Source organism: Capsicum annuum, chromosome 12 (assembly GCF_002878395.1).
Source record: "Capsicum annuum cultivar UCD-10X-F1 chromosome 12, UCD10Xv1.1, whole genome shotgun sequence".
Classification (NCBI taxonomy): Eukaryota; Viridiplantae; Streptophyta; class Magnoliopsida; order Solanales; family Solanaceae; genus Capsicum; species Capsicum annuum.
In genome coordinates this window covers 83,417,536-83,489,624 of record NC_061122.1, presented here as the reverse complement: position 1 = coordinate 83,489,624, position 72,089 = coordinate 83,417,536, and the positions used below count along the sequence as shown (strand labels likewise).

The window sequence follows — 72,089 nt, the reverse complement described above, 5'->3', positions numbered from 1 at the left end:
CCTACGTTATAAGATTAGAAAGTCCTTTGAGATCTCCAACCATTTACTTTCTTTGAAGTGGTGAGTGAAAATAGGGGCAAGCCTATGGTATGACACTTGTTGCGTAGAGATTTCTTTTATGAAGAAGATAGTTATAGCACTTAAATTTCCTTATTATGTATTTGGTAGCTTGGTGTATAGAAACTTTTTTCTTGTGAAGATTGGCATATGAAACAAGTTGAGGTGGGTGATTTTGCCACCTTTCGAATAAAGAGACAAATGGATATAACTTAATTATGGTCAAAAGGGAGACATTTCTAGAGTATTAGTTTTTATTGCTTGGATGCTCTTTAAATTTTTATGTACCCTTGAATGTTGTATTTTATAATGAGGGGTGTAGTGGAAATTAGCTTAGCCTATGTGCAATGAGCTACTTGTGGTAGTAACTAAAGTTGGAGTCATTGGGATCTTTAAGGCATAAAGTTTGGGCATAGATAATTATTGTCTTATAGTAAGAGATAACGTTGCTTGAGGACAAGCAAAAGCTTTAAGTTGGGGGTATTGATGAGTGGTAATTTTACCACTCATTCGAACTCAATATTTGTGTACATTAGCTTATTTTGAATGAATAAACGAGACCTATTTGTGAGTAAAAGCACTAATATCCACTCTTTGTAGGCATAGAGTTGAAAATATAGAAAGATGTGGATTGGAGCTTAAAATGGTCAAAAGGGGGGAAGAAAGTGTATCTGAAGACTTAGAACATGAGCTAGCGTCAGTTACCACGATCATGGTCTGGCGATCGTGATCGTGGCATTCAAGAAGAAGTCAATCAACCACAGTCATGAAAGATAACCACGATCCCATAGATGCGGTCGTGGCCATACCCTCGCGATCGCGGCTTAGTGGAAGAAAGTAGCCCAAGGGCAAAACTAAAAATACACATGGTTGATCCCAATTTTGACAAAAATAATCAAACCCTAGCATCATGGATAATATTCCATCTTCTCCAATTTTAGGTTTACCTCTTGAGTTCACAGCCTCCATACTTGGAGAAGAAAATATTGTATAAATTTTGGGTGAAGAAAACATTGGAGACTTTCTAAGTGGAAGATTAGGTCAGTTCCATTGTTGATTTGTGGGAGTGCCAAGTTTGAAGTAACATTCACTTAATCTTCAACAAGTTATTTCAATGGAGATTTTGGGTATATCTATGCTTATTTATCTTATATATAGCTAGATCTCCCTTTTGGGGTTATATGTGAATAGGGTTTAATAAAGTCCCTACGTGTTGAATTGAATAGATGTTAATGCATGGAAAAAGGGTTAGAGTCCCAATGCCGACTAGTAATGGTCACACGACTTGTGGTTAGAGTTCACTTGCTTAATAATATAGCTTGTGGTTAGAGTCCACTCGTCTTATAAAATAACTTGTAGTTTGTGTCCAGTTACTTAATGAGACGGGTAGAGGTTAGAGTCTTCTTATTTAATATAACTTGATCATTTTGGATCGATAATTTTGCCGGTTATGTATGAAACAGATGGCTTTGGTGAAGGTTCTAAGAAGGAACCAAAAGTTCGAGGAAGCTACTTGGGAGACGGAAGAGTACATGAAGTCCAAGTATCCGCATTTATTTTTCATTCTTAAAACTCGTGCTTGAGGTATGTGCTAATTTTCTTATCTTTGTTGTATGTCTTTGTTTTCTTACTTGGTTAGAGGTGAGTTTGATGTGTGATAATGTGTTAACTTGTAATTGTGTTTACCTTACCCGTCATTCAAGAACGAATGATCCAAGTGGGGTAGAATTGAAACACCTTGGCTTTGAACCCTTAGAGAATTTCCTAAGTTTGAGATTCTGGGTAGGGCACGATTTGAGAATACTTCTCGTCTGCTAGGGTACGGTCTAGTACCCACCCTCTCTATGATGATCAATTTAGGTTGATAACATTCTGTTCAAGGTGTGGTTTGGCCTTTCCCTAGTCGTATGTTAGGGTACTAGTCGTAAGTTGGCAAGTATCGTATGATATCTTGAGCTTGACCTAGTGCATTCTTCCTAGGGTATGAGTTGTAGGGTACTTTTCTTACCTTAGGGTACGAATTGGCCTTGTATGGTCGTATGTTGATCAGTGCGAGTAAGGGTACCACTAGTACCCTAGGGTAAGATTTAGGGGAGGCTATTCGTACCCTCCTAGGAGCTTTTAAACTGAGGATATTTTAGACATTTTCCACCCCCAAACCCTTATGACCCACGAATTATACATTGTTTGGCCATTCATTCTTCACTTGGACAAGATCAAAACATTCTAAAATCCTCTCAAAACTTCTTCAACAAGATTGGAGGCTAGGGTTTCAAAAGGTATTCATCTAGAGGAAAAAGAGGTCAAGTTTTTTTCGTGAATCGTCTTATGTAAGGCATGTGACTCTCCCCTCATTGTTATTTCTCAAATATCATCTGTTTTAGACATTAATTTTGATTTTTGAAACAAATGATGAGGGTTTTGATGCATAGTGATGAGTATTACGTACTCTTGTTCAAACTTGTGCTTATACATATTTTTGGTGATGGTTTGCACATGTGGGTGCTTGCTGATTGTGGTTTAACATTTGGGTCATGATTAACCCAAATCTTGATGGTTTTTACTTGGATTTTGGTCATGATAAATGTATTCCCTCAAGTTGTTTGTGAAAATATCTAAGAGAAATAACTAGTTGCATGTTAATAGTGTTTGGAACTAAGGAAATGGCTTAATGAGTAAGCATAATTGGTAATGACTTTGTAAAGGACTTGTTGGCGATGTAATGATTTAATTGGTAAGCTTGGTGGTTTGGTTGGTTAAAAGAGGTTTGAGTCCCTAAACATGAAATTGAATTGTGTTTTGAACTAAAGCTTGGAATAAGAATACTACTGAAGAATGAATGGTTTTGTATGGGTTTTGATGACAACAAATTGACTTGAATGGTGATTTGAATTGAGGCATTATCCTATTAAAGTGATTGAATTATAAATGGTTTCATAAAGACCTTGTGGTCATGTATGGTGTTGAATTATGATTTTAGTGACTTAAATTGGCTAAATGGGTTAGAGTCCATACGTGTTAAATTGAATGGATGTTAATGCATAGTCAAAGGGTTAGAGTCCCAATGTCGACTAGTAATGGTCACGACTTATGGTTAGAGTCCACTTGCTTAATAAGACGGCTTGTGGTTAGAGTCCACTTACCCTATAAAATGACTTGTGGTTAGAGTCCACTTGCTTAATGAGACTAGTAGAGGTTAGAGTCCTCTTGCTTAATACAACCTGGAAGTTCAATCCGTCTAAACTATAAAGGTGGAAGGTTACAGTCCTCCACTCCATGTCTCATGATCGAGTGTTTTGAAATGCATGCTAAGCTTTGTTTCCTTTTCAACACTTTATATATCTATACATGTATATACATATATATGCCTATGTATATAAATGAGGTTGCTTATGACGGATTGACTTGGTTCTAAATAATGACGTTATTTTATCCTTACTCTTGAGTTACATGCTAGCCTTCCAACCGCTAGATGTGATACCTCGTACTTTTCCTAGCTCTGTTTAGCTCCTAGTGTGTCAAGGGTTAACCTTAAAATAAATAACTCTTGATACGTATGGAATTTTCCAACTATAAACCCACCAAATTGTATATAATTGAATTATCTTTCTTATGATACCAATTTCGCTTAAATTCGATACTCGGTTGAGAAGTTATGTCGATTTTAGTGAAAAATAGTAGAGCACTGCAATAGCACCGTATCGTGGTGAGGTGTAGAATCGCAATTGTCTAATTTACAGTAAGGCACCATGATTATCCTACATCATAGTGAAGCCCAAATTTCACTTCATCCCATTTTAGTAGCTCACCGTGATTTGTCGGTATCGCGTATGAAATCTCAATGGGACAGATACTGCATCATGGTGGAGTGCAAAATGGCACTCATCCTTTTCCAGTGACTCAATGCGACTACGCCACGTCGTGCCAGAGGCCAAAATGGCACTCGTCCTTTTCCAGTGATGCAACGCGATTACGCCGCGTCGCTTCAGATCCCAAAATGACAATTGTCCCTTTTCCAGTAAGTCACTGCGATGGCGCCGCATCGCGGTGGGATGAAAAATCGAGATTTCCAACTTCGAATTAATTTTTCAAAAGGGCAATAAGCCTCTAAATTATGAATAACAAGGAATCAAGCCTATTCTAAGCATTATACGCTCACTTTTCACAAAATTTCTCTCCAAGAAATCCAAGTTCCAAGTTTCAATCCTCGAGAACTCCAAATTTCACCATTTTTTTCCAAGATATCCCAAAATTCAAGATTCCCAATTTAAGAACTTCAAGAATCAACCTTCAAGAGCACAAATAGGAACTCAAAGTTCAAGCTTCTTCAATTATTCATCAATTAAGGTATGTGGGATTTTCAACAAGGATAATTCTTTCATCCTTGTGTCCAAAAGTAGTTTTTGAAGTTAATTTCACATGAATTTACATGAGTTTCAAATTAGGGTTTAAACCCAAATATTATTATTTGAAGATTATGATCCTACAAGTGATTTAGATGTTGAATTGCATGTCTACTTGCATATTTTTATGCGTGTGATATTATTTTCCAGCTTTAGAATTGAATTATCAATATTTTTATTATCAAGCAAGAACTTTATGATGATTTGACATGAATTTGATGTATGGGTTATTAAGCCCTAGTTGAACATTGATATTTCAAGAATGACAATGCTTTAAGCATCCTATGATTAGTTATTTTTTGATTTTTATAAAGATTTGATCTTTTGATTCTCAGTTAAGATATGAATCTACTTTACAGTTTTATAACAGTTTACAGAAAACAGATTAGCTTTACTTATAGATTGAAATAGATAGAGACATAATATGTTTTCATTATAAACCCTTATGCTGGTTTTAAAAGCGGATTTCCAACAGAATGAGCATACAGATTAAGGGGAGTAGTATTGAGCACCAAGTTGGGTATGTTCTCATACCCCAGAACTATGAGCCAACGTAGGTTCAAATTATCATATTATTCCTATTTCTATATGGATGAGAGATACAGATGTGATCACTTAGATTAGGTTATACTCCTTGGCAAGAGTATGATACCTCTCCCCAACATGAGATTTTCCTATAAGGGAACTAGACGTTGGATACTATGATAGCTCACATAGTGTATGTCGGTTAGAAGAACCTCCCTATAGAAAAGAATAATAGAACAGCTTTTAGAAACTAAGTGTAAAGGCTCACAGCTTTATTCAGATATTGCTTTATATAAGACATTAGCTATAAAATTTCAGCTTTCAGTTTACAAATATAAAAGTGAGTCCTTTCTACACTTAGACACTATAATTTCAAGATAGAGTACAAGTACAACTTTTAGAACTAAGTGTTATGACTCACTAGACTTATACAACATGTTTTATTACTTATGATTATGATTCTAAGTTTTCAGTTATTCAACCAATTGTGAGTCATCTATACTTAGCATGCATTCTTTTTTGAAAAATTTACACTAATATTGAGATATTATTTTACTTATACATTCACCCACATATACTCAGTACAATCCAAAAGCACTGATCTATATATACGTCTATGTGCTACATTGTCTCATAATGTAGGTTCAGGTGCTCAGTTTCAGTAGCGTGAGTGATTTTGAGCATCTCCATCTACATTCCGATAGTTGGTAAGTCCTCATAGTTCAGGAAACCAGTTATTTAGTTCTTCAACTTATAAAAGTAGTTGATTTAATTTTTTTTAGACAGTTCGAGTCAGCTGGGGGTTTGTCCTAGTGGCTCTCTAGTTATTAGTAGTAGAGGCTTGTCAGACTGCTATCTATGATTCATATTTCCAGTATTGATTGTCTAGACTTCTAAGTCAAGTATTTTCAGATATTATGCTCAGATAATTTCAGCTTAGCTCAGACAAAATTCCGCATTTAAACTTTGATTTTATATCTATATTTCATCTATTATGAGCTTTAGATTTAGTAGAAGGCTGACAGGGTTAGCTTAAGGCTACTCGTAGTCTTAAGCATCACGTAATGTCTCGGGACCTATTTTTAGGGCGTTACACTAGTCGTATCCGAACATTGTGTCCCCATGCGACACAGGAGTTGGAGTTTCTTCTTCTCTTCCTATGCAGTAACCAAATATTTGAATGGTTCGTGTGTTGACTGTAAAGTGGTAAACTTCCATACTTCGGAAGGCATACATTTCATGGTCGTTATCTTATGTCATAGATTTGTCTTAGACTTGGTTTTGGCTATCGTTAGGGGCATGTCCTGACATGTTATTGACTTTGAATTTGTAGAGGCTTTGTGGATGTCTATGGATTGGATATGTTGGTTTAGTATGTTGACATTAATGAAATGATTAGACATTCTTAAGTTATGATTATTAGTCTTGTTTTCTCTATTCATCCACATCACTTGCAATCTCTATACCTCCATCAATTGATTCTACTTCTGGATCCACAACAGATTCAGTTTCACCAATCTCTCTCCTAACTTGTGAAACTTCATCAGTAATAGAAAAAATATGAGAAGTAAGAGGACAATAGGAGCAACAGTAGGAGGTATAGTAAGAGCAGTATGATGAATAGTAGGAGAAAATACATGAGCAACATCAGGACTAATAGGACAACAATAGGTGTAGTAAGAGCAATAATATGAGAAGATACATAAGCAGTAGGAGAAGATACATGAGCAACGGAAGAAGGAACACGAGAATTAAGAGGAGGGACAGGTGGAGAGGGAGGAATATAAGTAGTAGGTTGAACAAAAGGAGGGGTAGCTGAATTTGCGAAAGGATGGACAACAAAAGGGGCATCTTCACTATTTTTAGATGCCCAATCAACACTCTCATTATCATTTTCCTTATCTTTATCAAAAGACACGTCATTTTCCCCCCACATGCCCCTCCATGTCACTTACATATTTCAATAATGGTAAGGCCAACAAAAGGCCAACAACCATGTGATACACAAGAGCTTTTAAAACATTTCATTACACAAATATTGTGAAATATTAATTGTGTCCTAATCTCACATAACTTCTACTAAAATAAATTTCTTAGGCAGTCTTACATATAATAATCATTGTCCGAGATCATATCATAAATACTTCATATAATTCTTATATTCAAAATAAGACAGCCTACATCAACATCTAAAAATTCAATAATTTACCCACCAACATATTTTTTTTCTTTTTTCCCTTCAATTTACCCTTATTAAGAATCCTACCATGATAAACTTTCAAAGTGATCAATACAAAATTTATTTTAAATACCTAAAAAAATTGACCAAGAAATATAGTAAAGTAAGATCCTTGACATAAATCAAAACAACATTACACACCACACAAACAAAAAATATAGAATTTCTGTACAAAAGTCACAATTTATTTTATTATATATTAAATCATATACACAATCTTTAACACATTAATTTTAAAAATAAAATAAAGATATTTTCTTTAGCTTAAATCACGAGAAAAAATTCATATTATGAAACAAATATAAGTGTCACAGCTGATTTTATTACATATTAAAGCATATAAATGTAAGGTCCCGCAAAATTCTTAGCTTAATTCAGTCCTTTAAGCTTGTTAAGGGGGGCCTAGACTTAGAAAATTCTAGCTAAGTATTCAGACTTCGTATTATTTTAGCCTTCGAAAGTTGACAATCTTATTTTGCAACCTTTTTTCTATTAAATGTTGATATTTGAGTTAGCTCATGAGTTAGGAAGGTCAATACGTGTTCCCGAACAAGTTTTGGATTTTTCAAACCTCGTTTAGATCATGTTCGAGTGACCAAAATAGTGAGTAGATGCGATATCAATGCATCGCGTCGTCCATCGTATCGATAGATAATTTTTTCCTCAGCTCAGTAAAAATTCCAGTAAACCGACATGGACTCGACGCGATGCGTTGGTCATCGCGTCGATGCCAATGACGCGGTGCGTTGGTTTGGGCGTCGATAACACAATTTGCAGTCATTAAAAGGCCGCATCCTCAGTGTTAGTTAAGTCTTTTTCCCACGCCTTTCAATCCCCATAACATGAAATTTAGCCCTCTTTTAGCAAGTTATATTCATTTTTTCACAAATTGCTCAAGAACAAAAAACCTAGGTAAATTAAATTCAAATTCAAGACTTCATATTCCTCCATTAATTTTCAAGAATTCACCAACTAAGGTATGTGAAGTGTTCATCCAAGGGTTCCTTCCACCCTTGGAGTCCAAGAAACTATTTTTAAACTTCAAGTGTATGGATTTCATGAATTTCATGTTGGGTTTGATTATATTCATATTTATAATGGTTAATTGGGATTCTAATCCATGTTTTATGATAAGTTTCATGTGGGATTAATTGATATATATGTAATATCATGTGAATCCATGTTGAACCCTTAAAATTGTGAAGTTGGAGTTGAATTATGGTGTTTACTTGTGTTTAATGTTATGTACATGTATCATGCTCATTAAGTGCTTGATTAATTGATCATGTGAACCAATAAGAGAAGGAAATCATGTCATGTCAGTTTATGTGCGAATTGTATCATGCTAGTGTTTGATAAAATTCCTCCATGAATGAGTTGTGACCAAGTGCACATGATTATGTTTTTCAAGACTATGTTATGATTCACTTTTATGCTATCGAGTCTTGGGGGTATTTAATACCCAAAAATTTAGTTGTGTAATTAGAGCCAGTATCAGTTACAAGATAATCTCAGCCATGTCACGATCGGTAGTACTCTCAGTCAGTTACAGGACTCAGAAAAAACTCAGTAGACTCAGTACTAGTCCAGTCTAGTTCAGTATTTGGTTCAACCCACAGTAAACTCATTGAGTGGTATTCCGTCAATTAACAGAACTCAGTAAATTTAGTAATAGTTCAGTACAACCTAGTATAGACTAGAAATCAACTTTGTATTTATTTAGTTAGGAGTAGGATTCAGCACCGAATGAACCCAGGGATGGGGGCATTCCTACCAGCAGAGGGTTTGACCCTTAGTAGCAATCCCTGCGTTACAGAACTACGTAGCTAGCGTAAGTTGAGATATCTCTCTGCTAGATATTATGAGGGTTGATACATCTCATTTGAGTTTTCCTGCCAGCGAGAGTTGACGAAAGAACTTTCGGCCAGATAGGGTTAACTCACAGCTTGTCTCTACCCGTGGCACGGTATTGAAACCTTTTCAACTGGGATTACAGGTTGGACCCAATCTATTTAGAAAGGGGTATATCAGTTAGATGATTACCTCCCACAGTCTTAATTTCAGATTCAGTCTCTTTATAGAACTCAGTTTAGTTCTACAGATTTAAGACTGTCAGTTACAGTTACTCAACTCAGTACGAAACTCAGTATAGTTTCACAGAATCAAGACTGTCAGATACAGTGATTCAGTTATCAGTAATACAGTATCAGTAAACTCAGATATTAGTAAATCAGTATTCGAACTCAGTATTCAGTGATATCACGATCTCAGTTACAGTCTACATATTCATGCATGTACTCTCATCCAGTCATACTCATGTTATTCAGTTAGTATTGTTCATGCATATGAACCCATGCATTTCAGCCTACCTCACTGAGCATATCAATACATTCAAAGTACTAACGCATGTTTTTCTTTTACGCTATGATGTTTTATATCATAGGTTCAGATGCACAGACTCAGAGTACCCTTAGCAGATCAGATTCTCAGCAAGCAGAGTTAGTGGCGAGTCCTCATAGTTTGAGGATATGATTTTTTTTTCAGTATTTCAGCTCATTTTCAGTAGTCGGAGTTAGTTGGGGGCTTGTCCCATCAACTCCACAGTTCAGACAGTTTAGAGGCTTTTCAAACTAGAGTATTTTTAGACAGTTGTTCAGTTTTCAGTATAGATGTTTAGTTTTGGTATTTTGATACCATATTCAGTATTTATTTCATATTTGAACCTTATGACAAATTTTTGCCTACTCCGCAAAGTTACTGTATTATTGTTCTGTTACTGCAACAGGTACCAGACATGGGTTGACTTGTGATCCTTCGAGATTATAAGCACCATGTATCATCCGGAGTACAGAGTCAGGGCGTTACAATAAATTAAATAAAATACATTAATTTTGAAGATAAATTAAAGATGGTAACTCAAAAATCCTAGCTCGAATTTAGGAACGAAAATAGAGATGGGACTAACCTTTTAATTGAAAATCCTAGCTCAAATCAGTAGCCTAACTTGTAACCCCTAGCTTGAAATTAACTAAACTCAACTCGTAACAATTGAACTCAACTTGAAACGAAAACAGGGATATGATTTTTAATTGTGAACAATGAAAAATATAGAAAATTTGTTTTTGATCGATTCTATTGGATTCAAATTTGCTACTTAACTTGAAACGAAAAATAAAAAAAAGGTGTTGTATTTTGCGTTTGTCAATCATCGATGCTTTTCAAAATGAATTTGTCGATTCACATTCTACCTGAATGGATCGGATTAGGTGTAATGATTTGGATTGGGTGGGGTTAAGGTGTAGTAATTTGGGTTGGGGCGGGTTAGGATGTAATATTTTGGGTTGGATCGAATTAGGGTCAAATATTATGAATATGGGTCGGATTAGGGTTATAGAATAAAATTTTGCTATCGAATTAAATACGTGGCATCACCAAAGGCGAGTGTACTCCACTACACTTATTAGATATTTGGACATGGGTGTCGCGAGAGTAAATAAATTCACTTTTAGATTGTATAGATGTGTGATAGGTCACATTAATAGTTCAAGTGTGCCTTCAACTTTTCTTGTATAGTTTAAGATGACAATGATGACTTTTTTCTTTCATAATAAGTGAATTGCTGAGAGAATGCACATCTATTAAAAAAATTAGCATATCAATTATATATAATTTTATTTTTGTTCTTTTGTGAAACTACCCTTGAAAATTTAAAACACTGATCATGATAACTACTTTCAAAAAAATAATTTAAAACAATAAGTAAATAATAGTAAGAGCAATTCAAGAAAAAAAATTCAAAACAATAAATAAATAGTAGGAACAATTAAGTTTCTTGAACTCATCACATATGATATCCAAATGAAGGATAAAAATGAAAGAAAATTTCAACATTACTTTAAAGAAACAATTAAGTTAATTTAAACATTAAAAAAGACAAAATAATTTATTAGACCCTTGTACTTATTCGAGTTTGTAATGTGAACACTTCTATGTAGATCTTTATCATCTGAACCCTTTAATCCATCAAAACACAATATTTTAAGTTCTTATTTGACTTGGTTGTTGAGCTATAGCGCAAATGCTGACACGTAATTAAAAGTTAAACTCCTAAAACTCACTTAGGAAATAACGTGGAAACAAGTTAAAACCCTAAAAAAACTTCTCATTTTTTCATTCTTTTTTTTTTTATGTAGACACCCTACTTACACTTTTTTTTTTGGTTTCCCCTTAATTCTGTAATTGTTCTTGTTATAGTTATTCGATTTTCAAGCTATCTATGTAAGTTTATCAACGTATTGTCCTAATTATTTCATGTTCTAAAATTGTATCATTTTTTTTATTTTTAGATTTTTGTCGATTAACACTATTTTTGTTGAATTTTGTTGGGGGTTTTGCTTTATTTCATGTTTATTCTTTGTTGGAATTTTAAGTTCATCATAAAGTCCACAATAATAAACATGAACTGTCATGATGAAAAAATTTACAACGACTAAAAATGGGGTTAAATTTGAACTGAAAATGCACTGAAAAGATAGAAGTATAATGCTAGGCAAAAAAAGGTTAATGAAGAGGAAATTTGGAGATAGAAAATCAAAAAGGGCAAAAAAAAAAAAAAAAAGCTTAAATTTGTCCAACAATGATGGTAGAAGCAAATGGGGAAGAAGATGAGTAACATAAACCCTAAAGTGACTGTTAGACCCTATTTACAAGGTCTCGCGCTTTTGTTTCATTTGTATCATAAGCTCTTATATGGTTTATGCCACATGTAATGTCAAGTCAAAAAAAAAAATTAAAATATTATATTTTGCTGAACTAAGTGGTTCAGATAATAAAGATCTAAGTAGATGTATCCACATTATAAATTCGAATAAATATAAAAATTCAATAGATCATTTTGCTAAAATACCTCAATAATTCATTGATTATGAAATAGAGGGAGTACTAAACTATGACATGGATTGTACCTTTCTTTTTCACTATAAAATTTGTGAACAATATTTTTTTGGCAGTACATTTATCATTAACAAATATTAGTTGCTTAATTCTTCACGGTTATTGAAATTGAGCTCATGGACTGCCCCTGGAGTTGTGACTTCTAAGAAAAACAAATACTCTAATACGCAAAATACAAAGTACTTGACTTTCTATGGGTATGTTTGGTACGAGGGAAAATGTTTTCCATGAAAATATTTTCCTGGAAAATAAGTTGATTTCTTTCTTGTTTTCTTATATTTGGTTGGTGAGTGAAAAATATTTTTTTAAAAATAAATTTAAGTATTTAGTTAAAGAGTAAAATATATTTTTTAAGAAATAATTTTTAACCCCGAAAATACTTTTTTTAGGGTGTGTTCGATATGAAGGAGGAATAACGTTTTCTAGAAAAATAAGTTGTTTCTTATTTATAATCTTGTGTTCGTTATGCAAATTGAGTTAGTGTCTGTTTTCTAAAACGTTATTCCTCCTTCATATCGAACACACCCTAAAAAAAGTATTTTCGGGGTTAAAAATTATATTTTTTTTGATGGGGGTGGGGGGTGGGTTTTGGGTAGAGGATGAGGTATGAAAAAAATTTGAAATATTTCTTTTGGATGGGGGTGGGGTGGGGGTAGGGGATTGAGGGGTGGAGTAGAGGTGGGTGATTTTGTGAGTTGTATAAATATTTTAACTTAAGTGTGAGGTTGAAAGAGAATTTTGAAAAATGTTTTTATTACTTTTTGAAGGTAAGTCATTTTTCTTATATTTGAGGAAAATAAATTGATTTCAAAAATATTTTCTAAAACTTTTAAGCCAATCAAATATGAGAAAATTGAAAAATGTTTTATGTTTTCCTTCATACCAAACACACTATGTATTTTCACCATAGATTATATCAATTTGTACCTGCAGTTTCTGGAATATATGGTTCAAAAAAATGGTAAAGGAATCATCTTAAACATTTTTTTAGATAGTTATAGGTACTTCGTAAGTTTCAATTTATATGATAGAAATTTGACTTTTTACTAAATAAGTGAAGCCCAACATCATAGATTGATTTAGAATTTAAAAGTTTCAGACACCAATTGATTTGAAAAATCGCATAACTGCATCTTACATAAGTTACATGAATTTTAAAAAAAAAACAAAGTATAACTTATCTTCGTTAGGTGAACATGGAAGAGCCTGGGTCATAAAATTAGTATTAAAAAGTACACTAGCTAGGCTTGAACGCGCATCCATGCGCAACAAAATCCAACTTATCACCAATGGCACTTTACACCCAATTGTTTTTCTAGATGTCGAGACTATATTCTATACATTTTCTCTTATATATATACATATATATACGAAGTTTTAACTGAGATGTCAGATGTTTTGGCACCCTGAACCATATATATAGATCCATCTCTGCCCAATATAGATAAAATATTGATAGTGTTATTAAATATTTGTTAAATAAGAAAATACGTTATTCTTTTTAAAACTAACAATAAAAAAATTGTATCATATAAATTGAATCGAAAAGATTATTAACTAGCTAATAAATCTGCGTATATCATTCAAAATTTTGTAAACCATTTAGATTTTAGCACTCACTAACGGAAAAAAGAGGAGCAACCAAATTGGAGAAAATTAAAGCAGCAGTAGTACAGTTAATTGAGAATTCCTAACAAAACTTATACTTCTACTATAGAGTATGTTGTGAAAAGTGATTACTAATATGGAGACAACCAAAATATGTTGTGGTGTAGTGGTGAAACTACTTCACCCTTAATTAGAGATTTTAAATTTGAGTTTTGGGTATGAAGAAAATTCAATTGATAGCATCATTCTCAAAATGGACTTTGCAATGATGATTTGAATTAATTGAGCCTTCACTATGGATATCAAATACCATGTGAAAAATAAAACAATTAAAAAAAAATCTGAAAAGACAAAGTTAAGAAAAGAGAAAGGAAAAAACAGAAAAAAATGACAAAAGGACTAGTCTATTGTCAAAGTAGCGATGCTGAAAAGTAACTTTCGTTGACCATATATCTCCGCGGTGCACGCATTCCGGAGATGATTTGATCTCATCTGATCAGCCTCTTTCTTCTTTTCAACACAAGTTTTAGCTTCACTCAAACCCAAGGCATCCCCAAGGTTGCGCCTAAAGCTGCTGAAAGCCTTTGTTGACCCAAAACAACTTTTTTGACAATATTATAACTTTCACTCTTTCCATATGCCCACTCACTAATTATACTTTTAGATGATCGATCCATGGTACAATTGATTGCACATTTTTCTGATTCACACCTTCAAGGCTTCAACCTATGGAATGTTTGGTATCCAAAGAAATGTTTTTCCAAAAAAAAAAAAAAAATACAATTTCTCCGCAAATAGGAAAATAAGAAACACTATCTTCTTTAATTTGAAAGTAACAAGAAGATAAAATTCACTAGGTGTGAACAGGCAATCGCAGCTATGGGTGTCAAGTGGGCCGGCCCGATCCGGCCCGACCCAACCCAGCACTCGTAATTAATTCAGCCCGCTAAGCCCTAGGGCTTTAGGGTTTCGGGTCCCGGGCCGGTTATTTTTTAAAATGGGTCCAGCTAACCCGGCCCGGATCAAGCCCGGTCCAGGCCCGCCGGCCGGTCCGAATAAATTTTAAAAAAAAATGAGATTTTGGCTTTTGGGCCAAACTAGCCGTTGGTCCAACGGCTATATAGCCGTTGGTCCAACGGCTATATAGCCATTGGTCCAACGGCTATATAGCTGTTTTTGGGTCCAAACGGCTAATTTGGGCCCATTTATTAAAAAAACTTTAATAAATATTTTTAATCCCAAAAAAAAATTTATAAATATCCTACAACTTCAAATCATTTTTCACATAATTTTTCACTCTCTCAAATCTTATTCTCTCTCAAATCTCAATTCTCAATTCTCAAATATTCAATATATTTAATTTGTTAAAGTGTTCACTTTAATTTTTTAATTTTTCGTTTACAAAGTGCGAGCGGAAGTTTCTAAAGTCGCAATCTTCGGATACTTCCAAAATTTGGTATTGTCGTTCCATCTCTTACGTTTAATTTTTATTTATTGTATTAATTGTTTAATATTTAATTTTATTATATTTGTGTATTTTGAATATTTTTAATTTAATTTAATTTATATTATGGATAAATTAAGAAATCTCGCTACTAAAGGTGTTAAAAATTTTTGTCCCGGAAGCGGTAGTGGTAGTAAAAAGCGAATTACTAGCGGTAGAGGTAGTTCAAGTAGTAGATATACCCGTGTGCCTTCGCCTCCGGAACCAATTGGTACACCTTTTGAGGAAGAAATAGGTGTAGGTGCTCACGATATGGATTATGTAGAAGCTCAGAAAAATTACGGTATAGAAGAAGAAAATGAAGTTGATGCGGTTAATTTAGACGAAGATAATGAAAATATTGCTGAGACACCCGCAGTAGGAGATGCTAACGTTAGATCTGAATTAGTTAATCTCCCTTCCCGTCCTCCCAGTGCCCCAAAACCTCATAAAAGAGCTAGTATTGCATGGCAATTTTTTGAACGTATATCAGATATTAAGGTGCAATGCAATATTTGTCAACAAATATATAAGCATAGAAGTGGAGGCAAGCAAGGGGGTACGGGTACGTTAATGAGACATGTAGCTGAAGATCACAAAAGAAAGTTAAATTTTGCAAAAGGTGGTGGGGATGTTGGTGGGTCAATGCAAACTAGAATGGACTCAGCAACCGGTCACGTAGCGAAGAAGTATAATAAATTGAGGGACCAGGAAGAAATAGCTAAAATGGTAGCTGTGGGTTGTTTGCCTTTTAATTTTCCTTCTTTTGATACCTTTATTCGTTATATACAAGCAATTTATAATCTTATGTTTAACGGTATTCCTAGAACTACTTGTCGGTCTGATATTTTTAGACTTCATTCACAATATTATTTTTATTTATCAACATTGTTAAAAAATATTCAATGTAGATTGTCCCTAACTTCTGATCTTGGTCGTGCTGTAAATAAAAATGATTATTTAATCGTTACTTGTCATTGAATGGATAGTAATTTCGTGATGCAAAAACGTATTCTTACTTTTTTATATGATGAAGATCGTAAACATACTGGATAATTTATTGCTGATTCTATTGTTAAAATAGCCAGATATTATGGTATCGAAAATAAAATTTTATGTATTGATTTTGATAATGCTTCTAACAACAACACTGCTATAAAAAAATTAAAATCTACGCTATCTCTGCCCTTGCCTGAAATTTTTCATATTAAGTGTGCATGTCATATATATAATTTAATTGTAAAAGATGGTCTTGAATTTTTTGAGTTTTATATTGAAAAAAATCACCTTGCTGTTGGTTTTATTCAAGGAAATAATCGTAGATCGAGAATTAGAGAATTTAAAGTTAAATGTCAAGAAAATGGACTTACACCGATTTTGATGCCTGAGGAAATTGATACTAGATGGAATTCTACGTATGAATTTTTAAAAACTTGTTATAAATATAGAATTCCTATTACACTAGCTTTTAACCAACATTGCGGTTCATTTGCTGATTCTGCTGATTGCATGCTACATAATTCTGATTGGGTTGTAATTAATGATCTTGTTAAGTTTTTAGAAAAATTTTATGTAGCTACGGTTGAATTTTTCGGTGCTTATTATCCTACTGTTTGTAATATTTTGGCATATATAGCCGATATTTCTGGTTTGCTCAAAGAATATAAAAATAAAGAAGGTTATAAAGAAGCTGTTGGCGTCATGTTTACGAAATTTAAAAAATATTTTTTTCCGATTTCTCCTATTTACTTGGTTGGTGCTATGCTAAATCCGTGCATGAAATATAATAATATGTGTCACTTTAGTACTCTTATTTATACTAACTTAGAAATAAAGACTAACCATGATTCTGAACAAGTACAACCTGATTTGTGGACGGCTACGGCTGATGCAAAGGATTACATAGAAAAATTGTATAATCACTATGCTGATTTATTTGATTTAGCCGTACCAACAAATATCACTCCAACTGTCGCTCCTCATCCTCCCGAGGAGCCATCATCTTCTAAAAGGCCAACACATAGTGGTTTTTCTGATTCGTTTTATGATTTAAATTGTTGGAACAGTGTTGATGAGAGAACTTACACATCAACTTATCGGGAAGAGCTGAAATATTATTTTCGGACGGCACCAGAGGATCGCAGACGATGGATCAACACATTGGATTGGTGGAGGAGTAATGAAACACAATATCCTGTGCTTTCAAGATTAGCTAGAGATATCTTGAATGTTCCAATATCAACTGTTGCATCAGAGAGCGCCTTTAGTCAGGGACGACAGCAGCTTGGAGACAACCGACACTCATTGGGAAGCAATGCAATGAATGTTGTAGTTTGCCTCAGAGATTGGATTAGAGCGGAAAGAAGAAACCAAGGAATGAAACCGGAGCCGAGCGACGAGCTGAAACTTGAAGAAATTATGACTTCACTGGAGAACTCAGCAGAATCAAGTCCAATGCATGGTTTTGCCCCCGTTGACTTCGACTATCCTATGTAAGTTCCCATTAATATTAACATGAATGAGTTGGAAAAAATGATGCATAATTTATAGATTTTTCATTCATGTAAATTATAAATTTTGGATCATTTTGCAATCAATAAAATTTCCCAAATTCATTCACTCCTTAGTCCTTGCTTTTTATATTTTTTCATTTAACGATTTAAAATTTTAAATTAAATTTCTAGTTTTCTACTTTAAATTAAAAACTTAGTTCTAATATATTATTAATTTACTACCAAATATTATTAATTTATTATATTAAGTAGCATATGTTTTGTATATTTGTGCATATATCTTCTATAAAAGTGTATATTTAACGTATACATGTGTATATGTTTTATAAATTAGTATATAAGTATATCTATATATATTGTAATGTATATATAATGTAGTATATTTTATAAGTAGTATTATATATACATTGAATGGTGCGTATACACGTGTATATATCTTCTATAGAAGTGTATATTTAACGTATACATGTGTATATGTTTTATAAATTAGTATATAAGTATATCTATATATATATTGTAATGTATATATAATGTAGTATATTTTAATTAATTATTATATATTATTCAAATTTAAAATTTAATAATATTTAATTTAAAAAAATAAAATAGACATTTATGATCTGTCTGTTTTAGCTGCTTCAACTGTAATTTTACTATATCACCCCTAATTAATTATTGTAATTCATCCAAATATTAAAAAATTATTATAAAGTCATTTAAGTATTAAAAAGATAATAATATTTAATATTAAATTAATTTGATGTCTTATATTTGATTCACTTAATTTTTTTCACAAGTATTTTTTATAATAACTTTATTATATCACTTTAATTAGTTATTATAAGTCATTTAAGGCATGTCTGCTTCGTTGCTTCAATCATGGTTTTTCTATATCACCCCTAATTAATTATTATGGTCATCTAAACATTATTTCATTTAAATAGAAATAGAAGAAAAAATATTATAAATCACAATAATTTAAAATTTAAATTATTTTTAAAATATAATTGACTATCAATGACACAAAATTTTGAATAAGTAAAGTAACATATATTATTTAAAAATTACATAAAAAAAATATTATAAATTACAATAGTCGACGGTTTAAAATATCTAAAAAAAATTAACTCTGATATATATTTTAAAAAATTACTACAAATCGCAATAATTAACAACTTTAAAAATTTACAGCTCAATTTGTGTGCTTTGGCACAACTTCATTAGTCCTTTCCCTTGCTTTTATTTTTTTCATCAATTTAAATTTGCTTGTCTTATTTTTTTTATCAGGTATATATTTCAACAAAAATATGAAAAAATCTATAAATCATAATAATTAATAACTAAAAAATTTAAAGATATAAAATATTTGTCTAATTCTCGAAATTATATATATCAGTATCATTTAAATTAAAATAGAAGAAAGAGTATTATAAATCACAGTAATTAAAAACTTAAATTACTTTTAAAATATAATTGACTATCAATGCCACAAAATTTTTGACAAGGAGATTAACATATATCATTTGAAAAGTACATAATAAGTATTATAAATTATAATATTTAACAACTTAAAATATCTAAAAAATATTAATCTGTTATATATTAAAAAAATGTTATAGATCACAATAATTAATAACTTAAAAAATTTAAAAGATCTAAAATATTTGGTTGATTCTCGAAATTATATCAGTGCCACTTAAATTAAAATAATTAAAAGTATAATTGACTATCAATGCCACAAACATTTGAACAAGGAGAGTAACATGCATTATTTAAAAATTACATAATAGTTAATAGTTTAAAATATCTTTAACTAGGAAGTCCTTTGAACTTGCATCAATAATATGAAATGAAAAGTGGTCCATTATCGAATCCGGAACCATTCTATGCCACCAAACTAAAAAAAGTACCAAACTATGTCATATATTTTAAAAAGTACCAAACTGTGCTTAACTCACCAAAATTGTGAGTTATGCACAAATATTTTTAACGAAAGATAGTTGACGACGCTAAATTTTTTGAAAAGTGCATAGAAGATCCTTCAAAAAGTGGTTTGAACATTTTACCCTTCATTAAAAGTCTCTACTTTAGACAAAATCATCTTTTACTATTTTTCTTTAATTATTATATTATTAAATTAAAGACTTTATAAATATATTGAAAGAATATAAAATAAATATATGGAAAGAAATAAAAATATATAAGTCATAAATATACCATAATTAGACTTCTAAAATAAATACACCATTCTATCTTATATTTATAGAAAGAGATACCGACGACATCACTTAGAGCATAGACGAGTAAAATGGAAGCACGTGAAGTTCATAAACGATATCTTACTTGATCTACATGGCTAATGATGACTTCTTAATAAATAATATTCTATCGTCTGGATACTATAAAACCATTAAGGACTGTGAATACTGCATTGCCTAGCAAACACTTTATTATGCCTCCTTTGGACAAAATTAAGATTACTTTTTCTTCTCAATCTCTCTATACATACACATACACAAAATAACACACACGCACAGAGATATATTGATATCACCCATGCATAAACTGATTGCTAATGCATGTGTTTGGTCAAATATAGGAATGTTTTGAGAACTTAAAACACATACACAATGAAGAAGGTAAGAAGGAGGAGGTCCTAAAGTTCTTGAAGGGGAGAATATACTACCAAACAAGTCAGATAATACATTGCTCATCACTGGACTGGCAGCACACCCTGCAGTATTGGCAGCCAAAAAATTAAAGTCGGTGAAGGTGTGCCCCGACTCAAATTTATTAAATTTCGTTCCAGACGTTCTATTTGTTCCTGCTGCTACATTGTTTATGCTTGCTTTAGTTAAGCTTTTCAAAAGATTATTCATCCAACACGCACACAACATCGATTTGAAGACCATTTAATTGCAAGAAACCATCAAGGAACATCGAATTCGGGATGAAAAATTTTTAATTTGTACACAAGAATGTATGTATACCCTCAATAAGGAACTAATGCATCCTCTTCATTAGATCTACTAGTATTCTTACTAGCAAAATATACGAAGAAGTTGTAAAATTTATGAAAGGAGGAGAATAATCTTCACACTTAGGCTACAAGAATATGACCACTCAAGAGTACTCCCACATGTCACATGAAACACATTCATGTATCCAATAATATAACATGTTGAAGACAAACAATTTGTACAAAATTGTATCATACTGTTCATTTATTTAAATTGAATACTGTTCTTTTGAATTAAGTATTCTTGAATCAAATATTTAAGTTTGAATGTTGTAATATGTGATTTCGGTGCATATTAACATAAACATACGTGAATATATTTTTAAAATTTTACGTGCAGATATATATTGGATAGAACAAGTTAGTATCAACGAAGTTGTGTATCTTTTTTGTTGAGTTTACACTTTTACTTGATCTATGAATCAGGTAGGTGATTTAGTTATATTTTTATTATGTTTTGGTTATGAAACAAGATACATGAGTATGGTATAAGAGCTCCTTTAATAAGAATTATTTCTCAACATAATTTTCTGTCTTTGATGGTTTTCATCTTCTCTTGCAGTAAAGAAGAGTTTAAATAATGCAATGGTGAACAGACGAGACTTAGATCGTATGCTAGAATTATGCAATTAAATTTGTTCATGATAGGTAAATCTAATATCAAATTCTTTGTTTATTTATGTTTTGTTATAAAATCAATACTTTTATATCATGATGTTTGATTTTTATATTTTTTTTACAATATTTCTGCTTTGATAACATTCGTTTTTAGCCAAGAGTATATTGAAAATAATATCTCTATCGCACAAGATAGGGATAAGATCTGGATGCACATCCACTCTCGACATCTTTAATGTTGACATTTTAGGTTTGTCCGAGAAGTTAAAAATAATTTTTAATTCAAAAATTATTGATGATGATGTTGAATTAAAGGGTTGACATCTTCAGCCCAAGAGTTTATTAGAGAAGTTAAAAGCAACCATTAATTCAGGAATTGTTGGTGATGATGTTGAATTCTCAGAAGAAAAAAAATGTGTTTAGGAAAAATAAGTATCCCATGAGAAATAATCTATAAAAATTAGGTTAGCGCATGATACTGTTCAGAGGCTTTGCCGTCCCATGATACTTTTACCTCGACGAGGTTGTTACATTCATTTTTTCTTTCGAAACTTCCCATTTTCCTTCTATTTTAACATTTAATAAGTTTGTCTTAAAAATAAAACTCTTTTTATTTCTTTGCTTTGTTTACATTGATTTCTTGTATCCAATGTGTGAGATTATAACTTAGTTCATCTATATTCAGCGTTGGATTTAAGTGAAATAGTTGAGGAAAAAGTTAAAGATGGAAGCTTTGTTCACTTCTCATGGGTTTGCTGGATGGTTAACACTTTATGGATTCTGTTTGTACTTTTATTTAGTTATCCTTGGTGGCTGAATTAAGTTTATCACTTTGGAGGAAGTGAAAGATGGTAAGTTTATTCACTTCTCATGGGTGCTACTCAATTTCTTTTTTTTTTTCCTAATATTGGTCAAACAAGCTTTTTCTTAAAAAGAAATTTTTTTTTTTTTTTTTAAAAAAGATATACTATTGGAAACAAACATTTCCAAATAAATTAATTTTAAAAGTTTTAAAAAATGATTTGAACTTTTTGCTCTTTATTAAAACACTTAGCAGTAGATAAAATTATTTACTACTGTCTCAATTAAATTTCAAGGTCTTTATAATATTTAAATTATGAAATATAAAATATATGATAAGAGGAAAAATATATTTTTAAAATTATGAAATTTTAAAATATATGATAAGAGAAAAATTTGAGAAAAATGAATTGCGTAGAAAATTTGTTGTATTAGTTTTTCTGCAACAAGTTGCAATATCATTTTTAGTCCTATGCAACAACTAACAAGAAAAAAGAATTTTACTAGAATTAAAAAAGCACATCTATTTATAAAAGAATTTCATCCATGAAAAGTGAAGAAAACAACAATTTAATGTAAGAGTAGTAAGCAAAAATTATGTTTTTCTATTATTTATTGTTTATTTACTTTTAGGATTTACTTTTGAATTAGAATTTTTTTACACTAATTATTATTACTAGTGCCTTTTCTTTATTTAGATTATGATATCTTTTAGATTTAGGAGTTATGATTATTTTACATAGTATACTTTATTATTAGTGATTATATAATATTTTCTTTATTCGAATTTTGGTATTACCTTAATTCAGTTTAAGGCTATTTTATTGGTATTGCATAGGTTGCCACATAAATAATTTTCACGACACTTTAATATTTAGAAAAATAGATTATGTAGTACTTTTTGTCCATTTAACTTTTTATTCTTTTTTAAGTTTCGGAGTGTTTTGTTATAGGGTCTGGTTTGAGTTTTTATCAAAATTATAGTTATTTTTATTGGCGGAAAAAAAAATTACTTTATGAAAAAAATCTCTTCTATATTTGGTGAATATGAATGTCAATGCAGTGTATATGAACATGAATCTCTTCTAAAAAATCTCTTTCATTGTATATATTTTTAGTGATAGTATATGTTTTAAAAATTGTTTGGTACACGAGATTGATAAGTAGGAATCTCTCATGGGCTAAAATGTTACATGTGACTATTTTATCTCACATTCAATATGAAATAGTATTTCACCATTTTAATTAAAGTGATGAGATGAAATAGTCTTGAAATTAGTTAATATCTCATGGATAAAGTTAATTACAAAGTCTATTCCGAGATTATTATACTTATTCACTATTCATAGGTCTATGCATTTGATGTAACTAGTTTAGAGTGTTATCTTCCACAATACGGCTACGTAGAATCTGTATAACAGAACAACAACTTCAACTCGAGTTCAAGTATGAACAAGAACACAATGAAGTATTAAATACCCTCAACACAAGATCAAAAAGACCTTTCCAAGAGGTGTATTTATTTTTCAGAAAATAAAGATGAAACAGAAATAGCTAAGGCCAAGTCGTCCGAATTCACGGACTTCCTTAAGGAATAATTCCCGTCACTGTACCCGAGGTTATGGAATCTTCCTCCCAGGACTAAATGGCCTTCAATTCGACTATAGCGGCACCTCAAATAGGCAGATTCTTTGAACACTCACGATTTGAATGATCACACTTAGAGTATTTTTAAGACAAGAAGAATATTTTTTAATCTGAAAATTTCTGTCTTTTCTATCTCTTAACTTGTGGATGAAAACCAGGTTATTTATAGCCAAGAGATGCCTCTTCTGAAAAAAGACAAAGATTCATCTAAAAGGTGTTACCTTTTCTGAAAATTCAAGTCTATTCGGCCAAACAGTTTGCCTGAACAGGCATGTCATTTCGTGAATAAGTGTGTCAGTTCGATGAAGTGTTGCAGCAGTTCGTGAATCAGTGCAACTGTTCATATAAACAGTGCTATTGTTCACACAAAATAGTACTACTGTTCACGTAACAGTGCCACTGTTCACGCAAAACATTACTGTTACTGCATGCAAAAATTATTAAATGGAGGATTACTATTTAGAAATTTGGATCTCAAATAAATTTTGTCCAAAAAGATAGATCTCATCGATCGATCATTTGCCAAATCCAAATTCAAATCTAAATTCGAAGCCAAGCCGAGCGAGCGACGATGTTCTTGCCTCACTTGCCATGTGGAGTAAGTCTTTCTCATTATAAACACTCTCAAGTTCTCTTCTTCCACTAATGTAGGAGAAAAAGTAAACTTGCCAAAATTGAGTACACTTTCCAATTTTGGTGTTTCCTTTTCCTCCACCATTTCTTCTCCATTTGTCATTCAAACTTCTATGAACCCAATAATCCCCCACATGAATGGGGAATGACTATTTTTCATAAAAAATTTTACGGACAAGTATGTGATCATCAAGCAAAGACTGATTGTATCTGGATAAGTGGGTTTCCCTTTGAACTTTCCATAGTGAACATGCATCGGATGCACTCGGTCAATCGGTAGATTTGATATCTTTGAATCGTCGAGCTTTAATGTACACCTAGACAACACATGTCACATAACCAGCCTTTTACCATTTATGGTTCTTACGATTTTGTTCTTTTCAGCCATGAACACTTTTCGATTTTCATGAGAGCTTAGAGAATAGGCCTTTACTAACATTCTCTTTGAAGCGGCTTCCACTTCTCCCACACATAGGTGATTTCTAAACATTCAATCTTATAGATTAAACTATTTATTCAAATCTGCCAAATTTAGATAATCATTAAATAACTTTTCACCTTAAGTCTTATCCTTGTTTACTATACATTGTCTACATCATGAGAATGGGTTGGGTAATTGACAATGTTGAACTTGTCAGACACAACTTTATTTGATCTCTTTAAACCTAACTCTTGGGATCTCCAGTCTGCCGCCATGTTGACTCGACCTAGGCCTTAAATCCATTCCCTTGGATGTCCTTTCCACTCCTTCTCTAGATAGGCCTTTTGTAAGTGGATCCGACACATTATCCTTTGACTTTACATAGTCTACAGTGATAATTCCACTAGAGAGAAGTTCTCTTACGATATTATGTCTTCGTCTTATATGATGAGATTTACCGTTATACATCATGCTTCCTGCCCTACCTATTGTCGCTTGGCTATCACAGTATATACATACTGGTGCCACTGGCTTGGGTCAATACAGAATATATTCCAAGAAATTCCAGAGCTATTTTACTTCTTCACCGGCTTTATCTAAAGCGATAAATTCAAATTTCATTATAGAGCGAGCGATACAGGTCTGTTTGGATGATTTCCAAGAAACTGCTCCTCCAGCGATAGTAAATACATATCCACTTGTGGATTTTACTTCATTCAATCCGGTGATCCAATTTGCATCACTATATCCTTCAAGTACCACGGGATATTTATTATAATGCAGAGCATAATTTTGAGTGTATTTAAGATACCCCAAAACTCTTTTTATTGCCATCCAGTGAGTTCTGTTGGGATTACTCGTGTACCGACTTAATTTACTGATAGCGCATGCTATGTCTGGTTGTGTACAGTTCATTATATACATTAAATATTCCAATACTCTTGCGTACTCCAATTGCGAGTCACTTTTACCTTCATTCTTTCGAAGTGCAAAGCTCGCATCCAATGGAGTCTTGGAAATACTAAATTCCATATACTTGAACTTGTCAAGTACCTTTTCGATAATGAGACTGTGACAATGCCAACCCTTGTGGAGTTTGATGGATTCTTATACCTAAGATCATATCTGCAACTCCAAGGTCCTTCATATCAAACTTGTTCTCAAGCATTCGTTTTGTAGAATTTATGTCAGAAATGTCTCTACTGATGATCAGCATATCATCCACATATAAACATACAATGACTTAGTGATTTGGAGTGTCTTTAATATAAACACATTTATCACATTCATTTATTTTGAATCCATTTGCCAACATAGTTTGGTCAAACTTTGCATGCCATTGTTTAGGTGCTTGCTTTAGTCCATACAACGACTTAATAAGTCTACACACCTTGTTTTCCTTTCCTGGAACCACAAAACCCTCAGGTTGTTCCATGTATATTTCTTCCTCTAAATCTCCATTTAGGAATGCGGTTTTCACATCCATTTGATGGATTTGAAGATCATATACCGCCGCCAAGGCAATTAACATTTGAATTGATGTTATCCTTGTTACTAGCGAATATGTATCAAATTAATCAAGGCCTTCCTTCTGTTTGAAGCCTTTTACTACAAGTCTTGCCTTGTATTTGTCAATAGTATTATCCGCCTTCATTTTCCCTTTGAAGATCATTTAGAATCTAAAGGTTTATTTCTGGGAGGAAGGTCAACCAATTCCCATGTACGGTTGCTTAATATTGAATCAATCTCACTATTGATTGCCTCTTTCTAAAAGGATGAGTCTGACGACGACATCGCTTCTTTAAATGTTTGAGGTTCATTTTCTAAGAGAAATGTTACAAAATTCAACCCAAACGAAGTTGACGTTTTTTGACGTGTACTACATTTTGGATTTTCTTCATTATGTACATTCTCACTTGGTTCATCTCGAGGTCGTTTAGATCTTTCACTAGACTGTTCATGTCTAATTTTATATGGGTAAAAGTTTTCAAAGAATTCAGCATTACCTGATTCAATTACCGTATTTTCATTTACATCCGGATGTTCAGATTTATGAACCAAAAATCGACATGCTTTACTGCTTTTAGCATATCCTATGAAGACGCAGTCCACCGTTTTAGGCCCTATCTTAACCCTTTTAGGTATAGGAACTTGAACCTTCGCTAGACACCCCACACTTTGAAATATTTCAAGTTAGGTTTCCTTTCTTTCCATTTTTTATAAGGAATTGATTGTGTCTTACTATGGAAAACTCTGTTGAGTATACGATTGGCCGTAAGGATAGCTTCTCCCATAAGTTTTGTGGTAAACCAGAACTTATAAGTAAGGCATTCATCATTTTCTTCAAAGTTCGATTTTTTTCTTTTCGCAATTCCATTAGATTGGGGGAATACAGGGCCGTAGTTTGATGGATTATTCCATTCTCTACACATATTTGCGCAAAGGGAGATTCATATTCTCCGCCCCTATCACTTCTTATCATTTTGGTCGTTTTGTCTAACTGATTTTCAACTTCAGTTTTATATTGCCTAAACGCATCTATTGCTTCATCTTTACTATTTAGCAAGTAGGCATAACAATAGCTAAGTGCAATCGTCAATAAAAGTTATAAAATACTTTTTCCCACAACGAGATGGTGTTGACTTCATATCACAAATGTCAGTGTATATTAAGTCTAAGGGATTAGAATTCCTTTCAACGGACTTATAAGGATGCTTTGCATACTTCGATTCCACACACGTTTGACACTTTGATTTATTGCGCTCAAAGTTTGGCAAAACTTTTAAGTTAATCAGTTTTCGTAACGTTTTGTAATTAACATAGCCTAAACGTTCATGCCATAAATCATAAGACTTAAGCAAATAAGACGAATTCAAACTTTTATTCATTTCAATAGTCATTACATTCATCTTATAAAGGCCCTCCGTGAGATAGCCTTTTCCTACATACATTTCTCCTTTGCTCACTACAATTTTTTCAGAAACGGTTACACATATGAATCTGTTTTTATCTAGGAGTGAAATAGAAATTAAATTTCTACGTAACTCCAAAAAATATAACACATTGTTCAGTGTCAAGACCTTGTCAGAAGTCATCTTTAGGCAAATTTTTCCTGTTTCCTCCACCTTAGCAGTAGCGGAGTTGGCCATGTAAAGCATTTCTTCTGCTTGAGCCAGAGCAAATGACGAGAACAACTCTTTGTTTGCGCAAACATGACGTGTGTCACCAGAATCCATCCACCATTCGCGTGGATTCCCCATCAAGTTGCATTCCGTGAACATAGCACACAAATCATCATATTCTTTGTTGGACTCAATCATATTCACTTGGTCCTTTTTCTTGCCTTACTTCGGGGCTCGACAATCTGTGGAATTGTGGCCAATTTTTCCACAATTGAAGCATTTTTTCTTGAGCTTTTTCTTGGGTTGATTGCTTCCATGTTCAACTTTCTTTCTTTTCTTTGAGTTGTTTTGACCATCTTCTATATTATGTGCTCCATTCATTGTAGAATTTTCCTTTGACCTTCTTTCGGCAACTTTATTGTCCTCTTCAATACGATGTCGGGCAGTAAGATCTTCAACGGTCATCTCCTTGCGTTTATGCTTTAAGTAGTTTTTGAAGTCTTTCCACAAAGGTGGTAGCTTCTCAACTATCGTTGCTACTTGAAAAGCATCATTCACAATTAAACCTACAAAACAGTTTATGTGAGTGTTAAAAACATTTTTAATTTGTTCAACTATGGTAATTTTCAAAAATATACCTTCTGCTAGGAGATCATGTATGATGACTTGCAACTCCTATACTTGAGAGACAACAGATTTGCTATCAATCATTTTGAAGTCCAGGAACCGTGCAACAAGGAATTTCTTAATTCCCGCATCCTCCGTTTTATATTTTCGTTCAAGTGCTCCCCACAGTTCCTTTGATGTCTTGGTTCCACTATAGACATTATAGAGGTCGTCTTGGAGACCATTCAGAATATAGTTCCTACAAAGGAAATCCAAATGTTTTCAAGCTTCTACAATAACAAAGCGGTCTGTGTCAGAGGTTCCCTCGGGCACCTCGGGAGCGTCTTCGCTAGTGAACCGTTGTAGACATAAAGTGGTAAGGTAAAAGAACATCTTTTGTTGCCACCGCTTGAAGTCTATGCCAGAAAATTTTCTGTGTTTCTCTACCGGTGCCATCGTTGGCGGAGCATTTGTGCGACTTGATGTGGCAATATTATTTACCCCTACAGATGTTGTCGCATCTATCATTTGACTTTTAGTTGTCATTTTTTCCTGTCACCACAACACAGAAAACTTAGTATTTTTCAGAATACTATTTATAAAGTTAAATAACTTTAAACTCTTCTTCTTGTTTCTAGTTAACGATAAAGTTTTTATTACTTTGAATCGTCAACCGAGTGAACCTTAACTCGTGATGAAGATTTTATGTCTTCTAATCACTAGTTAAATTCAAGCGGAGTAGAAAGCCTAAGCTTTAATCTCCAAAAACAAGCAACACAGATTCTGTAAGAGATTATTCCTTAAGATTGTTATCTTCCACAATACGGGTACGTAGAGTCTGTATAACAGAACAACAACTTCAACTCGAGTTCAAGTATGAACAAGAACACAATGAAGTATTAAATACCCTCAACACAAGATCAAAAAGACCTTTCCAAGAGGTGTATTTATTTTTTAGAAAATAAAGATGAAACAGAAATAACTAAGGCCAAGTCGTCCGAATTCACGAACTTTTCTTAAGGAATAATTCCCGTCACTGTACCCAAGGTTATGGAATTTTCCTCCCAGGATAAAATGACCTTCAATCCGACTATAGCGGTACCTCAAATAGGCGGATTCTTCGAACACACTCACGGTTTGAATGATCACACTTGGAGTATTTTTAAGACAAGAAGAATATTTTTTAATCTAAAAATTTCTGTCTTTTCTATCTCTTAACCTGTGGATGAAAACCAGGTTATTTATAGCGAAGAGATGCCTCTTCTGAAAAGAGACAAAGGTTCATCTAAAAGGTGTTACCTTTTCTGAAAATTCATGTCTATTCAGCCAAACAGTGTGACTGTTCCTGAACAGGCGTGCCATTTCGTGAATAAGTGTGTTAGTTCGATGAAGTGTTGCAGCAGTTCGTGAATCAATGTAACTATTCACGTAAACAGTGCTACTGTTCAAGCAAAACAGTGCCACTGTTCACGCAAAACAGTGCTGCTGTTCACGTAACAGTGCGCTACTGTTCACGCAAACATTCCTGTTACTGCATGCGAAAATTATTAAATGGAGGATTACTGTTCAGAAATTCGGATCTCAAATAAATTTTATCCAAAAAGATAGATCTCATCGATCATTTGCCAAATCCAAATCCAAATCCGAAGCCGAGCCGAGCGAGCGACGACGATGACGGCGCGAGGCATCATCTATTTCTTGCCTCACTTGCCATGTAGAGTAAGTGTTTCTCATTATAAACACTCTCAAGTTCTCTTCTTCCACCAATGTGGGAGAAAGAGTAAATTTGCCAAAATTGAGTACACTTTTCAATTTGGGTATCTCCTTTTCCTCCACAATTTCTTCTCAATTTCTTATTCACATTTCTATGAACCCAACATAGAGTACGTGTGTTGCACGTGTATCATACATTTATTAATAAAATTAAAAAAAATATACGACATACATCTACTTTTAAATTTCCCTCCTTCCAATAAAAGAAGAAATTGTTAGAGTTTATATTGTCCTTAATAAATAAGAGTAAAAAAGTTAATGTATAAAATCATTCCCAAAACCTTTGTCCTTGGGAATGACAAAAAATATATTCCAGGTTTTCATTATATTATTTAGTTTTGAGATATTTTGAATTAATGACAATAAGAGTTTAGATATTCTAAATCACATTTAGTCAATACAATACTTATTTTCTAGTTTTAAAATCACTTAATTTTTAATGAAAAACTATTTCTTTTCTAGAATTCGGCATCGAAATGGAAGTCATTTTTAGATAATTTTACATCCTTAACATATCGGTGTTATTGAGGTTATGTTTTATTAATTTAAGAATATTTTATACATTCTACATACTTTTTATTTAAGATTCTAAAATTTGAAAGTATATATATATATATATATATTCTGTCAAGTCAAGTCAAAATAAACAACAAAATTCACTATATATATTTATGTGGCACTGTTGAAATTTTGAGTTTCAAAATTCTTAACTTTGACATTAAATTCAAATATAGATGTTTGGTATATTTGAATTATATATATTTAAAATGTACGATAAATCACAATAATTAATAAAATTAAAATTGTTGAGTTGTAAAAAATTAATTTTGATATAAATAAGCTTTCACGTATTAGTAAAAATTGAAGACTTAAAATATTTAAAAGATATAAAATAAATTTTCTATCAAAATCAAATTTGATTGGGTCTTGAAATTTCACGGTATTTCATAAATAGAGATGGAGGAGTCAATAATCATTAGATACACTGATTTCTTCCTTTTTTTCTTTTGTTTAAAGTGTTTGATGCCACAAAATATATCAAATAGAAGGAAAAATTATCTATTTGAATACTTTTTATAAAATATTTACTGCTTATTGTACTATGTATTAAAAATGAATTATATATACAATATAAATTTATTAAAGATGTATTAAATTATACTTGTTTTAGTAAGAAAAAATATATTATGTATTAAAAATAAATTATACACAATGTATTAAAAGTGAATTATGAATGCAATATAGATGTATTGTAACTTACTATTTAGGTAAGTTTCCCTAAATAGGACTACCAAAAAAAAGTTTCCCTAAATAGAAATATATCGGGGTGCTGAATCAAATCAAAAGATAAAAGGGAAAAAGGATGATCCAAAGATTAGGCCCAAAACTTGGCCCAACCCGCTTCAGCCCAGTCAAAAACAAAAATGTGAAATCATTCTTCACTTTGGGAAAGTGCTAGAAGACATCTTTCCTCTTGTTTGCTCTCACTTGTCATCGTCGGTGAGCTGCAGTGAGAGTGACAGAAGGTTTTTGGGATTCAAGGAAGCTTCCATCTGTGAGAAGCTAGGATCCATCCTTTTCAACTTTCTACTTCTCAACAGTTCTTCAGCAGACGATGACAACCAAATCCATAACTTGCTCTCCGTCTCAGGTAGCTATGACTCCCTCCGCTTCATCTACAAGTAATTTTTGTCACTACATACGTGTTAATCAGAAGATTCCTCTTTAAGTGACTTTTAAATGTTTGACAAATTTATTAAAAGTTCACGTTTTTTGACAAGGGTTCTCTGGTGGTGATGGTTAATTACTATCTCTTCGCTTATAATCCGTATCAGGTATGATCAATTTTACGTCATTTTAGATTTTGATTTGTATCAAATTTTTGTCTTTCTGTTAGTGGGTACTCATTTTTCTTTTCTAATGTTATGAATTTATAACAAGATGTTAAAATTGTAGTTAATGGGGTTTAGAATGAGACCTTTATCATTGGAGCAACGTGGGGAGAAAAGAACCCAATTCAAAATTATAGTTCAATATTTTTTCATGTACATGACGGGTGAATCTCAAAATGATAAATTTGTTTAGGAGGCTTAATACATCGATAATCCTCAAACTTTGTTTAGATACTCAAACTATAATTTCTGGACACATGAACTGTTCTTATTAGCCATATTTGGTTCAAATGTGACAACCTTTGAATGGTTTCTGGATTGTGTACATCTGACTGCATATGCATGCTTGAAATTTTACTGAACAAGTGTAAACATGCTCTGTGCACATTGAATTTCCATCTAGAAGAAAAATAGTGAAGAAACAACCGAGCTTGACAGAGTAAGGGTGTTTTCTTAATAACTCACACCAGGTAATTCTCGAGAGTTGAATTCGATGTTTTTGGTATGATTTCCTACTGAATACTGGTGTTTCCTCATTTATTTATAGAAGCTATCATGTTCAGCTTTTTTGTGTGCATCTATGTTTTCTGTAGGTTCAGTAATTTGTTCGGCTTAAACATAAATGGTCTTTAATATAGTATTGACTCTTTGTTTTCTTAGTTGGAAGACCTCAATTGAAAAACTTGAACATAAAAAGCTTAAAAAATATAAGAAATTTTAAGAATTTCACCACTTTTCTCTCCAATGGTTGTTTTATTTCAACTTAAGCAATACCTTAAAAGCCAAAACTCAGTTTAAATGACTCTTTGTTACATTATTTTAGAACATACAATGGTATATGTAATAAGGATTTGAGATTTGATAAGTTGTATTTTATTTTCTCATTTACTTGTTAATAATGCTTTTGTCACGTGATGTTTGCTTTCTGTTATCTTTTAAATATTAAGCTGAACAAATTAAAAAAAATAATTTTCCTTTGAAAAGATGGTAAGTTTTCCTTATTATAAAATAAAGAAATCTTTGGGCCCTTTTTGGTAAATAATTTCTTGTAGGAGAATCTAAACGTAAATATTCTCGGTTAGCCTTCACTTTCCATCAATGGACATATTGTGTATTTGATAGACTGTTTGTTTTGTATTTTATCTAGACCTACAACTGTTTAGCGATGTATGTGTTTCCTTGCCAATGCTCTTGTTATATGGATTATCATAGTACAAAATGCACGTATTGTGTATCTGATATAATGCTATAATTCTTTTCTGCTATTTGTTTTGACATTTTAGAAGCAAAAGGCTTGGATAATTTTTGAAGATTGCAATATCGATTTCATTGTCAGTTTCTCTGGTTTGTTTTCCCAGAATAGCCATTATTGAGAATCTCCATTGTAAGATAGAATGTGGTGCTTTCACTCTTTCGCTTGAAACTTTTGAGGCTATTGAAGAGTATCACTTGCAAGATCCACCACTACTTCGCGGTGAGTCTCAGTCTCCATACAAACCAAACTCTGTTTTCATAAATTTTTATTCTTACCAGTCATGAAATTTGGTACATTGTGTGAAAAGATCAACGTATCCCTTAGAAATAACAAGACAACCAAAAGATAAGGGGTTTGAGATTAGGACAATGTTTGAGGTTTAGAAAGAACATATAGATATGGTACAAGGTGATGAAGCAAGTACGTATCAAACATTCATGACTTTCAGCTCACTTGACTGCCCTTTCATGCTAAACAGAGAGAGAGAGCTTACCGATACACGTCAATATTTTTACACTTATTGCAGGTAATATGTAACACCCCGTATTCAAGTACATGTATTGGCGTATTCAAGTACGTGTATTGGTCTTATTTATATGGAATTAATTGTTTATTTATTTTTTTTTATACCGGAATTTGCCCGTCGATGGTTCCATACGAAGGTTATTGAATAAGCTTTCCAACGATATAAAGATTTCCAAAAACGGATAAGTTTCGGATATAATCGAGCACGTACGAAACTATAAAACGGTGGCCGGGATATGTGAACAGTAAATGTGCAGGAAAATTTCCTGCACACAAACTACTGAGGCCTGCCAGTTTTTTGGGTCAACTTTGAACGATCATCACTCCCTCAATATAATGAACTGGGAGAGCTACCACATATCAAAAGAAAGATCTTTGAGTCTTCTTTCCAATGCAATTGGTTTCATCCAAATCCAACATCTGAGTAAGGAGTTATACTCGTTTTACTTCAGCCTCTCAAAACAGATTTTTAGGGTCAACTTCAAACGATCATAACTCCTTGTACAGGACGAACTGGGTGGCCTACTTTATATGAAATGAAAGCCCTTTGAATTATCTTTCCAACGATACCAATTTCACCCAAATCCGATATCGGAGCAAAGAGTTATGACCGATTTACTTTAGCCTATCAAAATAGTCCACCATGGACAGATTCGGATTTACTTAAATTTTTAAGGGCAATATGGTCATTTTCCATCACCTCATGGACGAAAATTGGTCATTATATACATATAATTAGTCTCATATCCATCAATTATCATCAAGTTATTAAAAATAAGAAATCCTAGCCTAATTTCAACTCCAATTATCTTGTGATTCAACCGTAGAAAATCCAAATTGATTCCGTAGTTGTGTTCACCATCTCGAGGGCTTCGATAAGCACCCCTTATTTGTGCCAACAGGACTTTGAAATCAAAAGGGCCATTTTATGGTAAGGATGTAAATTATGTTGGTGTTATTTATATGGATATGTATATATATATATATATATATATATATATATATGCATGTGAGCATAAGAAGTATGTTATTTGATTGTTGTTGAAAGATGATTGGGAAATGATGTTGGATTATGTTGAATTGTGAAGGAATTTGGTGTGATGATGTGGTATTGAAATGATGATTATATATATATATACACATAAACCTATTGTTCAAGTTGGTTTTTGGAATGTTTTGCAAATATTGGTAGTATGGAATTATGGAAGAGAATTGTGGTGTTGGGTTGCTAATACTAGATGCCAAACATTTCATTGTAGATAAGTGATTTGTAAAGGCGGGAAGTTGTGTTGAATTGGTATCCGAATCTACAATGAGGTATGTAAAGCATACTCTAACAATGTTCTTTGGCTTGAAAACACCAATGTTCCATCAAGAAAGATTCCGAGGTTGTCCAAAAACATGTATTGTTCTACGTTACCAACGAAGTTGTTTCCATCCTATAAAGTGTCAAAATGTTTCATTGATATACCAAAAGGCTCTTATTTCATTGTTGTGATATTGCTGATTCTGAAATACATTGTTGATGTACCAATGAGTCTTTATTACATCGTTATTGTATAGAAGGTCTATTACTTGGTTCCTATTGATGTATCATTGTTTCAAAGTATCAAAAATGTGGTGGCGACCGAAATAACAATCTCAAAGATTAATTGAACTAAGTGATGAGAGTTCTCTCTTATCGGGTGGTATTCCAGGGGCATAAGCTTAGCATGGGTCGATCCCTATTTATGTGTTTATGGATGGTATCCCAGGGGCATAAGCCTAGCATGGGTCGATCCCAGTTGATATGTACTGGGGGCAGCCTAATGGTCACAGTACGATACAGTATTGATTATTGTTAGGTGGTTGGAGGTTCGGGAGGAGGAGGTAATGGCGAATGATAATTGTAAAGAATGAAATGAACGAATGTATACCATTCCACAAATGTGTTTGAATTCAAGAACCCAATTCAGATTAATGATAATGTACATGATCCTAAAAGTGTTTATGAAGTATGGTTCACTTCTATTATGATTTATTCACTTGTATCTGATTTTCTTGATCCCCCATATCACATATGATTATTTACAGCTTTACATACTCAGTACATATTTCGTACTGACGTCCCTCACGGGGAACCTGCATTTCATGTTGCAGGCACAGGTACCTCAGCTCATACACCGCACAAGTAGGAGTCAGGTCATACAGCTATTGTTGGTGAGCTCCAGTTTGCTTCGGAGCTTTCCGAGTCGGTTCTGTATGTTTTGTTATTGTACAGGAGTCATGTGTGGGCGGGGGTTTGTCCCGACCCTAGTTATGTCATGTATATCTTAGAGGCTTTGTAGACATAAGGAAGGGTAAAGTCATGGAAGTTTATATAGTGATGTTATATTTGTATATGTGGTGGCCCCGACGGCCAAGTATTATATATATATATATATATATTTGTGCGTGTTGTGCTGATACAGGTAGTTAGACCCTTCTATATGCAACAAAGTGATGTCCAAATTTTTGGTGACATGTAAGTGAAAGTACAGGTATCTGAACGGGTTCTCCCGGGCCTTCTCGGCTTCGGGTGCCAGTCCGGCCCGATGGAATTTTGGGGCGTGACAATAATTGCTTCTTGAAAGCCTATATCACCGCAAAACAAGAAAGACATGAAATTCAGAACTGACATGCTTGTATTTTGTCTCATAGAATCAAGATTACCATACAAGCAGAACGAAGAATGAGGAAACAAAATGTCATCAGTTACACATAGCTAAATCATAATTAGTAAAATAAAGTTGTAGTCTTCTTTTAGCTCACATGCTTATATTTCGTATATAAATTTCTCTTTTGCAGCATAGCATACTGCATATCCACATGCATTCCTAAATACTATCCAAACAAACTTTTTCCTAGCATATTCTTGGTTATATCTCATCCAGAAGAAACACCTCCAAGTACAACTCCTTAAGGAAGCACTTTAAAGAGGTAAAAGACAGTAAAAGCCACTGGTACAATATCAGTTTTCTTTCTGCCGTTGTAAATAAATGACAAGAAATTCGATCTGCTTCTCTTTTGGTTAATAAGAAGACATTTTATCTGCATAACTATTCTATTTAAGTTTGTTAGTTTATATTTTAAATCTTCTATCGTTGGACAAAATTTGCTCTGCTATTAACATTCTCTCTTACATTTTCTTTTAGACACGAAAGGGAATATTTCAATACAACATAGTTGTACTTACGACGTAAGCCTTCATGCACAAAAAAAATCTCTTCAGTCTATTTGTCCATCTAAAGCAATATATTACATGATCTTTAACTTTGCAGCAAAAAGAAAAAGAAAACCTCAGCTATAGTGTAGTATGCATTTATGTTTAGCGGAGGAAGAAAGCTTGAGGAATTCATCCTGCTTGTGCCATGAAACAAGAGCTATTGTGTAGGCATGGATACACTATCTCCTCTGGTACCTCATCGACTTGTAACTCATCATCTGACTGGTTAATTCTTCAGTATTCTGTAAAATTATTATGTAAATATGTGCCTTTATTGTTTTTCTATGGTTGACTATTTTTGATTGCTATGTCATGCTAGATTAAGAAAACTATGAAATTGTATTTGTAGACGAGGGATCTGGATCAGAATATATGTTCCTTCTGGATAATAGATTTTTTTTGCAACTTGCTATTGGATTTGTATCTAAGTATAGCAGCAAAGGCAAGGTTTTGAGAACCTCATCTATTTACTACTAAAATATATGTTAATATAGTCAAATAAAAAATACAATCTGACCTTTATGATATTGATTGTGTATACATTATAATGTTACCACCAAACAAAGTATATCTTGTAGCTTCAAATAGTGTAAGCTAGTAATATTCAATCTTATCAAACACCTCAAGTTTTAGTCTGAAATATCGAAATATATATTACCATTTTTGGAGAGAGCTGATATAAAGCAGTTGTTGAATGGATGAAAAAGATCCTTAATGATTCAGAGCTCCTGCAAAATTCACAGAAGACGAAAATGTGATGATCAAAATTGCATTATTTTATACACGAACTGAAAACTGCAGATCGAGACAAAGGTATGACAGAGTTACTGAAGAAGAGCTTAAAATTGTTACTCCTTTTGTAGAATAAAATTCATAAAATAATAAATAATTTAATTATGGATTCTTGTATGACTTGATTCAGAGCTCCTGTAAAATTCATATATTCATAGAAGACAAAAATATGAAAATCAAAATTGCATTGTTTACATGAAGAAAAGACAAAAATATGAAAATCAAAATTGCATTGTTTGCATGAAGAAACCAGATTGAGACAAAGCTATGACAAAGTTGGTGAAGAAGAGCATGAAGTTACTACAAAAGTACATAAAAGCAGGGTTTTATAAACCAAGAAGAACAAAATTTGGACTTCTATTTAGTTTGCATTAGACTCGTCTATCATAACCAAAAAAGAAATGAAATCAGATTTTTTTATTTTATTTTTGGAAAAGCTCCAGCAAACCTTTTTTCATGAGAAAAGGTCACGTACTCCAAAAATCCCTTAAAGCTAATTTTTTTTAGTATATTTATTAAATTAATATTCAATATTATAATAATTTGAGGAAAAAGGTAAAAAGATAATTTTGTCTACTGCAGAGTGTTTTAACGAAGGGTAAAAAGTTCGAATCACTTTTATAAGGTCTTTACACTTTTAATATATTATAGATTATAGATATAGATGTAGATATAGATATAGATATAGATATAAATTATAGATATAGATTATAGATGTGTATTAACTTTTTTATGACACTTAGAAATTATTATTTTTTCAAGATACCAACACACAAGTATTGATCCTCAGTTTACATAGAAAATGATGTACTTTGACTTTATAAATCCAAAATTGATAAACACAATATAGAACCAATTGAAGATTGGAAGAAAAATTTAAAGAGCAAGAAGCGAAATTTCTTGTATTGTGAAAGAGAAAGATCTCATCATAAGCCTCACATCATTAAAGATCTCATCTTCTTCTTTCTATATCCTTTTCAGTAAGTTAATGTGTACGTATCTTAATGTGAAATTAACCTCAAAGTAAAAAAATTCTATTTACGGTCTGTTGCTATTTTTCAATAATTTATTATTATTATATAAATATTTTTGTGATTAATGACTTGACTTGATGTACACGTGCAACGCACGTACCCTAAACTAGTTTATTTTAAAAGAAAAGGCATCAAGTTAATACTTTAAGTTTAATCTTAAGAAATTAAATATCTCGATAAATTTTGACCAGGGGATATTTACGCACAACAAAATTTTATTAAATTTAAATTTATAAAAAATTGAGATTATATTAAATTCAAGATATATTGATTTAAATAAATATTATGAATTAATATAATTAAATTAATTATTTAATTAATGCCTAGATTTTATTAGGCTAGTCTATTAATTTGGCCTACGAATAATGAACCCATTTTGATAAAGCTCAAGATGTCATTTATTCTAGAGGCTCAATTTGTATCATGTGTCAAATGATGTCGCATGTCAAGTCAAATGAAAGAGTCAATAGGATCAAGCCATGTATCAAAATGATGCAACATGCCTAACCAAATTCAAGACCAATAAAAATGTGTCATGTATACAAAGAATATATTTCAACCAATTAAATATAGTCGTGTCACTTATTGACCAAAAAGAGTTTATACTTATAATAACTCTTTTCTTTCCATAGCTATAAATTGGGGTTCATAATTTAGAAAAGGGACCAAGAATTTCGAGAAGACGCCAGAGAGAACTTGTAGATCAAACACTGCATAATTCTGTACAAACTTCAAGTTCAAGAATTCAAGCACTCAAGTTCTAATATAACTCAAGATCAAGATTAAGTTCAAAAGCCATTGGATTCAAGTACAAGCCAAGATCAAGATCACCTAATTTAAGATCAAGCTCAAAAGCCCTTTGATTCAAATACAAGTCAAGATCAAGTTCATCCAAATTTAAGATCAAGATCGAAGGCCATTGAATTTATATTCTAAAATAAAAATTAGAGGATCCACAGAGATTGTAACACTCACATATTTGAAATCAAATAAAAACAATTGTTGCGATATTTTCATGTCTTGATATTATTTTCTTGACTCAAATTTTATTGCCAACAGGGAGCATTTAAAAAATCAACATCTTTTTTAAGTTATGTATTAAGGATAAGTAAGTAAAACTACATCTTCCATTTAAATTCCTCCTTTCGTTTTTACTTGTCACATTTTGACTTGACATATCCATTAAAGAACAGTAATTAATAACATAACAATTTTACCATAATACCCATATTAAATAATGTTAACATTGTGTCTTGAAATTAATTTAGAGAAAATGGAATTAGTACCAAGGGTGTGTTTGGTATGAAGGAAAACATTTTCTGAAAAATGTTTTCCAATTTTCTCATGTTTGGTTGACTTAAAGATTTTGGAAAATGTTTTCCAAATCATCTTATTTTCCTCAAATTTAAGGAAAATGGCTTTCCTTCAAAAAGTAAGGGAAACATTTTTTAAAATTCTCTTTCAACTTCACTTTAAGTTAAAATATTCATACAACTCTCAAAATCATCCACCTCTACCCCGACCCTCAATCCTCCACCCCCTACCACCCCATCGAAAAAAAATATTTCAATTGTTTTTACCTTATCCCCCTACCCCAAAACCCAAACCCCTACTCCCCTCCCCACTTCAAAAAAAAAATATTTTTTCTTTTAAAAATCAACCTTTTTTTACCTTTCCTATCCAACCCCCACCCCTACCAACCTCCTCCACCCCTTCAAAAAAAATTTAATTTTTTAAAATTTATTTTTTTGAAAAGCTTCAATTTTTTCTTTACCTCACCCTCACTCCCTTACCCCGACCCCCACCCCCTACCACCCTTCATTCAAAAAAAATATTTTAATTTTTTTCTTACTCTACCCTTACTCCCCTAGCCCCTACTTTCCCTCCTTCCCCCCCAAAAAAAAGTATTTTTAAAAAATCAAAATTATTTCTCATCCCCATCCTTACTATCTATTTTGACAATCCCAACCCCCACCTACCAATAGGGGTGTACATGATATGGTATATACCGAATACCTGATCGAAACCAAAATTTTTTATACCACGGTATGGATGTTATGGTATTTGGTAGGAATTTTAAATTATTTTGGTATTTGGTACGGTATTTGGTATTTATGCAATAAATACCAAAATACCGTATACCGCACCGAAATTTTTTAATAACATATAAAATCCATATATATATATATTATATTTAAGATTATTAAATATATTTATATATCATCCATTAGCCAATTGAACACAAAAGTAGCTTTTATTCAGAAATAGTTTTTTTGGAAAACTTATTATTTAGGAGTACTATGCTTAAGTTTAGGTACTGTTGTTCAGAGTTTGCATCTCGAACTATTCAATCGTGATTGAAATGTTATTTTTGTGTAATTGATTAACAAAGATAGTTGTTAGCCTAACATGATTGAGACGTTTTTAAAATTTAAAGTTATAGTGTTTTTATATGAATATATGTAATTAGAAATCAAATAAAGTATGGTTACCGAATTACCATACCGTAAAATAGCGAACCATACCAAACTAATTTGGTATGGTAATGGTATTGTTCTTTTAGATACCGAAAATTGAAGTTACCGTACTGAAATTTAAAATATCATACCGTACCGTACCATGCCCGCCCCTACCTACCAACCCCTTCTCCAAAACAAAATAATAATTTTTTAAATTTATTTTTTTTTAAAAAATATTTTTTTTCCTTATCCCACCTTTGTTATCCTATTCGTTCTCATTGATTTTGTTAAACGCATACAACTTATTCAATTTGCCTAATGAACACAAGAATATAAGTAAGAAACAACTTATTTTTCTAGAAAACGTTTTTCCTCCATATCGAACACACCCTAAAAAAAGTATTTTTTGGGGTCAAAAATTATTTTTTTAAAATGTATTTTTACACTTTAGCTAAACATTAAAAATTTATATCTTGAAAAATATTTTTCATTCACCAACCAAACACTACAAAATATTTTTCGAAAAATATTTTCCATCCACCAAAAAAAATAAGAAAACAAGTAAGAAATCAACTTGTTTTCCAGAAAAACATTTTCTAGGAAAATATTTTCCATGGAAAATATTTTCTTTCGTACCAAACACACCCTAAGGGTAAAATAGAAAAAAGAAATTATATTTTCTTGATATATCAAAAATTATAAATAAAAGTACAAATACAATTAAAAAATTAGTGACAAGTAAAAACTTACGGAGGAAACAAGAATAAGTAGTTTTTTTTTAAGAGGTGCAATTAGCTAAAAATACCACTTATTTTGCAACCGTGTGAGAGAAGTAATAAATTAAAATGCATTGAAATTCAATCTAAACAAGTACCATTCATAAATATTGAGCTAGATTTCCACAGAATTTTAAGAGACAAACAATGATTGGATGCCTAGCCCTTGAGACACACTGAACTTTCCTATTAAAAGAGTCCATGCTTCTTTTCTTTTGTGCTTCTCTTTAATAGCCACACTCTGTCCATTTGGTCATATTCCTTGATAAAATTCTCCACGCTCTATCCATTTTCTTCTTCTCATATTCTCCATATTTATCACATTTTCAATCTCAACAATTATGAATTTGTAAAGACCAATAATGATAGGGGACTCCATTTCGAGAAATTACTAGCTTCTTACTTCTCTTGAAAATGCATTTCACCAGCATGACAAGTATTGTGACAACTATTATGGTCACTATGATTGCAACAAATTCTTTTTCCATATAATAATCTTTTATCTGACTAAATGCTTCTCTAAAATCACTACTAGCTAGGTGCACTTTGTTGGACAGTAAAATTTTCGAGACCGAAAATAAATAATCGAGACAAGAAAAATATTGCAACAATTAATTTATTGATTTCAATATGTGAGTGTTACAATCTCTATGAATTCTCTGATTCGCCTTTTCAAATATAAATTCAAGGGCTTGAGGCTTGATCTTGAATTTGAATTATTTGAGGGACTTGATCTTGATTTGTGCTTGAATTCAAGGGCTTTTGAGCTTGCTCTTGAATATTGCGGTCTTGATCTTGAATCTTAACGAACTTGATTTGAATGCTTGGGCTTTCTAGAGAAATTGCGGCGTTTGATCCACGAGTTTTCTCTTGCGACTTGTTAGAGCTTTGGGAGTTCTTTTCTGAATTATGAGACCCCTATTTATAGTTGTAGGAAAGGAAGAGTCATGATGAATATGAACTTCCTTTGACCAATCAGATTTAAGTGATGTGACGCCTTTTTATGGTCTTTTATTTTATGGGCCTGCTGCATCACTTTGACATTATCATTTTGACATGTGGCATGGTCCTAATGGCTCCTTCACTTGACTTGACATGCCATGTCATTTGACACGCGATGCTTATTTGGGCCTCTAGAATATGACAATATCTTAGGCTTATTAAAGTGGACTCATCATTTGTAGCCCAAATCAATGGGCTAGCCCAATAAAAATTGGACTTTAATTAAACGCATATATGTTTGGACTTAAATAATTAATCCAATTATATTAATCCACAATATTTATTTGGGACTAATATATTTTGAATTTAATATAATCCAAATTTTGTACTGATTTAAATTTAATAAAATTGCATCGCCCACAAATGCCCCCTACTTCAAGACTTGTCGAGACATTTAATATTTTGGAGACTAGCCTTGAAGTATGATTATTTAAGCATGTTTCCTTCGTGCTTCAATGATTTTCATACATATGAATACCTCATTCAAAAATTTAAAGCCGAACCATATTGATATTGCCTCTCAAAACTCTCTTATTTTTTTCATGAATCTCTACATTTAAGACCCATTGGTGAGGCATGATAAACAATTTCAAACAGATTTTGAAAGACTTTTTCATCGCCTTACTTAATCAGGAATAAAACTCTTTCGATTTGAACTTAGATTGGAGAAAAAAGAACCTCCAATTTGAATTTGTACGGGAGAAGAAAACAACCTTCAATTTGAATTTGTATGAGAGAAGAAAATCAACCTCCAATTTGAATTTATATGGGAGAAGGAAATAACCTCCAATTTAAATTTATATAGGAGAAGAAAACGATCTCCAATTTGAATTTGGAGATGGAAGCTATTCCAATCTAAATTTATATTAGAGAAGGAAACAATATCCAATTTGAATTTGGAGATGGAAGTTATTCCAATCTGAATTTATATTGGAGAAGAAAACACCCATTCTACAACTCTATAAAAAGAGGTAGTTTCCCCACTTTTTCAATATCAATTTTGGAGTTTTCAAGCCATCAACAATATTGAGGTAATTTTTTTCCCTCCTACTTTTCTCTTATTTTTGTTACTTTTTTTTCTAGCACAGTATGTTAGTGGTAGAAGATTCATATCTAATTGTAGGATTATCAAAATAATGAACCGTTTGATATTCCATAAACTATACTTCGAGATCTATAACATATCCAAAATCCAGCTTTAAATTCCTTCAATATAATTCTCAATAGTTTTTTTTAAAGTTAGCCCTGAATTTTATCATGCTGAAATTTTTTGATCTGGACGTTTTTACTAAAACTTTCATATCTTGAAGTAGGAAGGATGAAATCACAAGCTGCTTGATTTTTGTGAAACTATACACAAAGATCTATAACATATTCAAAATTCATAATTTAATACAATCGAGATATTTTCATGTGTTATCCTGAAATCAAGATTAAGTTTTGATACATCAATAATTTCAAATTTACGTGACATCACCAAAAAATTATATCTCAATGTGTGAGTATTGAAATTATGATCCGCTTGATCCTATAGATGCCAAAAATATGCATGTATAACATATTTAAAATTTGGACTTTAAAACTTCTTGGATTGTTCTGGATGATTTTTTGAAGGCGATTTTATATGTTGTTCGCTTGAGGATTCCAGATTTGCGTCGTCTCACCAAATAATTTATATCTTGATGTGGGACCGTCACCACCAAAGATTGTTTTGATTGTTTCAAACTAAATTTTGAGGGCTTTATTCTCATCAAGGCATCTTGTCTCAATCCAAGTTGGTGATATACAACTTTCAAGATCACAACGCTCTGATAGGTAACATCCTTTCTATTTGTGTTTTTATTTCTTTCTTGTTTCCTTTTTTTTGTTTTGTTTTTGGAAAATTGAAATTGATAGCAATATGTAACAATCAGCTTAGGGTGCGAGATTTTAACTTCGCCTCTGTCACCTTAAGTCCGAACAATTTTACTTGAAAACGGTGGACATCGGCTTAAGGTGTGAGAGTTTAACTTCACCTCCGTCACCTTAACTCCAAAAAATTTCACTTGAAGACGATGGACATCGGCTTAAGGTGCGAGAGTTTAACTTTGCCTCCGTCACCTTAAGTCCGAAATTTTTTTGCTTGAAGACGATAGACATCAGCTTAAGGTACGAGAGTTTAACTTCGCCTTAGTCACCTTAAGTTCGAAATTCTTTTTCTTGAAGACGCATAATTTTGTTTAAGTATAGGCCCTTTCACCGATGCATTTATGCAATGGTCTTCTCTAAGTATGAGCCCTTTTACTAATGCATTTATGCGATGGTCTTCTTTAAGTATGGGCCCTTTTCGATGTCAACTTAAGGTACAAAGGGACAAATCTTGTCCACCTTAAGGCATGAAAATTTCGATATCTTTTTAAGGATATACCCGTAAGAGGCCATCTTAAGGTGTAAAGAGACAAATCTTGTCCACCTTAAGGCATGAAAATTTTGATATCCTTTAAGGATAAACCTGTAAGAGGCCAGCTTAAGGTGTAAAAGGAAAAATCTTGTCCACCTTAAGGCATGAAAATTTTGATATCCTTTAAGGATAAACTCGTGAGAGGCCAGCTTAAGGTCCAAAGGGACAAATCTTGTCCACCTTAAGACATATAAATTTTTATATCCTTTAGGGATAAACTTGTGAGAGGCCAACTTAAAGTGCAAAGGGACAAATCTTATCCACCTTAAGGCATGGAAATTTCAATATCCTTTTAAGGATAAACCCGTGAGAGGTCAGCTTAAGGTGTAAAGGGACAAATCTTGTCCACCTTAAGACATGAAAATCTTAATATCCTTTAGGGATAAACTTGTTAGAGACCCGCTTAAAGTGAAATGGAACAAATCTTATCCACCTTAAGGCATAAAAATTTTGAGATCCTTCTAGTTGTAGGCTTAGAGATCTTTGTCATTCCAAATCCCATTGAAGGAACTCTCTTTCTTTTCGACGGATTACCCCCATTAAGTCACAGATATTTAGAGTAAGTCCAAAATTTAATTAGAATAGTTTCATACTTGGTATCCATATGGTAGATACTACAGCAACATATTTTTTTTGATACTCATGCAACTGAACTCATAATGAAATTCCAAGCGCCTACTTGCCTCAGTAAAGAGGATCAAGTCAACGTAGTTCTGGGTGAGTATTTTTTTTGTGTCCTAACTTTTGCCTAGGTTGCCTCTTTTGAGGTTTTCAACCTAGAGAACTTTTATTTTTCTTGAGCCGTACACAGTTTATACTCTTGCGGGCCATGAGTGTACATGCAGTTTATACTCGTACCTTAAGGAGTATCATCTTCCTTCAAGAATAGTATTTCTTCAAGAATTTGGCATTGATAGGGCCGATTTTTATGCTATCTGCATTAATAAGCTTGTAAGTACCATTTGAATATGCCTCTTGTACGACATATGGGTCCATCCCACTTTGGGGTGAATTTTCTCCCAGACTTTCGAGAATTAATAATGGGCCTTTTCACCACAAGAACTTGATCTCCTACTTGGAAGTACCTCAATTGAACTCTTTTGTTGAAAGAATGAGATAGACGAGCTTGGTAACATTTAAGATTTTATTGAGACTCCAGCCTCTTCTCATCAACAGCTTCTAACTTCGTAAGATAGAACTTAGTATTTTCTTCATCGGTGAGCCCTTCTTGAATAGCCAGTCTCAAAGAAGGTATTTAACGTTCAAGTGGTTGGACTGCTTCAACTCCAAAAGCAAGTGAATATGGGGTTGTTTGCGTTGGTGTATGGTAAGTTGTCTTATACACCCATAAATCTTCTTCCATGATATGAGGCAAATGGCCATCTATGTTTTTGAAGACGTCATTGGATGCCAATGCATAAAGACTCAAGACTTGGTCACCTCAAGGACATAATAACAAGCATGGAGGACTCATTTTGAGCATGACATAAGGTAAACCCATGTGTGGAAGATTGCATAGGGGCTTACCTTTGATGCCAACCCGAGACTACAAGTGTTGAAGAATGACCCTACGGTTGTGGAGCATTGAAGAAGAACCCTTCATTGAGGGTGTTTTGGGGATCACACTTTGTTATAAAGACACTTCATGGCCACCCCTTTCATTAAGGGTATTGTGGTCATTTTTGTTATGTAATAAGCTAGCCTCTATATAGTCTTCTATTAAGTCATTTGCTCTTTAGTTTTAGAAGGGTAAATATATGAAAGTCTTCTTCTCTCTTTGAGAGTGTAACACCCTTAGTTTTGGGCTTGGATAAGCCATTAGTGTAGGGCTTGGAAAAGCCAATATTGTTCTTTGCTTGGAAACGGTGGATCTTGAGGTAAGTTGAGTCCCTTGGTGGTCACCATAAGAACTTGGTACTTGTTAACTTATTTTGTAGAGGTTTTAGATTTTTGATACACTCTTTAGTTGCTACCTAATGGGTTCTCTTTGTGTCAAGTTAGCTATCTTTTACTCTTTTTAAGTTTATGTTTGCTTCTCATATCGTGTTGTTGTCTTGTTATTGAGGGTAAAGGCTTGTGATTGTGGGTTGTTTGCGGACTGTTTTGGTGTTGTAGATACCGTTTGGTATCATTTGGTATCAGAGCATAGCTTGATATTGTTCCTACAAGATCAAATCTTGGGCTAGCTCACTTGAAAAAAAAGGTATTGAAAACTGAAAAACTCAAAAAATAGTAATCTTTTCTCGTTTTTTGTGTTTAGGCCGATTTAAAGCCTAGTTTTCTTGTATTTTTGTGCGTTTTGTTGTTTCTAGTGTCAGTCCCTTATTCACTAACACTTATTGAGTCTAGATCTAAATTTTGAGTCATTTCTGAGTTATTTTTGAACTTTGAAGGTTGCTATTTTTTGAGGATTGGTGGCTTGAAAGTGTTGTTGAAGTTTGTTGTTGCAATTGGGGATTAAAAACATTTTGTTGATGTTTTTGTTGAGGGTTGGAGCTTGAAAAATGTATTGTTGATGTGTGGGATCCAACTTGAACCATAGAACTCCAAGATTTAAAAGTTGTGTTCTTGGTGTTCTTCACCATCTTCATATTTTATTGAAGAGAAAATAGCTGTTTGATCTTAGAAATTGAAGAAAGAGAGTGTGTCTTATTGTTAGTCTTGAAAGACACAACTCTAAGACATCCAAATAGGAAAGGGGAAAAAAGGATTTTAAAAGTTGTCTTGTCAAAAGGGAGAATGTCTACCTACCAAGACTTACAAAAAGGGAAAGAGCCAAAAGTCTTTCAAAAAGGTGTTTAGCCAAAAAAGTGCAAAAAAGTCAAATACTTTTTTAACTTGAAAAAAAGGGCTTCAAAGTCTTGTTGTTACCCTCCCATAGCCGAAATTCCACCATTCCACACTTGGAATTTGATCAATACAATTTGAAGACAAGAAAATTTCTCAAACTTTTAACAATTTTAACATCCAATAGGAAGTTGCCACATCATCTCTCTAAAAAATGACCCTTAGGCTCAAAATTTCAGATTTCTAAGTTTCATTTCTTGTTTCTTTAGTTCCAATTTACTTGATACAAGTACTAATATACAAACTAGTAATCACCTACTAGGTTGTTAATTAGTTTTTGAATACGTTTCTTTCGTGTCTTCGTTATTTGTGTGCTTTTCTTATTTGTAAATCGTAGTAACTTCTTTGTTTTAAGTTCGTAAGTGAATTTTGTTTTGTGTCTTGAGTCAATCAAAACAAGAATCCATTCTGGCCGCCAAGTAGGATTGACATCTTATTGACTATCGGAGTATAAGCAACTTTCAATATTCGCCGCTCCAATTGTGAGAATCACGAAGGTGAGTGTATCGAGTGTTGGTAAGGAGCTTTTACTACTAATCTTGTTTGTTTTCTTTTATTTTTTGTTGTATTTTTTTGTTTAGTTACCATGGCTGCCCATAATTTTAAGGCCACGTGTAATCGCATCCATGACGATCTTGAAGATATGCAACGGCACATTGAAATTATACGCCAATTGTTACCCAAACTCTTTCCTCAAAATCCAATTGTCCAAACAACTTGCGATGAGAGCTTCCCGAAGGAAGTTTCTTCCTAAGCTTATGATGGACTTTCACACCGAGGTAAAGACAAACACACTCATGAGCGTCAAGGTAAAATAACTAACTCTTACGCTTTTATACATACGAATGATAATTGTGTGGCTAGTGGCCCATTGAGTGTGAGTTGTAGCTTGTCTATATGTGAGTCTATTATTTCTTTGCCACTTGATGATGATGTACTTGTTGTGAGTGTGGATACACTAGTTGATCCTATTAATAACCAAATCGACCCTTCTTGTAAGATCGATTTATGTCCACCTAGTGTTGAAACCATTATGTTGAATGAAAGTACATCATCTTGTGAAATTTATGTTGATCAACTTTTGTGTGAAAATTGCTCAAAAATCGAGTTTGTGTGTGATGTGATTAATGAATCTCAAGTGTGTGATGATGTTGAAAATATTGACCAAAGGAATAGGAGTGAACCCGTGAGCTTGCCCTTTAATTCTAATATTTGCTTGGCTCATAGGGATAATCATGTGCTTCAAACATCTTTAAAACTTGATAATGAATTTTTAGAGAGTGAACTTACTTGTTCCAAATCTGCCCGCGGGATAGATCATTCTCTCTTTAGGTATAATGTCTTGTTTGAAGATGGTATAATCACTCCCAATGAACCTAGTGATGAGAATGATGGTATAGCTTGTCTTGAAGTCTATAGCCTATATGCTAACCCACTAAGGTGTGACAACATTCCTCCTAAAGATGGAAATCTCTTTTTGCAAAATGAGAGTACTCTTAAGGGTAAGAAATGTATAGTCCTTCTTGACAACCCGAGGGCAAAGGTGTCATTGATTCCTTCGGGTAATGTTTCTAAATGTGCATCCTTGCTTGACACACTTTTACTTAAATTTCATGAATCCCAACTTGTGGATGCCAAGTTGTCTATTTGTTTAAGAAAAGAGAGTGTATGTGCTTAAATGCTTTGTCTTCACCCGTGCATATCTTTATACTTGATTCTTTCCTATACTACCTCTTTGCCTATGATGACACCCATGCTAGTTTCGGGTTTGCATTAAGTAGAGGTATAGGTTTTGTTGGTTGGCCCACTTGTTTGAATGAAAAAGTTATGTGGGATTGGTGGACTCTGATACCAATGGTGGCACCACATTTGATGAGGCCACTTGAAGAGGTAATGAAACAATTGTGCTTTATGATTCCTAAGACAAGGGTAGCCTTACTTTTTGGACTTAGTGATACCATTACGACCTTTGTAGTTTCTTTATCTCTTGATACTTGTCATAGCCATTTCCTTTGTAACATTTTTACTAAACTTTTCTTGACTAATATAAAGGATTCATGGTTATATCTCAAGTATGTACCACCTTGGCATGATGATGTTATTTGTTGTACTAACCCTAACCCTTATGCCATGAGAAAGTTGTGCTTGTTTGTCCTTTCTTTAGTTTTGCAAGGTATGGATTCGAGGTCGAATCCTTTTCAAGAAGGGAGAGATGATATGAGCCAAATGGCAATCTATGCTTTTGAAGACTTCATTGGATGCCAATGCATAAAGACTCAAGACTTGGTCACCTCGAGGACACAAGAACATACATGGAGGACCCGTTTTGAGCATGACATAAGGTAAACCCGTGTGTGGAAGATTGCATGGGGGCTTACCTTTGATGCCAACCCGAGACTACAAGTGTTGAAGAATGACCCTACAGTTGTGGAGCATTAAAGAAGAACCCTTCATTAAGGGTGTTTTGGGGATCACACTTTATTAGAAAGACACTTTATAGCCACCCCTTTCATTAAGGGTATTGTGGTTATTTTTGTTATGTAATAAGCTAACCTTTATATAGTCTTCTATTAAGTCATTTGCTATTTAGTTTTGGAAGGATAAATATGTGAAAGTCTTTTTCTCTCTTTGAGAGTGTAACACCCTTAGTGTAGGCTTGGATAAGCCATTAGTGTAGGGCTTGGAAAATCCAATATTGTTCTTCGCTTGGAAACGGTGGATCTTGAGGTGAGTTGATTCCCTTGGCAGTTACCGTAAGAACTTGGTACTTGTTAACTTATTTTGTAGAGGTTTTATAGTTTTGATACACTCTTTAGTTGCTACCTAATGGGTTCTCTTTGTGTCAAGTTAGCTATCTTTTACTCTTTTTAAGTTTATGTTTGCTTCTCGTATTGTGTTGTTGTCTTATTGTTGCAGGTAAAGGCTTGTGATTATGGGTTGTTTGTGGACTTTTTTGGTGTTGTAGATACCGTTTGGTATCATTTCATTCGCTCATGCCAGTCTTATTTTGATTTGAAGATGACTTCTTTAACAAATTGCATAAAGTCTTATTGAAGGCTTCAGTTAAATCGTTGGCAGCAAAGACTTGCGCTGTTTGAAACCAAAGATATCACAGATTTTGTTCATCAAATTATTATCAAATGGATTTCCATTATCAGTTATTATTTATTGAGAAATTCCAAAGTGGTAGATGATGTTCACTCGGATGAAGTTTGCAACATTTTCTTTCTTTACTTTCTTGAGAGCAACTGCTTGGGCCCACTTTGAGAAGTAATCTGTCTCAGCCAAGATGTATAAGTGTCCATCCAAAAATTTTGGTAGTAGACCAACAACATCCATTTCCCAAGCATTAAACGACCAAGATGCTACAGTTGGATGTAGTACCTCTGGAGGTTGATGTATGAAATTTGCATGGAATTGGCAAGCTTTGCATCTTCTAGCATAGTCCAAACAATCTTTCACCATCGTTGGCCAATTATATGCCATCCTTTAATGTGAAAATAAAGCTTTAGTCCTGACTGATATGATCCACAAACTCCCGAGTACGCTTCTTCCTTTCCTAAACACCGTAAGAGTACTCCTTCAAATGATCTTCTGTACAGTGTCTTTGTAGTACAGGAAGCGAGGTGCACGATGACGAATGTCATTCCTTCTCCTTGGATCTTCTGGAAGCATTCCATAACACAAATAGTTAATGATAAGTTGTCACCAATCTTTTTTTGCAGCTTCAGATATGGCAATAAGGTATTCAATTTTATTTTCTTTATCCCCATCCTTATTCGACGGTGGTACTACCATTCTTAGCGGATAGTAACTCACATCTGATTTGGAAGATTTAGGGTTGAGGCCAGAATAGCTAAGGCACCGACTTGCTTATTTTCTCTCCTTGGCACATGTTGGAGGGTTACCTCTCCAAGACACCCCTTCAACTTCTATGCATAATAATGATATGGTCGTCGCTCGGGCTTTCTAACTTTGTGGTTTCCAAAAGATGCTTGATCACCAGTTGGGAGTTATCAAAGACTTGTAATTATAGTTGTTTCATGTCAACAGCCATCTCAAGTCCAAGTATTAAAGCTTGATATTCAGCAACATTATTAGAGCAACGATTTATTAGGGTAAAAGAGTATAGGATGACCTCTTCTTATGGAGTGAAGAACACCACACCGGCACCAACTCCATATCGATGTGTGGCACCATCAAAGTACATCTTCCATGGGGGTATGACTTCAATAACCATTGCATCTTCATCAGGAAGTTCATCGCTCAGTTCCCAATCATTAGGTATCGAGTGGTCTGTCAAGAAGTCAGCTAGTGCTTGTCCCTTTACAGCCTTCTAGGGAACATATATAATCTCAAACTGCTAAAATTGAAGGTACAATCTTGCAAGTCGATCACTAAGGACTTGTTTCGACATTACAAACTTGATGGGATTTGCCCTAGACATAAGACGGACAACATGAGCTTGAAAGTAGTGTTTTATCTTTTGAATTGAGAAGGCCAATGCGAGACACAACTTTTCAATTGAAGAATACTTTAGCTCATTTGGCGTCATCATTCTGCTCAAATAGTAAAGAGAGTTTTCTTTGCCTTCACTATTTTCTTGAGCTAGTAGTGCTCCAACTGACCTCTCCTGTTTTGCGATGTAGAGTATCAATAATTTCCCAGGTATGGGTGCCGCAAGAACTGGTGGCTTCATTAAGTATGATTTGATACTCTCAAAGGCATTACCACAAGCGTGGTCCCATTCAAAGGGAGTGTCCTTCTTCATGAGACGACTGAATGGTTGACATTTTCCAGCCAGGTTTGAGATAAACCTCCTTAAATATTCTAGCCTTCCTTGAAGGATTTTTAACTCATGAATATTTCGAGGCTCGAGCATCTTCACAATTGCATTGACCTTGGCTTGATCAATTTCAATTCCTCGGTGTCACACGATGAAGCCAAAAATTTTTTTGGAAGTAACTCCAAAGGCACACTTTAATGGATTCATGCTAAGTTAATATCTTTGAAGTAACTCGAACACCATTCTTAGGTCTTTCAAGCGGTCGTCTCTCTTTCTTGACTTTACCACTAAATCATCGACTTAGTATTCAATATTTTTATGGAGCAAACTGTCAAAGATGTTTTCCATAGCCCTTTTATAAGTGGCTTCAACGTTCTTCAAACCAAAAGGCATCACCTTGTAGCAATAAATACCTTTGGGTGTACGAAATGTAGTTAGTTCTTCATCCTTTGGTGCCATGCGGATTTGATTGTAGCTGGATGAACCATCCATGAAGAACATTGCCTTATAACCAGTGGTGGCATCAATCATCAATTCTGGTATGGGGATTGGAAATTCATCCTTAGGGCAAGCGTTGTTGAGATCCTAAAAGTCGACACAAACTTGAATTTGGCCATTCTTCTTTCGTACTAGAACAATACTTGAAATCTATGTGGGATATTTAACTTCATAAATAAAGCCAGCTTCAATGAGTTTGTTAACTTCATTTTCGATCAATGGAACCAATTCTGGCCTAAAGCGCCTTTGGGCTTGCTTAACAGGATTAGCACCATTCTTGACTGCCAAGTGATGGACTGCTACTTTTGGATCTAAAGCCAAACATTTCCTTATAGCTCCAAGCGAAGACATCCATATATTCATTGAGTATATCCATATACATAATTTCTTTCTTTATCTCTAGAAAAGCACTCAGGTAAGTTGGTCTTGGGTCTTCATCGGTTCTAAGATTAACCTTTTTCAAGGGATCTATTATGGACTTTACTCCTTCTTCAAGTTGTAACTGAGCATCTCCAGTATATTCTTCCTCTTAAGGATCATCGTCGTTGATGGATATATGATAACACCAGAAAACATCTTCTATTTCTTCATCAGCCTTCATTTGAGACAAGACATTTTTGTTATTCTGGGTCATAACATGATATGAGGAGCCAACACTCTCTTTATATTCCTCACGTTGCTTGGTATAAACCATAGTATGAGCCTTTGCTTTTAGCACCTCGTTGCATGAAACCACCAGTTCGGTTTGCCACCTCATTCTATAAGGAATAAAACTTTAGAAATCCTTCTGGATTTTAGGCGAGAAGTGTATTGTCTTACTTTAATGAATTCTCCGATACTTGTTACTTCTCTTCTTATTTAGAGGACCCAACCTCTCGAATACAGAAGTTCTTGCGGTTGATTTTCTAAGTCGGTCAAAGACAAAAGGCCTTTTGTTGGATGCGGTAGACTTCTCTTCTACAGTGATGTAGCTACTAACCGCCCTTCTTATAGAGATACGAATTAGAGGTGGCTGTTTGTATCCTAGGCCTTTACGTGCCTGCCTTGTTGTACCTTCTGACAGAAGTTTACCCAACCTTAATGGCTTATTAGGATTATATCCAGCTTTTACAAATAACTTATAACATTTGGATCGAAGCCCTCTTTTGTACGCTGCATAGGAATGTCATATCTTGTGGTGGATTTTGAGCCATAACTTCTCTAAGTAGCCTTATGGATGGATTTATCGTATCAATCTTCCTAATAGGTAAAGTTAACCCCTTTAGCATATTATCTTGGGCATCAGATGGGTAATTTTTCTCTTTCTTTACCTTTGGTACGTAGCAAAGACCAGGAGTTGCCTTCTTTTCTGTAGGTGCGACACTTTTTTTATTCGGAGTGAAGAGGGGCTTCTTAGTAGTGACTTTTTTGACAGTCACCGGGACCTTCTTAGATGTAAGATCATCACACTTGGTCTTGGTGAAATCTTTAACCTTTTTTTCATTCACAACGTAATTTTGTAAGTAGAATTTTGCATCGACAAAGTGTGACTCAACTTCAGTGAATGGTTTGTCATCGACAACTATCTTTATTTCCACTCCGCCTTTAAGGTAATTCAAGCATTGTTAATTAGAGGATGAGATAATTTTGTTCCTGTGTACCCAAGGCCCACCGAGCAATATATTGTATAAAGTTTTGGCATCAATCATATGCATCAATGCATTTGAGTGAAAATCATCCATACGAATTCCCAACTTGATAGATTCCATATCCCTCTGGCCTCCTTGGTTGAAGCCTTGGATCATTATACGACTCTCGTCCAGTTCTTCTGTAGAGATGCTAAGTTCTTTCATCGTGCGGATAGGCAAGATGTTGACTTCGGATCCCTCATCTATCAATAATTTATTGATCTTCTTTCCTAGAATTTGACCCACCATGTATAAGGGACGGTTATGTAGGGCCTCACCAAGTAGAAGATCCGTTATTTATGAATGTGATTTTTGTATCACATACATGTGCCTCTTAGCCAAGAGGTTCAGCAAGCGGTTCAGAGGATGAAGGAACTTCTATGGGTATATTTTCACCCTTTGCCCTCTCTTTTGCAGTATTAAAGCAAGATGCCTCCAGGTTGACTTGGGCAGTTTTTATACGAAACCAACTCGGTAAGAATTCCTCTAAAGTCATTGAACGTCGAGTTTTTTGGTGGTGAAGCTCTGTCACCCTCGTCTTCTTTGGAAGTTTAACGAGCTTTTGTTCTCTTAAATTCTTCACCATTCTCCTTCTGGTTGGCTTCTCGGACGACTCCTTTCATAGACTCATCCTTTTGCGTCTGCGCCTGGTCACCAGAGTTCAACCTTCATCATCTCCTTCATCAACTGAAGACCTATTAGGCTCTAATATTTTCTTATTATGCTTTTTGACACATATTTAGACTGGTTCGAGCGAGCCAAAAGTGATAGATATTTGATGAGAACTGGCCGTCTCATCGTCGAAGAAGATCTTCTTCTTATTCTCTAGTTGCATGACTTTGTTTTTAAATACAAAGCACTTTTTGAGAGGGTAACTCACGAGCCTATGATAGTTGCAATAATTAGGGTCATTGGTCCTTCCAGCTTTGTTGGGATACTTCATCTCTGGGAGTTCAATGAGCTTATGCTCAAGGAGTTCATCGATAATCTCAGCAACATGAAAATTAAGGAAGGGATATTTTTTTTCTTATATCTTCTTTAAAGTTTTCTGATTCGGATGTACTCCAGAAGTCGTCTTTACACTTTGCTTCTTGCACACCTTTGTGGTGACCTTCACAGGAGGCACATCAACATTCATGGACTCCTTGTTGTCATTTTTGAGGACAAACTTGCCCCATTTTTGGGTTCCTGCTGATTTTTTCCCCTTCGAAGGTATGGATAGGCACTGCTCCCTTCCCAGCAGAAGACATGCTCAATTCCATGTCGTGAGCACGGGTAGCTAACTCTTCAAAGAATTTTGGCTTAATGCTTTGTAAGATGTGGAGAAGCTCCCAGTTCCTTCCTTGGACGCATATCTCTATTGTAGAAGCTTCGCTGAGCCTATCTTTGCAGTTCAGACTAGTATTTCTCCATCGATTGATGAAGTTAATGACTGATTCATGTTTTCTTTGCCGAGTATTTGTGAGCTGTACCATGCTCACTGTACACCTTGTGCTATGAAAACGATTTACGAACTCGTGCTCCAATTGCTCCCATCTATCGATTAAATTAGGCTCAAGGTCCGTATACTAATCAAAGGAGTTTCCCTTCAGGGAACGAACAAACTGTTTGACAAGATAGTCACCCTAAGTTCCAGCATTGTTACATGTCTCAACAAAGTATGAGACATGCTATTTTGGGTTTCCTTTCCCCTTAAAATTTTTGAAATTTGGGGGGTTGATAGCCGGTGGGCATTTTGAGGCTATCTGTCCTCGCAGTGTAGGGCTTGGCATACGCAAGGGAAGATTTGATGACAGCATCATACTTATCTTTGAGGGTCCCTTCAATGAATTCCTTCAATTGCTTAATCGAGATCATTCCCTCAGAAGAAACTTGCAGCTCTTTAGTTGGTGGTGTTTGTTTAACAGGATGTTCTTTCTCATGAACCTTTGGATATTTTCCAGGTGCATGGCTTGACTCTCCGTCTATCAGACCATCCACCCTATCCACTATCTTATTAATTTGAGCCTCTTGATTTTGAACATATTTGGTCAAGCCCTCAATTGCCTTTGTTAGATTTGCAAGCTGCTCCTCCTTAAACGAGGCATCAGTTACCATCGCTTGCATAATTACTGGAGACGTTAGAGAGTAACATGGATTATCACATAATTTAATCTTAGAAGTGCTCAGCTTATGCGGTGTAAGTGGAGATGACGCATTTGTTGAACGACCATTGCCCTTTTGCGACAGAGTATTTGGAACCAGAGTGCTCAAGTAGAGCCAGAGTCCTCTTAAGCGATTCCGCCAAATTGCTTCCTCCTTCCAAAGCACTTGCATTGAACTTCATTTCTTTTGGGGTTGAAGATCCAAAAACTAGAGTTGACGCGGATGACACTGGATATGTTTGTTGTCCTAACAAGCCTGCCTTGCTCATTGTGACAGCTCCTAAGCTTCCAAAAGTTACACCAAGGATGCTTTCTACTTCAGCAAAGAACTTTGAATCAACAACCTTGGAAGCAGTTGATTGAGAGTTGACCTTCTTGAAAGTCATTTCAGTAGTGTTGAACTTTGCAGTTGAAAAACTTGAGATGAGAGGTAGAGATTGTCCCACTGGGCATGCCAGAATTTGTTGGACAATAAAATTTTTGAGACCAAAAATAAATAATCAAGACAAGAAAAATATTGCAAAAATCAATTTATTGATTTCAATATGCGAGTGTTACAATCTCTATGAATCCCCTGATTCACCTTTTCAAATATAAATTCAAGGGCTTGAAGCTTGATCTTGAATTTGAATGATTTGAGGGACTTGATCTTGACTTGTGCTTGAATTCAAGGGCTTTTGAGATTGTTCTTGAATATTGTGGTTTTGATCTTGAATCTTGACAAATTTGATTTGAATGCTTGAGCTTTTTAGAGAAATTGCGGCGTTTGATTCACGAGCTTTCTCTTGCTACTTGTTAGAGCTTTGGGGGGGGGGGTTCTTTTCTGAATTATGAGACCCCTATTTATAGTTATAGGAAAGGAAGAGTCATGATGAATATGAACTTCCTTTGACCAATCAGATTTAAGTGATGTGGCGCCTTTTTATGGGCTTTTATTTCATGGGTCTGCTGCATCATTTTGATATGTGGCATGGTCTTATTGGCTCCTTCACTTGACTAGGCATGCCACATCATTTGACACGTGGTGCTTATTTGGGCCTCTAGAATATGACAATATCTTGGACTTATTAAAGTGGGCTCATCATTTGTAGCCCAAATCAATGGGCTAGCGCAATAAAAATTGAACTTTAATTAAACCCATATATTTTTGGACTTAAATAATTAATCCACAATATTTATTTAGGACTATATATTTTGAATTTAATATAATTCAAATTTTGTACGAATTTAAATTTAATAAAATTGCATCGCCCACACACTTTTATCAACTAATTTTGTGTATGTACTTTGCACATGTGTCATTGATCAAATGAAAATATATACATAAGAAGAACAGGTAATTAAAAAGTAGCAGTTATCTATTTAAATCATATAAATAAATATTGTATCTCAAATGTGTTATTGTTCGTTGACGCTCATCTTTTCACAAACAAAAGAAACATATTTTACGATGCCTTAAATTTTTTCCTTTATATATTCATTGTTTTTTAATTGATCAAACATCTTAAAAAGTCGAAATTAACAAATTCAAACCAAGACAGGAAAACTAAACCTAATCGGTATCAAATCCCACAACCTTAGCCTTTTTTATTTATTTTTTATTTGGTGTTCGGTAATCATATTGAAACCCGATTAATTTGAATTTGCGCCGGGTAGGACCCATACAGGAGAAGCGCTCCCTACCAAGAATTTTTTCATACTCAGAGCTCGAATCCAAAATCTCTGATTAAGGTAGAAGCAACCTCATCCACTGCACCACATCCTTTGATGATCGCAATTCTATTCCTACCTCTTTATTCCCTTTAATTATAATTTTATTAAATTAAAAAAATAGTAAAAATATAATTAATGAAGTCTCCCAACAAAAAATTTAGGTGTTACTTTTCAAAGTTTAGATCCCATTAAATTCTAATATTTTCTACCTTGGCCGAGGTCTAACTATCATTACTAAAAATTACACAAATACACAACTTATGTTTTCAATATTACAAAAAATCTCAACTCCCTAAACATATTACAAAAATCTCAATATATACACAAAATGCTATGTATGTCGGCTATGTTATGTATATTAATAGGAAAAGAGAGTAAAATAATTAAAAAAATGGGAGAGAGTGCAATTACTTTCAAAAGGGTTGGTATTATTTATACATATCATTAAACTCCATTAGCCTTTTAACTTTTATTTTTTCTTTTCTTTTATTTGTTTGTAACATTGTTATATTTTTATTCCTTTTGTGATGGATCTACAACTAAATATTTTTTAGAGAACAATATCCATATTCGACCGTAACCAAAAACCTTTTAGAAAGAGAATGAAAATCCAAAATACAATACCATTAATTTATAGATTCGTCATTCAAACAGCTCTGCATATCAAGATTCAAGACTTTAATATAAGCTTATATTTCGAGTTCACTAAATAAGTTTAGTTAAAGATTCAACTATAAAACTAATGAATAATCTATCAAAATATAGATAAATAATATAATTGAAACTAAGTCACAATTAAACAAAGAAAAAAAAAGAGATATACACCTTTGATTTTTTTACAACTCCATTCAGCGACAACATGCTTATTTCGTTCAATTTTTTGATTCAAAATTCTCAACTGCAACAGAAAGATGAGTAATATCAAAAGGAAAGATTTCATTGTCAATTGTTAATTATATAATCTTTAAAGTTATGAACTAAAATAAATAAAAAAATGTTTGAATCAATACTAAAATAAGAAGGAAAAATAAATTAGAAAATTTTTTGATTCAAAATATCACTTAAATAAAATTCTAGAACTTTTTTTAATATAAGGCAAAATTTTGATTGATTTAGAATTATTAAATATTATGATTTCTTTTTACCATATATTCTATAACTTCTTTAATCCTTCCCTGTTTTCTTACCAATTTTGTGGGAAATCATCATATTAGAAATTCCATACGTTAATTTTTGTTTTTGTTTTCTTTTTCTATTTTTTTTAGTTAAGTGTATCTTATTTTTAAAATAAGGATTCACTATATAAAAGGAAATTTTGTAATGACGTGTTTGATATTAATTAGGTCGTGTAATACGAAACCAAAATCAAAACAAATTCGTACTACTATCTTTTCCTCCAACCCAATATTAGGATTTTAATTATATAAAAGGAAATTTTGTTGTTGATTTTTAATATTCTCAATATTAAGAAAAATAGTAAAAAAATGATTTTGTCTATTATAAATTTTTTTAATGAAGGGGAAAAAGTTCAAATCCCTTTTCTAAGGTCTTCACACTTTTAATATCTTATAGATATAGATTATAGAAATAGATATATATTATAGATTATAGATTATAGATTATAGATTATAGATTATAGATATAGATTATGTGGTCCAATTATAAAATTACTCAAATGATTATATTAGGAGATTTTCAATAATTTCTGACGAAATAAAGCCCTCGTGTATCATCCCAGAAAATAAACTAAGAACTTAGGATTTAATTATAAGAAGGGATAAAACAAAAGTAAGAATTTTGCATTAGCAACTGGTCACTCAGTTTCATACCTCTCAGTAATCAATTATTTTATTTTAAAAAGCATCCTCTTTTATCTTCTTTTTTTTTTTTTAATGTTCTTCCTTTCTTTTATTTCTAATTATTTTTATTTTTCAAACTTTTAGCGGATCATTTGCTTATGGTATTCAAGAATCTAAGCACCATTCAACTCACATTCGATTTTTTACGAAAATACTAGAAAATATAAATTGCAAAACTAAAATAAGGAGAAAAATCGATAGAAGGAATAATAAGGTAGCTAGAATTGAAAATAAAAAGATCTTTACCAAACAAAGGAAGAATGAGAAGTCAAAAATAGAGCAAAATGAAGAACATGTGTATTATTTATATGAGTAAATTTCATGGGTGGTCATTCAACTTTATATTTTTTTATCCAAAAATCATTTTTCTTTGTTTTGTTACATAAAATACATTTAACTTTACCTCATCTTTCACAAAAGTTATTTTGATATAATTTGATTAAAATACTACCTAAAATGTGAGATGAAATTAAAAAAAAAAATCCCTTGTATTTGAGGGTAGGTTTAAAATGATCCCTCAAATATACTTTTGAGAAGTTTTGGTGCTTTAAGCTTACTATATGTGAGTACATTTGATTTTCTTCAAATACTTAACAAACTCTAATTATTAAATTTTATAAAATTCTGAAAAAAAGAATTTAATATTGAGTCACATTTAGAGGTTTATTATCTGCAAATTTTTTAAATTTATTACAGGATTTGGTATAGTTTTCTAGATAATTTATTTATTTGTAGAATAATTTCATAGACCCTTTCACAAATTTTGTTTTTGAAAATTGATCTCTCATGTTACATATGATATCACACTTACTTTGATTGTTTTGATTTCTTTATAACAATTCTTTTAATCTATTTATCACTATACAAAACTGTATACTTGGAATTAATTCTTTTATGAAATAATTGAATACCAAAGAGTGAAATACTTTTGTAAATTTTTAAAATTTTCATTATGCCATCATTATCAAATTTCAACAAATCGTTCAGCTTCGTCCCCAACCTCTCCAAAATATCACTCATCCAAAACTTTATATTTTTTTATTTCATAATAAGTAACATCATTTTATTTTTATTTCTTTGACTAACTCAATTTACTAAAAATTATTTTTGTTTACTTTGCATAGTCAATGTTTTAAAAATAAAATTCAAAGAAATTACTGCAAAGTAATTTGAAAATCTTATCGACTTACTAGTGTACTGATAATATGAAAAAAAATAATATGTAGCAAAAGTAAAAAAGAAAAAATCTATAAATTAATCAAATAAAATAGTATATCAGTAAAAGGGTAAGTATGTGAAAATGTAACTATTGCACGTTTATGATAAATAGATTTTAATTTATTTAATTTTTATTTTACCTTTTTTCAATATTGTTAATTTAGTAGGTAGATTTTATCTCAATATTGTTAATTTAGTAGGTAGATTTTGTCAAACATATGAAAATAAAATGTTTCATTTTTATTAGCAATATAGTGGATCAAAACTTCTCAAAAGTATATTTGAGGGGTCATTTTAAACCTACCCTCAAACCCAAGAGATTTTTTTTTTAATTTTATCTCACATTTTAGGTAGAGTTTTAACCAAATCATATCAAAATGACTTTTGTGAAAGATGAGGCAAAGTTAAATGACTTTTGTGTAACAAAATAAAGAAAAGTGACTTTTGAATAAAAAATACTATTTTAGTTAAACCCATATAAATAGGAGTAAAAAATACAATGTTGTAGTTTAGGCTCATACATTAAAAAGCTTTCTTATGAGTCATTTAACCTCATGCACTGAGGTGCTTTGTAACTTGCAGTTTACGCTCATGTGTTGAGGAGCTTTGGGATGACATAGACCCTTCGAATTCTTCTTTGGAGATAAAATTGCCCTCACTATGAAGTTTTTCTATTCCATTAACACGACCCGAACCAGGGCCTAGTTGTGTCGGGGATCTTAAGTCCAACCAGGACCGGAGACCGCCCTCGAGACCCAACCATAATTTTCTTACACCCTATGTCCGATGAATTTCGAACATATAACAAGATGAAACAAGAATAATTTAAAGACATTAAATAAAGTTTATAATCATAATCCAACAACCTCAATCAAATATTCAACTGGTGCCAACCCCAATGCCAATGCCAATGTCAATACCAATACCATTACCAAGGCTGAAAACCAATACCTACACCGCCCATGCCCATAGTTGTTTGATAAAGCCTCTAACCAGAATCAATAACATTCGATCGGGATATCCCTCCGACCATAGACAAAACCAAACCCAGAAAATAACAAGAATAAAAAAAGTCTATAGAATGAAATAGAGCCTTTCAGAGTATGGAAGCTCACCACTTCATTCTGACTCAATGCTGTCCTTGAATCCAACTCACTGAGCAGGAGAAATGGTAGTATGGCCGGTTCTTACATCACGTGGGGATATAACACCCGAAGACGGTTAGCAAGGTAAACACTAGCATGTAACTCAAGGATAAAGATAATGTAACCAAAGCAAGTAACCATATACAATCACACACACATATATATATATGTGTATATGCCGGGGTAGGGAACAAAGTTTAACATACATTTAAAACCTTAACCTGGGTTATGTATCTTAGCCATCTTAAAACCACCAACGAAATATATAGGTTCAACTACCCCAGCTGAAAGGGCCCCAACATGTGTTAGCCGTACGACCAAAGAAAGAAACCCATGATGACTAGTACATCCCAAAAATATAAAGTGTGACATCATGCACAAGGCCACCAAGGCCAACCTCAATCGGCAAATGTGAGTTTCCATGTTGATCCCCCCAGGACTAGTACCTTCCACGACTTTGCTACTGAACCCCCTTTAAGATCAATTAAACCTTTTTTACACATAACCAAACCATTTAACCTCGACGTATGCAAACAACTCACTACATTCATTGATTCTTATGGAAATGGCTACTAATCCTGATGGAAATGATTCACCAGATAAATCCATGAATAAGAAGCAAGTAGATGGAGAGAAATCACAAGAATTAGTAATAAAGTATGCAAATCTTTTAAAAAACAAGTCTCACATGCATGAAAATCCTAAAGTTCCCCTTAAACCAGTCATTATGGTGCATGAAGAGCCAACAGTGACATGAAATCATCTAAAGTGAAAGCAACAATTATTCAAGAGAACCTATAGTATGCTCTCATAGGTAAGTTCTTTTATGGTAGGCCGAATATTAATGCTTTAAGGAAAATTATTCCTATACAGTGTCATATAAAAGGAGATTGTACAATTGGGGTTTTGGATTCAAGGTATGTATTGATTAGATTGAATCAGTTAGAAGATTACGTGCATCTTGTATCAACTGTAGTTCATTATATTAAGTCTAATAAGATATTTTGGCAAATGAAGACACTCAAATGGGACCCTTGGTTTGAACCGGATATTGAAACAATAGTAGGTACTGTGTGGATCTCCATGCCAGACCTTCCACCAAACTTCTTTGACAAAGAAAAAATCTTTTCAATTGTTTCTGTGATTGGAAAACCTTTAATGGTGGATATGGCTACACAAAAACACACAAGGCCTAGTTGTGCTAGAGTAAAGATTGAGGTGGATCTTATGGCTACACTACCTAATAGGGTAAAGATCAATAAAGAAGATGATGTAACTGGACAGATTAAGTAGAAGTGGATCACTGTCCAGTATGATTATAAACCAAAATATTTTTGGGAATTTTGCCTACAGGGTCATGATGAAGCCACATGCTGGAATATTCACCCGAACATGTATAGTAAGATTTAGGAGCAAATGGAAGAAAAGGCATTGAGAAGGGAAAGAGAAATGCAGAAGGAGCAGGGACCAACACCTTAGGAAAATATCCCTAAACCATGGAAAGTGAGAAAAAACAAATATAGCAAGGATAAGTATGGCCATATATTGGAAGGAATTACTGACAAAGCAGAAAATGTTCTGACATCAAATCCTTTTGATGCTTTAAATCAAAAGCAGCAGGAGAATCAAAAGGAGGTTTCCAATACTCAACTAAAGATTAGGTCAATAGGAGCTTTGGCAAAGGAGAATCAATAGAGGCAGTACAAGACAAAAAAGATGAAAGTACTATAAATGAAATTATTGAGCACATGGAAGTAGCAGCAGTATCACAGAATAACAAAGACAAAAAAAAGAGCAACACAGTCAGATACTCAATCTCATGGAAAAGGAAGTACATCAATAGGAAGAAGTGGAGAAGGAAAAGAATATAGAGTTGGTTTTGGTGCAATATGTAAATGCAGACAAGCAAGAGTTTATAATAGAGGGGGAACTGCCATATCAATAAAAATAGATGATATGAAAGAGCTGGTAAATAGTATTAATGCAGATATGGATGGGGAGAACCTAAATGATAATATTAAAAATGCATCAGTAATTAGGGATCTATCAATAAAACAAACCCAGTCTTTGAATTAGAAGCATGGAGCTAAAAAAAAGAAGAATAAGAAAGTGAGTGAAAGCACAATGCAGACAAGGAGTCATATGCTCAAGTCACTATCAAAATGAATGACTTGATATGGAATATTAGGTCTGTGAATACTCAGAAAGCATTCACAAGATTGATTACTATGCATAGAAGGTTTCATTTTAGTTTTATTGGCATCATAGAACCTTTTTAGGAGAGTCAAAGTATAGAGGAATATAAAGTTAGATTAGGCATGCAACATGCAGTGGTCAACCGTTCAGGCAAAATATAGGCTTTTATGGAGAATTTTATTAAATACACTGTTATAAGGGATGAAGAGCAGTTAATCACTAACAAGGTGGTGAATCAGAATGTGGGTGTAGAAGTTTTTGTTACTTTAGTATTTGCAAAATATATTCAGAATGAAAGGTTGATTTTGTGGGAGTCTTTGGGAGATTTTACAAACAACTTACAATATCCTTGGATTGTGGGAGGAGATTTTAATGTGATCAAAAATGCTGAGGAGAAACTTGGTGGATTGCATGTTACAGTTGATGAAACTGAAGATTTTAATCATTGTATTTGTATGTGTAATCTAGAGGATTGTTCATTCAAAGAAAGCAAGTTTACATGGTGGAATGGTAGAACTGATGATGACTGTATCTTTAAAAGGCTGGATAGGGTTTTGGTTAATGACAAAATGCAGGAGTTATTTCCAGTCTTGGAATTGGAAAATTTGGTAAGGAGTGGATCAGATCATGCTGTAATGCTCATGCACTTTAGTCAAGCAAGTGACCAGATAACAAGACTTTCAGATATCTTAATTTTTGGCTCAAGAAGGAATCATGCTTGGATGTTATCAAAGAGAGTTTTAGTACCGAGTGTGAAAGAAATCCATTCATCAAGTTTTATAAAAAATTGAAGAAAACAAAGGCCGCATTGACAAAATGGAGTAAGCAAACTTTTGGAAATATATTCCAAGAAATTGTTACTCTAGAGGAGGTAATTAAGGTAAGGAAGCAACAATTTGAGAAAGAGCCATCAGGTGCTAATAGAGCTCAGTTATCATAAGCACAGGCAGAACTAGCAACTCAACTAAAAAGGAAGGAAAAATATTAGAGACAGAAAGCTGGATTTGAATGGTTCAAGGATGGAGAGAAGAACACTAATTTATTTCATACTATAGTCAAAGAGAGAAGGACAGGTTAAGGTTGCAGAAGATATAGAATGAATATAGAATCTGGATGGATAGGTAAGAGGATATATCAGAAATAATCAAAGGTTTCTTTCAAAAGCAATTTGAGAAGCAGGAGGATCCACAAGACTTTTTAATGCTTGATGAACTACTACAAGTGGTCACAGAATTACAAAATGAAGAATTGAAGAAAATACCAACAATGGAAGAAGTTCATAAAGCAGTCATAGGCGTAAATAGAAACAATTTAGGTGGACCTAATGGCATGACATGAGTTTTTTTTCAAGATGCATGGAATGTGGTTTCACAAGATATTCACCAAATAGTAATAGCTTTTTGCTGTGGTTATGATCTCCCAAGATTTATTACTCATACTAATTTGGTCTTACTACCAAAGAAGTTAGTGGTAAATACTTTTCCAGACCTAAGACCCATTTCTCTTAGTAATTTTGTGAATAAAATCTTTTCAAGAATTACTCATGAAAGGATTAAGGATATTCTTCCTCATATAGTATCTGAAAAGAAATCAGGTTTTGTACAAGGGAGGAGTTCAGCTGAAAATATTTTGGTGGTTCAAGTAATAGTATCTGAGATAAAGATGAGGGGTAAACCACTAAATATAGTAATAAAACTGGACATGATGAAAACATATGACAGGGTAAAATGATTATTTATGATCAAGGTGCTAAGGAGAATAGGCTTCTATGAACAATTGATTGACATGGTGTTCAGACTTCTGGCAAATAATTGTTACTCTATTACTTTAAATGGGAAATCTAAGGGTTTCTTTAAATCAACTAGAGGTCTCAAAAAGGGTGATCCATTATCTCCTACACTATTCATTATTGCTGCAGAGGGTTTTCCAAGAATCTTAAAGAAACTTATGGCTAAAAAGAAGTTTAAAATATTTGGAATGCCAAGAGAAAGTTCAAAAATCAATCATCCAGTTTTTGTAGATGACATGATTATTCTTTATAAGGCAGATTTAGTTACAATGCAATTGGTGACAAACACTTTGGAAAAGTATGAAAAGGTTTCAGGGCATAAGATAAATAGAGGAAAAATGCCATATACATGCATCACAGTGTTTCTAATGGAGTAGTATTGATGGCAGAAGTTACAATAGGTATTTTGAGGCAACAGTTCCCTTTCAATTACTTAGGATGTCCTATATTCTACATGAGGAAGAAGAAAGTTTTTTATCAGCATATAATGAATAGAATTAGTTCCAATTTACAAGCCTAGAATGGGAAACTACTTTCATATGGAGGTAGAGCAGTTCTTATTAAAATGTACTTCAAAGTATACCTATACACTGTTTATCAGTGATGAACCCCCTCAAAATGTAATTAATACTATCCAGAAGACAATTCTAAAATTCTTTTAGAGTAGTACTATAGGAGGGAGGGGCAGGCATTGGGTATCTTGGTTATCTGTGTGTTTACCAAAGATAGAGGGAGGTCTGGGTTTCAGAAGAATACAAGAAATGTCACAACTCTTTTTTGCAAGTTGTGGCAGAATTTTAGAGCCCAGAAGACTATATGAAGTGAATTTATGTCCAACAAGTATTGCATGAGGTACCATCCTAAGGAGTTTGTATGGAAGGTAGGAGGTGGCTCTCAAGTTTGGAAGAAAATGCTACAAGTAAGAGATCTGATAGATCACCTCATTGTATGGAAAGTTGGAAAAAGGGGATACTCATTTATGGTATGACAACTGGAGGGAAGTGGGAGACTTTTACACTGTTATTGAAGAAAGTTTTGAATGGGATAAAAGGTTTCAGAAGGTGAGTCATCTAATGACTGATGTGAGATAGAATAAGGATAAATTGAAAAGTATTTTTGCAAATGACATTGTGGATCATGTTTTGACTAAAGTAAGAATTGGGGAACAAGATAAGCCAATTTAGAGCTTAGAGGAAAGAGGTAATTTTTTAGTTAAGTCTGCATGGCACTATGTGAGGCAAAGAAGGGAAATAATGAATTTTATAAGCAGTTATGGATTAAAGGGCTCCCTTTCAAAATTTTATTTCTTATGTGGAGAATGTGGATGGGGAGTATTTGTGTTGATGATATTGTCAGAAGATGGGGGATATAGGGACCTTCAAGGTGTTGGTGTTGTCATAACCCAGCACAAGAGACTGTAGAACATATGCTATTAAGATTAGTTATAGCTAACAAGACATGGTCCTATTTTTCTTCTTTTGCAATAATAAATATACAAGGAAGGAGCTTAAGGGAGACTATCTATGCATGGTGGAATGTACAAGTTAAGCAAAGAGAGAAAGCCTACTTCAGAGAAGTACCAATAATCATCATGTGGGAATTATGGAGGAGAAGGAACTCAAAGAAATATGAAGGCAAGGATATTAGTCTACATAGACTGATATTCAATGTCACATGATAGTTTAGGATGCTACTGAAGGTGAGGAAGCCATCTTTGGAGTTTTCCACAGATTGGTCAACTATAATGAAACAGCTAAATCAACTAAAGCCTAAGGTAATACCTAAGGTTGTTTTATGGGAACTACCTGAGCAGGTTTGGGTTAAATATAACATAGATAGTGCATCAAAAGGGAATCCAGGAAGTAGTTCATGGGCTTTTTGCTTAAGAAATGTAAGGGGAGATCTATACATGCAGAAGGAGCTTTAATGAAAGATACAGATAATATGGTTGTAGAAGCTGAAGCTATAATGAAAGCATTAGAACATTGCAGTCAGATAAGGCCAGATAAGATCATTATTCTAACAGACTTATTGATAATGAAGAAATTCCTAAATAAAAAGTGGGAAGTGCCATGGAAAATTGCAGATACAGTGGAAAAGATAAATAAGTTATTGCAACACAAGAAAGTAAAGATAGTTCATATATTCAGGGAAGGCAACCAACTTGCAGATTACTTAGCTAACTTAGCTTTTCAGCATGAATAGTTCATATTTACAGCTTTTAACCAGCTACCTAGTGCTGGGAGAAGGATACTTAACAGTGACAAGTACCAATGTCCCTATCTGAGACTAAGCATAACAAAGAGCTAACAAGACTGGAAAGGCCACAATAGTTTCTTACATATTCACCAAATATACAATAAAGGGAGTTCAACATTAAGGTGAAAATGCTATTTTACCTACTTACTCCGGCCTACAAAAAGGGATTTTCAATAAGTTGGGGGTCACCAAGTCAGATCAGATTCAATTGGCTGAGCTCCTTGGTATTATTCAACTATCAATGGGTCTTAGCTTCCCGTTATCTCCATCCCAGCTATAACTATCAAGAAAGAAGAAGAATAAGGTCAACCATAACAAACTGGACTTACAACAAAGATCACCAAGATAGAGCACTTACTAGAAGAAGAAATTAAGGGCTAGAAAATATGATCCAGCATGTCAGTACCAAAAACCATGGAAGCATACTGAAGATTTCACCTGGAAGAATCGAGAAGAAGAAGGAGTTAGAACTCATTCATCTGAGGAACCAACCAAGTATAGGAGATGGAATCTCACTTATACAAGCTGGAATCATCAGCTTGAAACAACCATAGAACGGTATTTATCACCCACAGGTGAAAAAGCATAAATTGAACATTGATGATGAAGAACATGTTGAAAGAGGCATAGGAAATAGAAAATCAGCTCAGCTGACTGATTTGGAAACCCTAATCCTTTATATTGATGTTGGATCAGGTCACCAGAATGGGCTGGTCTGCTTCAATTTTATAGGTTTTTTAGAATTGGCCTAATTAATTATTTTGATATAAAGGATTATCCTCTACTTGTCTTAGATTGATTTTATTAATAAAATTCCAAATTAAACAAAAAAAACATTTAACCAGGAGTTTTTTAACTAGGCATTAACTGTTGGTTTCATCATACCAAAATTAGAGCTTGCAAGTCTATTACCATATGCCATATGAACCATTTAACCAAATTAGACTCCGCCGTTTCCATTTAAACCAAAGCCATTTATAACTAAACCCTGGCCACCAGGGCCTTTACAAATTCATGTGGAATTTGCCAAAATCATTGCCAAAATGTCAATGAGAATGATTTTGTCACGTACTTTAACAAAGGTTCCAAGGTTCCAAGGGTATACCATTCATGGTATACCCTCAACTATTTACCATTCATGCAATGCAATAGTTCCAAGAATAGTTAAAGTACATGACAAAATCATTCTTATTGACATTTTAACAAACAGGTTGAGGGTATACCATTATCAAATAAAAAACCATCCAATTTGGAGCTCAACTATGACCCTTCAATTAAATCACCATTCCCATGCACCCACTTTTAGAAAATCATAACCAAAACAAGAAAAACCATAATTAAACCATGAAAAGCAATATTCATCCATGAACAACCAAACCCCCAACCTTTATTTCAAAGCCATAATAATATCATGAAAACCATACATTAAAATATATGCCTTTATTAAAATAACAATGAGGGAAGAGTCACATACCTTAGACATCAAGGAAGACAGAGAGAATCACTCTTGAAAGCCCCTAATTGATTAGCTTGAAGAAACCCTAGCCTCTTGCTTGAACAAAGAGTTTGAGAGATTTTTAAGAGTATTTGATGGAGAATAATAAGTTAATGAAGCCTCCAAAGGTGTTTTATGTCGTGGTATCAAAGGGAGTTAAAAGAATAAAATGTCAAGAATTCCCCCAACTTAAAATTAAAAAGTTACCGTAGGTAGGTATGAGTTGACCCTCCAACTCATCACCACAACATACGACTAGTACCATCCAGTCATCACCAGAACAGAAGGTTGGACACCACACACTGTCCACCATCCGACTCTCTTGCCCCAACTCATGACCAGACCATATGACTCGTGTGGTCCAGTCGTACCCAAGGCAGAATTCAAAGGGATTGACATTGGACAACACATGACTCAAGGTTACCACACATACCTTATACTCACGGATCTTAGTGATCCACTCATACTCAGAGCCAAGTCCAGTTACTAAGTTACTGATTTAATTAAGGGACAGACTAAATAAACCGTCACCACCCCTAATGACCCGTACCTACCAAACCGTAAATATAATAATAACTGATAAATCTCAAATCACTCCCATAATTAAGGGCTAAGGCATTAATTTTCAAGTAA

The 72,089-nt window shown here is 33.4% G+C and overlaps 2 long non-coding RNA genes across 3 annotated transcripts; one reads left to right on the top strand and one right to left on the bottom strand.

The window, feature by feature from the left end:
* Window positions 1-31,863: 31,863 nt before the first annotated feature.
* Window positions 31,864-36,686, top strand: LOC107849583. Of its 2 annotated transcripts, none has more exons than XR_007048697.1 (4): window positions 31,864-32,072; window positions 32,203-32,256; window positions 33,672-33,787; window positions 36,233-36,686. It is a non-coding gene; the product is annotated as an uncharacterized LOC107849583 (long non-coding RNA). The 2 variants fall into 2 exon arrangements; XR_007048698.1 differs by lacking the exon at window positions 36,233-36,686 and adding an exon at window positions 35,353-35,754.
* Window positions 36,687-69,862: 33,176 nt separating this feature from the next.
* LOC107850074 lies at window positions 69,863-70,628 on the bottom strand. Its single transcript, XR_001668442.2, has 3 exons — window positions 70,478-70,628; window positions 70,320-70,399; window positions 69,863-70,241 (listed from the first exon to the last, which is right to left on the bottom strand). It is a non-coding gene; the product is annotated as an uncharacterized LOC107850074 (long non-coding RNA).
* Window positions 70,629-72,089: the final 1,461 nt, after the last annotated feature.